We start from the raw sequence: 72,089 nt of genomic DNA on the forward strand, positions 1-72,089 counted from the left end.
TTGAAGCCAAAATAAATGAAATTGAGAATAGAAAACCCAAAAGCTGTTTTTCTGAGATTAATAAAATTGACAAACCCTTAGCTAGACAAAATAAAAGGGAAAAAAAGAGAAAAAAAGCAAATACAGAAGTCAGAAATGAGAGAGGGGATAAAATGTATGACTCACAGAAATAAAGAATATCATAGGCCCCTGACAACAACAGAAGCGGACAGAGAAGACACAGCAAATAGACACAGAGAAGAGACAACTGGGGTGGGGGGGGGGAGGGGAGAGAAATAAATAAATCTTTTTAAAAAAAGAATATCATAGGAAGATACTTTGAAAATTTGTATGCCAATAATATAGACAATTCAGATGAAACAGATGAATTTCTAGAAATACACAAGTGACCTGCATTGATAAAATAAGATAAAGAAGAAATTAGCAGATCAGTAGCAAATACGGAGATTAAATGTGTCATCAAAAATCTTCCAATTATAAAAGTCAAGTACCAGATGTCTTGACAGGTGAATTCTACAGTCATTGCAGAAAAAAGAATATCAATTCTGCTCAAACTCTTCCAAAAAAATGAAGAGGAGGGAACAGTACATAACTTATGCTATGATGCCAACATCACTCTGTACCAAAGCCTCATAAAAAGAAAACTACAGACCAAAATCACTCTAATGAATGTAGATGCAAAAGTCCTCAACAAATACTTCTAATTGACAATACATTATTTTAAAAATTCGACAACATGGTCAGGTTGGTTTTATCGCACTTATGTGAGGATAGTTCAATGTCAAAAAATCAATCAATATCATACACCACAATAATAGATCAAAGGGAAAAAAATCACATGGCCAACTCTAATAATGAAGAAAAGGCATCTGACAATTTGCAGCATCATTTCTTGATAAAAATCACATTGTGGGAAGCGGATTTGGCTCAACAGATAGAGCACCCCCCTACCACATGGGGGGTCCAGGGTTCAAATCCAGGGCCTCCTGACCTGAGTAATGAGCTAGCCCACATGCAATGCTGATGCATGCAAGGAGTGCCATGCCATGCAGGGGTGTCCCCCACATAGGGGATCCCCACATGCAAGGAGTGCACCCCATAAGGAGAGCCACCCAGTGCGAAAAAAAAGTGCAGCTCATCCAGAAATGACGTTGCACACACTGAGAGATGACGCAGCAAGATGACGCAACAAAAAGAGACACCAATTCCTGGTGCCACTGACAAGAATACAAGTGGACACAGAAGAACACACAGTGAATGGACACGGAAAGCAGACACCTGGGGGGGGGTGGCAGGGAAGGGGAGAGACATTGAAAAAGTAAAGAAATCTTAAAAAAAAAAACATCGGAAGATAGGAATTGAAGGAATCTTCCTCAGCATAATAAAGACCATAAATCAAAACCCAAAGATAACATCATATTCATGATGAAATGCCAATGTCTTTCCCTTTAACATCTGTACTAAGACAAAGATGTCCACTGTCACAACTCTTATTTCACATTGTATTAGAAGTACTTGCTTAAGCCTTTAGGTAAGAAAAGGAAATAAAAGGCACCCAAAGTGGAAAGGAGGAAGTAAAACTTTCACTAATTAATGATGACATGATCCTATATATAGAAAATTCCTGAAAATATACAACAAAGCTTCTAGAGCTGATAAATGAGTTCAGTAAAGTGACAGCATATTAGACCAATATGCAAAAATCAGTAGCATTTCTGTACACTAAAAATGAGCAATCTAAAAGAGATAGGAAAAAGGTTGCATTTACACTTGCCACTTAAACAATCAAAGAACAAGGAATAAAATTAAAGTAGTAAAGGGGGAAGCAGACATGGCTCAACTGATAGAGCATCCGTCTATCATATGGGAGGTCCAGGGTTCGAACTTAGGGCCTCTTGACCTGTGTGGTAAGCTGGCCCACACAGAGCTCTGCTACACGCAGAGTGCTGTGCCACAAAGGGGAGCCCCACACACAAGGAGTGCTCCCTGCATTGAGCCGCCCTGCATGAAAAATGCACAGAAGTGGCACTGCACACCCATGTGCAAACTGGTGTAGCAAGATGATGCAACAAAAAGAGACAGATTCCCTGTGTCACTGAGAATGCAAGAGGACACAGAAGAACACACAGCAAATGTACTCAAGAGAGCAGACAATGGGGGAGAAAGAAAGAAATAAAATAAAATCTTTATTAAAAAAAAGTAAAGGACTTGTATGCAGAAAACTACACAGCATTACTAAAGGCAAACAAAGAAGACCAAAACAAATGGAAGAATATCCCATGCTCAGGAATAGGAAGACTAAGTATAATTAACATATCTATCCTACTCAAATTGATTTACAGATTCAACACAATCCCCCAAAATATTTCAATAGTATTTTTTACAGAACTGGAAAAAACAATTATCAAAATTATGTGGAAGGGTAAGATGCCCCAAATATCCAAAAACATCTTGAAAAAGAAAAACTAAATTGGATGAAACATGCTACCTGGCTTTAAAGAATGCTACAAAGCTACAGTGGTCAGAACTGAATGGTATTGGAATAAGGATAGTCATACTAAATGGAACTGAATTGAGAGTTCAGATATAGACCACCATATATATGGCCACCAAGCCCACTAAATAGAGAGAATAGTCTCTTCAACAGATGGTGCTGGGAGAACTGGATATCCATATCCAAAACAGTGAAAGAGGATCACCATCTCACAACTTACACAGAAATTAGCACAAGATGAATCAAGAACCTAAATATAAGAGCCAAGACCATAAAGTTCCTAGAAAATGATGTAGGGAAACATCTATGAGATCTCGTAGAAAGAAATGGTTTCATAAACTTCATACCCAAAGCACAAGTAAAGAAAGCTAAGATAGATAAATGATACTGGCTAAAAATTAAAACCTTTTATTTTTCAAAAGACTGTGTCAAGAAAGTAAAAAGGCAGTCTACTCAATGGGAGAAAATCTTTGGGAAGTTCTTAGTTGATAAGGGTCTAATATCTAGCTTATATACAGAAATCCTACAACTCAATAATAAAAAGACAAACCATTTAATAAATGGGCAATTGAGTCAAATAGACACTTTTCAAAGAGGAAATACAAGTGTCTAAAAAGCACAGAAAGGGAAGCAGATGTGCCTCAGCTGATAGAGCTTCTGCTTACCATATAGGAGGTCCAGGGTTCAAACCCATGACCTCCTGACCTATGTGGTGAACTGCCCACACACAGTGCTGCTGCATGCAAGGAGTGCCCTGCCACACAGGGGTGTCCCCCATGTAGAGGAGCCCCATGCACAAGGAGTGTGCTCCCCAAGGAGAGATGCCCTGCATGGGAAAAAAGGGCAGCCTGCCCAGGAGTGGTGCCACACAAATGGAGAGCTGACGCAGCAAGATGATACAACAAAAAGAGACACAGATTCCTGGTTCCACTGACAGAATGCAAGCAGACACAGAAGAACACACAGTGAATGGACAAAGAGAACAGATGGGGGGTGGGGCAGGGAAGGGGAGAGAAATAAATAAATAAATCTTTAAAAATATAATAAAAATAAAAAGCACAGGAAAAGATGCTCAAAATCACTAGCTGTTATGAAATACAAATCAAAACTACAATAAGATACTATCTTACACCTAGTATACTGGTTGCTATGAAAAATATAGGAAGAATAGGAAAACTCATCCACTGATAGTGTGAATGTATAATGTGCAGCCACTGTGGAAGAGAACTTTGTGATTCCATAGGAAGCTACATATAGAATTGCTATATCATCTGGCAATCCCACTACTGGGAACATATCCAGAAGTGAGAGCAGAGATGTGAACAGATATATTCACACCAATGTTCATTGTAGCATTATTCACAATTGCCAAAGTTGGACTCAACCAAAGAGCTCATCAATGGATAAACGGATAAACAAAATATGGTATAAAAATACAATGGAGTATTAGTCAGCTGTAAGAAGAAGTATTGACACATGTGACATGTATGACCCTCAGTGACCTGTTTAGTGAAATAAGTCAGTGACTAAAATATTAATAGAGCATATCTGATATGAACTAAGGATATTGCGCAGACTTACAAACCTAAGAGACTGAAAGATGGCTTATGAGAAGATAAAAAGAGTAAAGCATGGTGAGCCAATGCGTAATCAGGGCAGAATATATATATATATATAAATATAAAGAGCATGGTGGCAGTTTGGCAGTGAATGTGGTTGATGAGTGTGCAACAGTGTGAGTGGGGGTTATGGTAATGGAGTGTGAGTGGGAGCAGGCAGTGCTTGTACTTCTGAACCTTATTATAAAATTGAAACTTAGCCTAATAATAACTATTGCCCAAGAGCAACCTCGTGAAGACCTCCTTCTTACTCAAGTGGAGATTCGAAGCCAAACTTCCACCCAGCGTGGGACATGACTCGCAGGAAAGAGCCACCCTGGCACTGAGGGATAGATACCAAATAATGAAACATTTGGAAAATAACTTTAACAAAAGGGAGAAACATTAAATAGAAAATATTTTATGCCAAAGAAATGCCAGAGTAGGGAGAGTATTTCAGAGGTTATGCTTATCCACACCTCAGGCAGATCTCACTATCACATATACAAAACAAAAACTGGGTGCTTCTGAGGGCTCTAGAGACATCCAGACACTCTACGTAAGGCACACAACCTCATGAAATCAGCACCCTGCCGCTGGGGCATATCTTGTGATTATGGTAATTTACTTCTCCAATGTAACAGAGTTAGACTTATTTATAATTTTCCTTCACGTGATTCTTCTACCCCTTTCTTTGAACCTACAATTAGTACTATAACCATTAAATATATGTCCCAGAGACTTAAATTTTCAATCCATTCATATGCTGATTGAGTTGTGAATCACAGCAGAGTTGCAGCCAACATCTATTCTCCAGTTCATTGGATTTGCCCAGGACAATTAACAAAATGATGATTGACACTTATACAAAAAACAAACAAACAAACAAAAAACCCAACAGTATCTAAACCTGCAAGCAAAACTGTTCCTTCTGCCCCTTTAGATCTAACCCCCTCTCAGTCTGAACCAAAGTGGGCATCACCATCCATCCCCAAATCTTCAAGTTTATTAGATGGTCAGAGGAAGCCCATTTTCCCTCCAAGAGTAGTGTGTGAATCTCAGCCCCTTTCCTGCACACCTCTCACACTATGTCTGGTCTTTGACTGAAGAGGAGTATAGTTTTGCTCAGGGTAAGAGAAAAGACAGAACTGTCACTCTAAGACCACAAAGAGAAGGGCAAGTTCCTTCTAGGTGGTATTTCCCAGTGTGGTTTCTGGGTTTGAGGAGACACAATCAGACCTCTGAATTCAGTAGCCCAGTAAGTCTCTGATTAGAAATTGTCTTTCTGCCAGGGACTGCTGTAGAATCAACAGGACCACTTGCATAGAATTTTGGCTTTATTCCTTTTCTATTTTTTTTTCCATCTAATAAACTTTATTTGTGGAGAATTTTTTTTTTTAAAGATTTATTTATTTATTTAATTTCCCCCCTCCCCTGGTTGTCTGTTCTTGGTGTCTATTTGCTGCGGCTTGTTTCTTTGTCCGCTTCTGTTGTCGTCTGCGGCACAGGAAGTGTGGGCGGCGCCATTCCTGGGCAGGCTGCACTTTCTTTTCACGCTGGGCGGCTTTCCTCACGGGCGCACTCCTTGCGCGAGGGGCTCCCCCACGCAGGGGAAACCCTTGCGTGGCACAGCACTCCTTGCGCGCATCAGCGCTGCGCATGGCCAGCTTGTGGAGAATTTTTTAAATTCCAGAAGTTACATCAGAAGGATAGGGCATTCTCATATCCCAACCCCCTCCAACATTTTCCCTTATGAATAACATCTTTTTTTATTTTTTAAATTTTATTTATTTCTCTCCCTTTTCCCTCCCCCGAGTTGTCTGCTCTCTGTGTTCATTCACTGTGTGTTCTTCTGTGACTGCTTCTATCCTTATTAGCGGCACCAGGAACTGTGTTTCTTTTTGTTGCATCATCTTGTGTCAGCTCTCCGTGTGTGCAGTGTCATTCTTGGGCAGGCTGCATTTTCTTTTGTGCTGGGCAGCTCTCCTTAGGGGGCGCACTCCTTGTGCATGGGGCTCCCCTACATGGGGGACACCCCTGCATGGCACGGCACTCCTTGTGGGCATCAGCACTGCGCATGGGCCATCTCCACATGGGTCAAGGAGGCCCGGGGTTTGAACCGAGAACCTCTCATGTGGTAGGAGGATGCCCTAACCACTGAGCCAAGTCCGCTTCCCTATGAATAATATCTTACATCATCACTAGAACAAACTAGAACAAATATTGAAACATTTCTACTGACCAAGATCTATAGTTTACATTATGGCTTACAGTTTAAACTGTACAGCTTTATAGGATTTGACGAAATGTGTAATGGCCTGTATCCATCATTGCAATATTATGCAAAACAATTCCAATGCTCTAAAAATGTCCTGTGCGCCAACTATTCTTTCCTCCCCCTTCCCACAGAACCCTTGGTTACCACTATCTTTATATCAATTTTACAAGCTCTTATTACAATGTCTACTTATATCTATGGTTGTATCCTCCCTTGTTTGTTCACTCCTCAATATTGAAGATCATAAATGAATCTAACTCCATTACATTGGAGAAATAAATTACCAAAATCACAAGATAAGGTCCATCAACAAGGGGTTGATGTGCTTTACCTATAGTGTCTGGATGTCTCCAGAGCCCTCAGAAGCACCCTGCTTTTGTTTTGTATACTTGACAGTGAGAGCTGCCTGAGGTGTGCATAAGCATAACCTCTGAAATGCTCCCCATACTAACTTTGGCATAAAGACTCTTGTATTTAATGTTTCATCCAGTCAAAGTTATTTTGTGCCTAATGGGGGTGGACAGACCAGTGTGTCAATCCCTCACTGTTGTTGCAAGTAACTATGAATCTTAAACTTCAAGAAGTAAAGCCTGGTGGTTGCCATGGGTCCCAAGTGTAGGGGAAGGAAAGAATAGATTAGGTGGAACAGAGGGCATTCTGGGGGCAATTGAAGTGTTGTACATGATCTTGCTATGATGGATACAGGTCACAATAAATTACATCAAAATTTTAAAAAGTGGTGCAAAATGTAAACCATTGATTACTGTTGGTAGCTGATTCAGTATTTGTATATCAGTTGTAACAATCGTACCATTCACATATAAAATATTAATAGGGTAAGGGGGGAAAGGGGGATGATGTTGGTATATGGGATTCCACTGTATTTGTTTTGTGACTCTTTTGTAACCTAAAATTCTTTGAAGAGAAAATGAAAAGATGCAAAATGTCCCTGTACATATAGGACAACATATCTTACAGTGATGAAAGACATATGTCAAAAATATTTTTTATTATTTTTTCATTAGTTTCTTTTTTGTTTTAAAGACTTATTTTTTATTTATTTTTCTCCCCTCCACCCCCTCCCCCACCCCCTGCAGTTGTCTGTTCTCTGTGTCTATTTGCTGCATGTTCGTCTTTGTCCACTTCTGTTGTTGTCAGTGGCACGGGAATCTGTAATCTTTTTGTTGCATCATCTTGTTGTGTCAGCTCTCTGTGTGTGCAGCACCATTCCTAGGCAGGCTGCACTTTCTTTCATGCTGGGCGGCTATCCTTATGGGGTACACTCCTTGTGCGTGGGGCTCCCCTATGCGGGGATACCCCTGTGTGGCACGGCACTCCTTGCGTGCATCAGCACTGCGCATGGGCCATCTCCACATGGGTCAAGGAGGCCTGGGGTTTGAACCACGGACCTCCCATGTGGTAGATGGATGCCCTAACCACTGGGCCAAGTCCGCTTCCCTCATTAGTTTCTATTACCCCAAATTTTTTATTTTTAAAAACTTTTATCATGGTGGGCCCTTGGGGAGGGGGAAAGAGGTGTTGAATACATGGAATCAGTGTAACTGTGGGACAGTGGAAGTGTTCCAAATGATCATGCAATGACGGATATAGGACATGTTGAATTACACCAAAAATGTATAAAAGTCTATAGGCTAAAATGTAAACCAGAATGTAAAACAAGATAACTAAAAATTTAGAAAATTGTATAGTCTAAAATATAAACCATAATGTAAACCCAAATGAAACCATGTTTGAAAGCTATTGTTTCAATATTTGTACATTAGCTGCAGCAAATATAATATGAACACGTAAAAAGATCATTGTTGGGGAAGGGACAAAGTGTCTGATGTTGGATATGTGGGAGTACCATATATTGTATATGTGAATTACTGTGATCTAAAACTTATGTGAAGACAAAATTATTAGAAGAAAAAAAAGAAAGGATGTAGACACTGAGGAAGAAATGGAAGAAATTGCCTTGCCACTGTACATACAGGGCAACACTTATAGCAGTATCAAAAGCAAAGCTTTTTCATTTTTAAAAAAGATTTATTTATTTTATTTCTCTCCCCTTCCCCCCATCCCACCCCAGTTGTCTGTTCTCTGTGTCTATTTGTTCTGTGTTCTTCTTTGTCTACTTCTGTTGTTGTCAGTGGCACTGGAATCTGTGTTTCCTTTTGATGCATCATCTTGTGGTGTCAGCTCTCCATGTGTGTGGTGCCATTCTTGGGCAGGCTGCCCTTTCTTTCGCACTGTGCAGTTCTCCTTACGGGGAGAACACCTTGTGCGTGGGGCTCCCCTACGCGGGGACACCCCTATGTGGCACAGCACTCCTTGCGCACATCAGCACTGCATGTGGGTCAGCTCCACACGGGTCAAGGAGGCCTGGGGTTTGAACCGTGGACCTCCCATGTGGTAGACAGATGCCCTAACCACTGGGCCAAGTCTGCTTCCCTCATTTTTTCATTTTTTTGATACCCCAATCTATTTTTCTTTTAATTTTTCTAAATTAGTATGTATTCTGTATCTAACCTGTAAACCCATCTCTATGTTCCATTTTTCTATTAATGGAGCCTGGCAATATATTGAGCTTCCTTTTTGAAGAAGTTTTGGACTACAGAGAGGTTCAACCAAGGTGGGGGAGGAGCACTTGTGTGGGGTGTTATTGGTTGGGGGGAACATGGTTGGGAGGGAGTTCTCCAGGGCATGTATAGAGGGTACATAGAAAGGTTGGTATATTTCCATAGTGGTTTCAGTTGGAAATGACAGACGAGAGAGTGCTGAGTTCCTGACCAGGGGAGCTCTATCACATTCCCCAATGGAAAAACAATAATCCCCCGAGTGCAATGGCAAAGACCAACAAAGATGGATGGTCCAATGATGAGCCCTTGATACTGATGGCTCTGATTATAAGCCTGTGTACCTGAAATATGAACTAGGCATTGAGCTGCAGGGTGCTTAAGAGTTACCTCCTGAGAGCCTCCATGTTGCTCAAATGTGGCCACTTTCGAAGCCAAACTCGGCATGTAGATGCATTGCCTTCCCCCCAATGTGGGACATGACTCCCGGGGATGAGCCTCCCTGGCACTGAGGGATTACTACCAAACACCAGATGATGATGTAACAAGAAAAAGACCTTGAATAAAGAGGTCAACTCAGACTGGCAGAGTATCTCAGCCTACATGTAATATCAGGTGTTAAAAACCACTTTTTGACTTTGGATAAAAGGGGGAAATGGAAAGGGCATGTGAGTTTATATGGCTATGAGTCTTCAAAAAAGAGTCGGGAGGTCATCAGAGGGGTGATGCTTATGCCCGCCTCAGCAGGGTACCAGAGACAGCCAAGGTAGATGGAAACCCAGGTGCTAATTCTCCTGAGGGCTGCAGAGACCCAAAGGTTCTATGGTCATGGCAGATGGCTCTGGAGTTCAGGGTCATGTCAGTTGGACCTACTCTGGAGTTTGTGTTCCTGAGTGTGATGGAGTTGGACTCAGATATGACCTTTCTACACATGCCTCATCTGTTTCTTTTACCAGACCTGTGGTTTGCATTTGGGTTGGTGCATACTCAGGAGACCTGAATCTCTAAACAGTCTATGTGAGGCCCAGTTCCTGGGCCGCAGCAGACTTACAGTTGATACCCTCTGATTTCTTGGACTTATCCTGGCCAGCTGACAGGGAGGTGAAGAGGGTCAACCACCACACCAGGGAGCCAAGAGTGCCTACAACTGCAAGCAGAATTGCAACCATCATCCATGTTGAATCTAAGTTCCCTCTTGATGTAGAGAGTGATTGGAATAACCATCCCAGGGTCCACAGGATGGAGGAATAGAGTATGGATTAGAGTGGACTTACTGGTGTTCTGCTGGGGAACTATTGTGATTAGTAAGGGAAGAAATTGTAGTAGTGATGTGGAGAGGGTGGTCATAGTGGCTGCTGATGGTAGGGAGATGGAAGAAGAGATATAGTGTGGGGGCATCTTCAGGATTTGGAGTTGTCCTAGGTGGTGCTGCAGGGATGGATGCTGGATGCTGTGTGTCCTGTCATGGCCCACTGGGTGGACTGGGGGACAGTGTGGACTACAATGTGGACCACTGTCCATGTGGTCAGCAGTGCTCCAGAATGTATTCTCCAGGTGCAGTGGATGTGCCAAAATGATGCAAGAGGTTGATGATGTGAGAGGGGTGGGGTGGTGGGGTAGGGGGTATATGGGGAACTAATATTTTTTTAATGTAACATTTGAAAGAAAATAAAGAATAAAAAATATAAAAACATTTTTGTATCTTATTTCTTAATTTAAAAAATATTATTTCACTTTCTTATTATTTGTATTTGAGTATTTTACTGGCTTCATTTTTGAAGAAGTTTTGGAATACAAAAGAGTTACAACTGTGGCAGGGAGGATCATTGCTGTGGGGTGTCAGGGAACACTGAAGAGTTACAACTGTGGCAGGGAGGATCATTGCTGTGGGGTGTCAGGGATGGGGGATACATGGGAGGAATTTCACCTAGGCATGCATATAAGACATATAAATGTTAATGGGACATTGTCAAATGGATGGAGATTCACACAGGAACAGAAGTAACTATCAAATTCCCATCCTGGAGAGCTCTGCCCCATTCTCAAATGGAACAGCAAGAATAATCTGAGTACAGGGGTAATGACTAGTGAAGGAGGATGGCCCTTGATATTGATGACTGGGTATGAAACTTCACTCTTGAATTGAAACTTAGCCTAGTATTATATGGTGCACCTAAGAGTTGCCTCCTGGGAGCCTCCTTGTTGCTCAAATGTGGCATCTAAGCCAAACTCAACATATAAATACATTAACTCCCCCTGCATGGGAAATGACCCACAGGGATGAGCCTCCTTGGCACCGAGGGATTACTACCAAGCACCAACTAGCAATGCAACTGGAAATAGACCTTGACCAAAAGGGGGAAAAGGTTAAAACAAATGAGTTTATGCAGAGGTTATGCTTATGCAAGTCTCAGCAAGATCTCATTGACTGCCAAAGTAGATACTACCCCAAAGAGTGGGGCTCCTTGAGGGTTCTGGAGACATCCAGATACTATGGTCCAGGCAGATAGCTCAGGAGTTTAGTGCCTTGCCAGTGGGTCCTACTTTGGAATTTATGCTCCCCAATGTGACAGAGTTGGACTCAGTTGTGGTTTCTGTATATATGCTCTTATGCCCCTTTTATTGGAACCTGTAATTAGTAATTAGTACTAATTAGTGCATTTGTATGTGTATGTCCAAGAGATGTAAATATTCTGTTAAATATTTATTTATGCATATACATAAATATTATGTCCATGTGCCAGCTGGGGCTCAAATCTCAACGGAGTTGCAACATCTATTTTCCAGTTCATTGGTCTCACCCAAGAAAACAAGGTGGTGATGGGCAACTACCATAACCAAGGAACCGAGAGATTACAACTGCAAGAGAGTCCCATCCATCTGCTATAATGGAACACAGACCCCTCTCAATTACAGGTTAGTGGACATTACCGTCCAGGAATCGTCAGGATTGGGAATGAAGTAGGTACTAAAGTAGACTTATTGGTATTCGAGTAGACTTATTGTGAGTCTATAAATGGAAGAAATTATATAATTGATACAGAGGCAGTGGCTACTGGAGGTTCTGAGGGCAGGGACAGGGAAAAACAGATATAATGCAGGAGAGGGAGGCATTTTAAGGACTGGAAAATTGTCCTGTAAGTGACACTGCAAAGACAGATACAGGCCATTATATATCTTGCCATAACCTACAGAATTGGGTGGGAGAGTGTGAGCTACAAGATTCAGGATGGGGAAACAGACTTGGCCCAGTGGTTAGGGCATCCGTCTACCACATGGGAGGTCCGCGGTTCAAACCCCAGGCCTCCTTAACCCGTGTGGAGCTGGCCCATGCGCAGTGCTGATGCGTGCAAGGAGTGCCGCACCACGCAGCGCTGTCCCCTGCGTAGGGGAGCCCCACGCACAAGGAGTGCACCCCTAAGGAGAGCCGCCCAGCGCGAAAGAAAGCCCAGCCTGCCCAAGAATGGCGCCACCCACACTTCCTGTGCCGCTGACAACAGAAGCGGACAAAGAAACAAGACGCAGCAAATAGACACAGAGAACAGACAACCGGGGGAGGGGGGGAATTAAATAAATAAAAAAAAAATAAGATTCAGGATGGACTGGCAGGAATGAATAAATGCTTATTAAACCCATATATCTAAATGAATATTGAATGGATAAAGTTACAATAATGTTATCTGTGTGCAAAAATATTAGTAAAGTATTATAACACACCATAAAATAATATATATGCTGAGTAAATGGACATATAGTGTTTCAAAATACATTATTTGTGAAGTTAATGAACAATAATTCAGATTTAATAAGACAAGCAAAACTTGTAATTGCTAGCAAATTCTAAAAGAATATTAAAATAATGCAACTGATCCAAATAAAAGAGAAAAACTTAACAGAAATGACCAGTTCAAAAGAAGGCATTCAGGAGAAAAACAAACAAAGATTAGAAAGCACAAGTAGCAAAATAAGAGGCCGATTTAAATTCAGTAATTGACGGGAAGCAGATTTGGCTGAATGGATAGAGCATCCACCTACCACATAGGAGGTCCAAGGTTCAAACCCAGGGTCTCCTGACCCAAGTGATGAGCTGGTCCACGTGCAGTGCTGATACACGTAAGGAGTGCCCTGCCATGCAGGGGTGTCCCCCCAGGTAGGAGAGCCCCATGCACAAGGAGTGCACCCAGTAAGGAGAGCTGCCCCGACACAAAAAAGTGCAGCATACCCTGGAGTGGGGCCGCACAGCACTGACACAGCAAGATGATGCAACAAAAAAACACATAGATTGCCGGTGCCACTGATGAGAATACAAGCGGACAGCGAATGGACATGGAGAGCAGACAACTGGGGGGAAAGGGGGGCGGAGAGAAGTAAATAAAATATAAATCTTAAAAAAAATACAGTATTAGATAAATCCAAATTAATTATATTTAACAATAATTCAATATTAATGTTCTTCAAATAATAAAAATTCTAAGTGGATTTAAAAAGAAACATCTGTATAGATATACAGGTCTGAGAAACTCATCTCACACAGCAAAACTGGCGGTAAAATGTGAAAAAAAATGCCATGTAAACAATTTTGAAATGGAACGATCATGAGGCCGTAACTGCCCCTCAGGTTGGAAAGGTATGTGATTACATCATCCCAGTGCTGGTCAGGACCTGGATGAGATGATCCTGCCTTGGAAGGGTCTGGAGGCTTTAATTAAATAAGGAATTACCTAGGGGAAGAATCTCATATCCTTTCTACTGAATTCAGGGACAGCAGTGGGTGAAGTGGTAAAAAAGGCCCACTGCAATGTCCTGCTTTGGGGTGGGATCAGCAGCACAGCAAAAGCCTTTTTTGACTGAGGTGGGCAGGATGGAAGCCAGCAATGGGGAACCATGCCACAAAGACCATAAAGAGAACACAAAGCATTACCAAGGACAGACAAAGGAAGGGGCAGGGCCAGCCAATCCCTAAGGTAAACGTGGCTTTGATTTGCAAAGAGGGAGCTACACAAAGCATAAATGGATGGGATCCCTATAGAAAAACTGCCAGTGTTATGGGGCAGAAGGTGGTCCTTCTAGGGAAGATATTAAGGCCATCTCATAAGCCATAAAAGAGCAGTAGGAATAGAGCCACAGATCTGAAGAGGTTTAGAATTCTTCAGAGAGGCCCAACAAACCACAGCTGCAGCTGAGAAAAGAGGTGCACATGGGTTGCTAAGGTTTCTTTGTACCCAGAACAGAATGATGAGGAAGATAATTCTGTCAGCATGATGATTCCAATAGGGAGGATGCTCCCATCACCTGTACTCTCATCTTACTTCCAGTAAAAAGAATGTTTAGACGTGGAGCCAAGGGATTTGGATGCCCTCCAGGAATCCTAAGTCCTATATCCACATTAAGGTGGATGGAGATAAGAGGGATGTAACCTTCATGGATCTCTTTGATAGAGGTGCCCAAGATACAAATATTCCAAGGCTCTGCAGAGAAATCAATACAGCAGATGGCAAAAGGCATTCCTACTGATGGTTTGGCTTGGTTCATGAAGGAAACTGCAAAACATATAGAACATTGGGAAGCGGAGGTGGTTTAAACCAATGGGCATCTCCCTCCCACATGGGAGGTCTTAGGTTTAGTTCCTGGTGCCTCCTAAAAAGATGAGTGCACAATGAATGGACACAGAGAGCAGGGAGCAAGCGTAAACAATAATGGGGAAGAATAAATAAAATAAATTTTTATTTAAAAAAAACAAACATAGGACACGAATTTTATCAGAGACAAAAACTGACAAACATATACCTAATATGAACACCTATTCTCTTGGCATCTGAAATGACTGTTGTAACTGAGGAGACACCCATCTGAAAAAGTGTTCAGATATTCAACTGAACTCTCATCAGATCTAGAAAGCTAAATTTACAGCAAAAGTAACACAGTGATAGTCACATACCCACCCACTTGCAGTGGGGTTAGAGGACACTGCAACAGACAACTAAAATAACTACATTCTCTCTGCTTGACAAATTTTACTTTATTACAAGTTTTGTTTTTAATTCATTCCTAAATTTTAAGTTTAATATTAAATATTTTAAAAATAGCATATTTATGAATAAATGATTATACTTCTAAAATGCATTTTTATCCGTTTCTTTCATCCTTGCCATGATGATATATATAATACAATAGTTGAGCCAAAATTTTGTGTTCTACATATTTAACATTCAAAGGTATTTTCTGATTTAATCCAATCTTAGTGCTTGGAATTATAAAGAAACATACAACGTGGCCAACATATTAGATTTTCAAAAAGAATAATCTGTTCCTACCTATAAGAAAATACTAACCTACTGTATTAATCTCTTTTAAATTGCTTCATACAAAAATTAACCATTCAGGATACCCATGTCATTTCTAAACTATTTTCTTACATAATTTCAATAATAAGTCCTGTTTAAACTTCCTGATTCTGCTAAATTTTGTACCAAAGGTCCATATAAAGTATTTCATGTTTCACTATGAATTTTCTGATGTGAAGTCCAGCTGAAAAAGTTCCTAAATTGACTTTAAGATTGTTGTTTCCTCCTCATCATCATAAAATGTCTCAGTCATGACACCAAAGAGTTTTGTACTCAGGAAGCAGATGATGTTCAACAGATAGAGTGTCCACCTACAATACAGGAGGTCCAGGGTTGGAACCCAGGGTCTCCTAGCCTCTGTGGTGAGCTGAGCTGGCCTACGTGCAGTGCTGCCATGTGCAAGGAATACCATGCCATGCAGAGGTGTCCCCCACATAGTGGAGACCCACGTGCAAGGTGTGAGACCCACAAAGAAAGCCACCCCATGCAAAAAAAGTGCATCCCACCCAGGAGTAATGTCCCACACAGGGAAAGATGACGCGGCAAGATGATGCAACAAAAAGAGACACAGGTTCCTGGTGCCATCGAGAATGCCAGCATACACAGAACACACAGCGAATGGACACAAGAGAGCAGACGACAGCGGGGCATGGAGGGGTGGGAAGAGGAGAGGAAATAAATCTTTAAAAAAAAAGTTTTCTACCCTGTGGATTCTCACTTCCCTACAACTGATTTTGTATAAATAAGCGATTTCGTGTGATGTTTCATGAATGCCATCTCCTGCTTGAATTATCTGGCTTTCCCTCAAGGGGCTTCATTCTCTGAAAGACTTGTCTCTTTATCAGCAGGAACATTTCCTTACATTTCTATTAGAACTTCTCGTTATGTATTACTAGACCACCTATTAGTTTTTGCTACATTGGTGACACTTATATCCATTCTCTCCAGTGTGAATTGGCCTAAACTGATGAAGTAGTCAGGATGACTAAGGGCTCTACCAGATTGATTTCAGTGTTTTACATATGCAAGTTCTCTAGTATGTTTACAGGTTAAGTAAACAGCTGAAATCTCTTCCATATTCAAAACACTTATAGTATGTATACCCTGATAAAATCCAAGGCAGAACATTGACTGAAGTCTTTCACATACATGGCATTCATAGGGTTTCTCTCAAGATTTGAGACAAGTCCTATTGTATAAGTTTACAAAAAAACTAAGATTACCCCAAATAGATGATATTCTTATGGTATCTCTCCAGTGTAAGTTTTCTTGTACTGTCCAAGGGCAGAACAATGAAGGCTTGCCCTCACAGAAGATATTCACAAAGAGTATTTCCAGAATAAGTCCTCTCATGTTGTCTCCAGTAAGAATGAGTGAAGGATCTCTAAAATAGATGACATTCATAGGGTTTGTCTCAAGTGTGAGTCCTCATGTGTCCTTTAAGGGTAGAAGAATGGCTGAAACCTTTCCCACACAGATGGCATTTATAAGGTTTCTCCCCAGTGTGAGTCCGCTCATGATAGCGCAAGCTAGAATAATGGTTGAAGGACTTCCCACATGACTGACATTCATAGGGTTTCTCACCAGTATGAGTTCTCTCATGTTGTCTACGGGCAGAACGACAAGTGAAGGCTTCCCCACATACATGGCAATCGTAAGTTTTCTTTCTAGTGTGAGTTTTCTCATGTTTTCTTAGGGGAGAAGAATGAGTGAAGGATTTCCCACATGAAAAACATTCATAAGGTTTCTCACCAGTGTGAGACCTCTCATGATATCTAAGGCTAGAATAATGGGTGAAGGATTTCCCACATGAAGGACATTCATGGGGTTTCTCACCAGTATGATGAGTCCTCTCATGATATCTAAGGCTAGTATAATGGACGAAAGATTTCCCACATTGATGACATTCATAGGATTTCTTTCCAATATGAGTGTACACATGATGTTTAAAGTAAAAATTACAAGTGAAGGCTTTCCCACATAGATGGCATTCATAAGGTTTCTCTCCAGTGTGAGTTTTCTCATGTTTTCTCAGGCCAGAAATAGTAGCAAAGGACTTCCTACATTGATGACATTCATAGGGTTTCTCTCCTGTGTGAGTGTTCTCATGTTGTTTCAGGGTAAAACTTCGAGTAAAGGCTTTCCCACAGAGATGACATTCATAAGGGTTCTCCGCACTGTGAATTTGCTCATGTTGTCTCAGGTAATAACGTTGAGTATAGGCTTTCCCACAGAAGTGGCATTCATATGGTTTCTCTCTGATATGAGTTCCATTGCACTGTGTAAGGCAAGAGTGTTTAAGAAATGATTAAAATTTTCCCATGGTAGTTAATTACCAAGATATTTTCTTCCATACATAGAGGTCGACTCTTTTGCAGCATGCCAACTTCAGAGCTATTGCATCAATATTGAAGGCCTTATATTATTTCAAAGATTAGGTATATGACCCATGTTAATATTTTCTTGTTCAAGTTAATTTTTCCTGAAATTCAAACTATCACAGACTTTTTGGATTAGCACTTAAAGCCAACTTACTGACTTTTAAGTGACTGACTGAATTTTTTATTTAACACTCCCCCAGGTATCTATGAGACCATGGTTCACACCCATGAGGCTTACCAATGGCATGGTCATAGACGTGTCTTTACTGCAGATACGCTGCCTGGATAACAGTTTTGGCTTTTTAAAACCACTTTCCATACCTGAAAAAATTGAAGAAAAAAGTTCATTGCTAGACTAGCATTCAGGTTAAGAAAATATTGAAAAGTCCAACACGGTCTTATAATTCTTTCCAATATGACACTTAATTGGGAAAAAATATCAAGTTAAGGAATTCTCTAGGCAGTAGAAAACTTTATACAACATTGACAATTAAAAAATTTTAAAGATATGTTTGGGAACTACAAAAGGGAAAATCTCAGAGGAGGACCACGAAAGGGCCATTATGCAAAGTTTCAGTCCAATAGTACATCAATATCTAATTTCCCCAAGTCACAGACGCTTGAATACAGATGGATAAGTAAACAGAATAATGACAATAGTTGAGGAAAATTTCCCCAATAAAGATACCTACACTTCAGAAAATATAACTCACTTAAGTAAATCTTCAGTTGATATTTCTAAGAAAGTAATGATTCACTGACCTGGCTCATCCTTGCTATGAATCACAGGTTTATAAAACTCACCTGAATTCTGGTTTTGGAAAAATCCATTTCCTTCTCTCCACAGTTCCTCTCCTTGTGTAAAGTGAGAAAGTACATCTGATTTACAGACCTGATGCCCTGGATGTGGGGAAAATATAGGGAAGTTTAATTCCTGTTTAATTAAATTAAATTAAACTCTTGTTTAATTCCTCACCATCAAAGTGTTAAGTACTGACGTTATGTCCAAATAGTGAGGACAGCTGTCGATGCCGAAGTTCACAAAGAGACTGCAGAACCCTCTGTATTTTCAAATAAGTTTGTCCAATATTTAATTATTTCTAAAAAGAATCCAATAACATAAGTTCCCCCAGAAGAGTTTTATTTGGAAAAGGATAAGCCTGTTCTTTTTACTACTATAATCTGAATCCACACTAAATCCTCTAAAGCAGAATAACATTAGGGAATAGTTAATCCCCTTATTTATTTTTGCAGGAAATGTTCATTGAATTCCCAGCACAGTTATGAATATTGGATATTGAGTAGAAGAAAAACATAAAATTTGCATTCAAGGACATTAGATTTTAGTCAGGTGGAAAACTCAACATAAGTAAGAAAAAATAAATTTCTTGTCGAAAGTTGTACATATTATAAAATGATATAAAATAATTTATGTCTATCAAGTATAAAATAAAATATGAAAGAAAATAGGGAAGTGGATATGGCTCAAGCAGTTGGGCACCTGCCTACCATATGGGAAGTCTGGGGTTCAGTTCCCAATGCAAGCTAAAGATGAGCAACACAGCAAGCTGACAGATAGGCTGATGTAGTGAGTTGATGTGACAGGCTGGCATGGGGAGGTGACACAAGATGACGCAATGGGATAATGCCACAAGAGACACAACAAGCAGGGAGCAGATGTGGCTCAAGCAATTGGGCACCTCTCTTCCACGTGGGAGGTCACAGGTTCAATTTCCGGTGCCTTCTTAAAAAGGAAGAGGAGGAGACACAGCACACAACGAACAGACACAGAGAGCAGACAGAGAGCACATATTGGGGGGGAGGGTAACAATAAAAAATATAAAACAATATACAGGAACTGATAGATAGGTAAATTTGAGAGACTTACCCACAGACACCAGATGACCAATACTCTCAAGCATCACCTCTTTGAACAACTTTCTCTGGGATCTTTTCAGCAGGGCCCACTCTTCCTGGGTGAAGTCTATAGCTATATCTTTCAAGTTCACTAACTCCTGCAAACATTACAGACATAGAATTTAGACACAATCAGCGCTACCAATGCGCACAGTAGGATATTTGAGAGGACAGCACTGAGGACGTGGTGATAAGTTATCGAAAGCTCAAACTGCTTTTGAGTTTCAAGTCTGATCATTCTTAGTGCTGAACAGTCGCCTGCCTTTCACACACACACCCTCAATATTTAAAATTCCATATAGAAGAATATTATAAGACGTATGATAAAACACCCTTTTCTATGAAAATTCATGAAAATTTAGACTCATTACAAGTATGCAATATCTATGATTTGCCATGTTTATACTGTAACTAAGATTAGATTATTCCCCCAGAGGACTTCAGTCTCCTGTCATCTACGAAATCATTTCATATCCTGTTATAAGTTTTGAAAGAGCCAATAAGTTTATGTGAAAAGTACTTCCTAACTAAACATGCCATAGGAATATTATTCAGTAGAATACAAAGTCCTGTATTCTACAAAACAAAAAAAAGTATCATACAGAACTTAGAATCATTACATTCTGCTTCACTCAACTCTACAGAACTCAGGTGTTCATTATAACATAAGTACAGACAGTTCAGCAGTACACACGGCAGACTCCTGAGACTGTTGTCCTAAAGGATGCTCCTGACCATTCCAGGGATATGAGAACTTTCAAAATCAACTTTCGTTGGTATTTCCAAATACCCATTTCATTGTTTCTCTAGTATCTTCACCACCTCTGTATGTTCAAGAGTACAAAAAGCCTCTTGATCCATTCTGGTCGCTCTAATTCTTCAACTACTTTCACAAGGCCATATATTTTACTCTACATACTGTATTACATTCTCCTGAATGCAGGCTATAATTAAATTATCTACAAAATTGGAAAACATGCAATGAGGTGCCATTTTAGTTACTTTTTTCAGAAATTTTCAAAATGTGCAAATATATATCAATACTTTAAGAAATTAAAAGTTGAGGAAACTAAAGTATTCTCTTCTATTACCTAATCCCCACTTTTGTTCCTCTCAATAATGCACAGTCATGTACCCTAGCACCTGTAAATTGTACTGACTGAACTCATCTGCTAAAACATCAGCCACCCTACTGACTGTAAAACTTTTGCTCTTACTCAACTCTATCACTTATGTTCACCCCATGCCAAAGCCAAATGGAGGCATGAACATGACCAATGACTGAATTATTTCTCCAATGAGGAGCCTTAATGGAGTCTGGAACAAACATGTGTAATGTGGGAAAGGAGATTACTTATTGATCAGATCAACCCCTAACCTACCATCACCATCCCAGAGGTCTAGATGAACTTAACTGCAGCTCAGATCCTTAAATATCACATACATCAGATCAGAATACCCATGCCAATATGAGAAACCTTCCCGTCTGCTGACAACGCATGGGTAATTTCAGTACAAAGAATTCCCTACTCACCAGTGGTAGCATTGTCAATAGCTCAGCTGAAAACAGTCTTCCTCTGTGTTTTCACTCAAAATCAGATAAGCACTAGGTGAACAAAGTTGAGAATGGAGAAAGAAGCTATGAGACTCTGGTCTTGTCCCCAGTTTCCAGACCCAACTCTTTAGGAATCCCAACTCTTCCCCTGGAAGTAACCTGGGCCCTATGAACAGGACAGGAAGTGTGCACCAAGAGAAATAGGGGAGGACTATCCTCTCCCTAGGTCAAGAGTAAGAAAGCCTTGGCTCTTCTGGATAATAAAGAAGATATGAACATCTTCATTGAGCTGTAAGAATATGAAAATCATTATTTTTCTATATTCACTAGCCCAAGGTGCCCAGAGATTTTCAATATCCTCCCATTATTTCAAAACATCGTGCCTCCATCTACAGAGAAGCCACTCTATTTCTCAAACATGACTCTTCCTGGCTTATGAAACATCCATCTGACATTCACTCCCTTCTTCCTTTACCCTGAACCTTCCCTTCTGTGTACACTTGTATCAAGTCATCTTGGTTCTTCCACATGGCACATCCAATAATGTCACTCTCTCAACAAGTTCTAGATCTCCTCTCACTGGACTTGAATATCACCCATAATTATTAAAAAATGTATTACATTATGGGGCTTATTAATTCAGAGTCTTGCTCCTTTGGAGAGGTCAGTGGCTCCCATTGTGCAAATCTAGTGCTGAAAATCTCATGCATCAGAAAGTAGTACAAGTACATGGGTCATACTGTCTCAACATCCCCAGACCAGGAGGCTCAAATAATAAAGAATGAAGAATTTGGGAGAAAATGTATTTCCTCAATATGATATCTGACATCTTACCCTATATTACTTATCCTCAGCTGTAACAATCTTGCACTCCACAATTTATAGATGTAAAGGTTCTAAATATTCCAAATTCTCCCCTAAAACACCGTTAAAAGAACATGCATATCATAGATAAATTATAGTCAGAAACAGAAATCAGTTTAACTTACTCATTTGTACCTGACCCCAGAAAAACAACAGTTGTATTAAATGTGACTGGAAATTTACATATTTGGTTATTTAATCCTCAAAGTAACCCTGCTAAGGCCAACTTCCCTATTTAATAAGTAAAATGAACAGAGGCTCAGAAATCTTTAGTAATGTTAAAAATTCCATGGCTAGAAAAAGCCAGAGTTTTAATAAATTTTTTCTGCTTCTCTCTTCAGTTCAAATTTCTTAAGACTCACATCTGGGTTATACCAGGAATGTCAATTCTTGTTTTGAGAAGCAGAATCCCTGCCCTATTGTCAAAATCTCTTCATATAGTTTGATCACACGATTATGCCACCTTCCCTGGTTATCCTACCAAACAGGTAGCATCACAGAATTGAAGCCACTATCCAAACATCAGCCTCTAATTCCCCTGATGTTTACCATCCAGTATAATCCACACTTACTCACTGCAATAGACACTGAGAATATTTCTCATGTCCTACTGAGTATTTACCATAAATGTCTCCAACAGGAGTGACTTGAATTAGCTGCCCTGTCCATGCTGCATGAACACAGAACATGACTAAGGTGATTCAGGTCAAAATGAGGTCCTTTCCTTCAAGTTACTCTTGCTAATTTGTCATTATACATTTATTTGTCTGTCCCTCTTACTGGGATAATTACATAAAATTATTCTCCGAATATTCTGGGCAAGTTTCTCTGCAAAATACTAATGAATTAGGACTTCAAGTAACCTAACCTGTCCTCAGATGGCCTAGGCCTGAATACCTGCAGTCAACTCCAACAATTGCATTCTGATGAACAAACTCATTTACAACATAAATAAGGACTACACCTTGTGGTTAAAATTCTCTTCCTTACCACAACCCAACCAGACAAAAAATGAAGGACACCAAGACTGATTGATGATGCTTCCACTACGTACCAATGCTCAGCTTCTTTCTAGAAAAAGGATCATCTGTTTGAAGGACTCTCTTTTTATGCAGTTGATAGTATCCTAAGTCCTGTAACCGAGAAGACAAACCTTCAGTAATTCAGGTGACAGTGAAGACTCAGGGTATAACTTCTTTAATAGTCTTTATACTCAAATTAGATAAATCATATAGATGTAATAAAGGGAAACAAATTGGGTCTTTTTAAGAGACTCAATATCAACCTTCATTTCTTTTCGCAGAGGTTTCATTATTTTGTGAATTTTGTGCTGGGCAAGTATTCTAGAGTAAGAAGATCCCTGCTATTCTTCATTCCTAAGAGGAATTATAATCTACTAACATTCTCTCAGGAGGTAGGCATCAGTGTATTCTATATAAGTAGAAATGCTTGGGATGAAAATATATACTCAAAAATGTTTTCATTGTTTTGATATGGGCATATTTTACTACTGAGCAAAGGAAATAACATTCCATGTCTCTTCATGTCAGATTTTCTGGATATTCCAAGAACTGTAAAAAATATAAGGTTGAAAATATTAGGATTTCTCAGAATAAATTAATCTAATTTCCTTATTTGTTTCCCTATGAAAAGGACGTACACTATTTTCTTTTATTACAATCCAATCAGAATCATGTACTGCATTTAATTATCTCTGTTGTTAGTTTTTCCTTTTTTTTCTTAAGTTGTGAAAACATGTATAAGACAAACTTTTCCATCTCAAACACAATGCAGCACAGAATTCAGTGAGATTAATCACATACAAAATGCTGTGCCACCATTAACAAGATCCATTAGCAGAGTTTCCCAATCACCCCAAACAAATTCTTACAGTCAGTACTATGTTTAAACACTGATACAATGAATATGTTTCAGACATATTTTGACATATAGAAGAAAAATTATTTCAAAAGCAAAAACAACATTTTCATTGCAGGTACAGGCATTTGATTAATGTTTATCTTTACCATTTTTAATTCACTATTCTGAAATTTTTAAAGTTGTATTTTGTATTTTATTAGCATGTATTTTAGGAAATCAATGACTCCATTTTCATGGTTTCCTTATATAGTCCTATGAGATTATAGGCTAGTCATACAACATACTTAAGGTGAGAGATGCTATTTTTTGTCAGAAATGAGTCTATGTTGGATCAACATTGAGCTATGCCTATCCAAGTGTATGAAGTTATACTAGCAAATAAAATGGTCTGCATGCGTGCCATTTAAAAACTAAGTTAGAAGAAATCATTTAAGGGGAAAAACACTTCAAATAAATAATCTGTAACTATTTCACTTAGGGAGATAGAAAATTCCTAGAAATGTACATCTTTTATACCAGAAACTGCTGAAAAGTGTTATTACCCAAAACCTTGAGAACAGATAAGGTCATTTATTAAGGTTTGAATAATTAAAGATGAGCAAGCTTCTGAAAGTCCATGTAGGGTGTGGAGGTAGCTTAGTGGCTTAGCACCTGCCTCCTATCTATGAGGTCCTGGGTTCAATCCTCAGTACCTCCAAAGAAGAAAAAGTCCATCATGTGACTGAAATATTCCAGTGGAGAATTTCATATTCAGGTACATGTAAGATTTAGACTGGAATGTTTACGTGCTATGAACTTAAAGAGAATATTTAAGGTCAAAGAAAGGAATAATATTGCCTAGGTAGAGAGGTAGAAGAAAAGGAAGGGTTGAGATGAAATCAGGCAGAGTTCAAATAATTAAACTTTCAGAAAGAGATTGTAAATACCCATAAAGAGGAGTCTGAGAAATCTAGGTGAATTTTGTCAACTAGGACACAAAAACAGAGATAACATCTAGAAAGAGACACAGGGAGTTTGTTGAGGAATCTTGTGGGATGAAGAGGCATTCAGTGGATTTACTGAAATTGGAGAGAACCCGACTCTCAAGGTTAGTGGATTTAGGGGAAGATAGTTTAAACGATATGAGTGCATTGAGAAAAAATTGGGAAAAAGTTAAAATCTAAGTACATGCTATGGAGTATATGACTTTATTGACTTCTCAGTAAAAATTGAAATTTATATTGGAATGGATCTCAAGAATTTTTTTTTTTTCTCAATTTTAATCTTTTTTTTAAAAAAATACATAGATCACACAAAATGTCACATTAAAAATATAGGAGGTTCCCATATACCTTCACTCCCCACCACCCCTACTCCTCCCACATCAACAACGTCTTTCATCAGTGTGGCACAGTTATTGTATTTGATGAATACATTTTGGAGCACTGCTACACAGCATGGATTATAGTTTACATTGCAGTTTACACTCTCTCCCAGTCCATTCAGTGGATTATGGCAGGATATATATTGTGTCCTGCCTCTGTCCCTGCAATATCATTCAGGGCAACTCCAAGTTCCCAAAATACCCCCATATCACACCTCCTCTGGACCAATATATATGACAATCATTTCTTTTTATTAAAAATCCATGCAATTTCTGTGCTGATGACTATTTACACATACTCTATGGAAGTGGATCTCAAATGTCTCTGCACAATGAATTCACCTGGAAATTTTAAAAAGTTATAATGCCTGGGCCCTATTCAGAGATCTTAATTTACTTCTTCCTATGTTCAAACGGGTACTCAGTTTGAAAAATCCTCAGATGATTCCAAGAGGCATCAAAATTTGAGAAAACCTTCTGTAAGGACTTGAGACCCCAAACAAGGCCTCAGGACTCACACAGTATGGAGTAAGTGGATCTGCACCAAAAATATGTCAGAGAGACTGACAGAAGAGCAGAATCAAAGTTCTCCACATACCTACTAAATCAGGTTCTGCATTTTAACAAGATCCCTGAAGACGTATATACCAGGTGATACATTGAAAAATAAGCAGCATTTGTATGAGCAGCATTTATTCAGAATTCATCCCAATGTCCCATTTTACCGTATTTAAAACCTGTGCAGAACAATGAAGATTCTGCCACTGCCTCCATTCAGTTAATATCCAAACAAATACTTTCTCAAGAATAGTTATCTCAGGGACTACTTTGCCTATACTGTAATTTTTCAGGTACCCTATTTCAGGTATCTTCATGCTAAGTCCCCTATTTTCCCAATCTTTACACTCTCATTCCATTTAATGGATTATGGCGGTATAAATATTGTGTCCTGCATCTGTCCCTTCAACATCATTCAGGGGACCTCCATGTTCCAAAAATGCCCCCATATCACACCTCTTCTTCCACTCCCTGCCCTCAGCAACTTCCATGGCCTGTGTCTCCACACCAATGATAAAGTTTCTTCCATTGGTAGAGGCACAATATTGAATTCTATAGTAGAATACCAGTATCCTCCATCCTGAGGACCCAGGGATGGCAATGTCCACTGCACCTCTAAATCAAGAGGGAGTTTAGATCCCACATGGCTGAGGGATAGGATTCTCCTGCTTGCAATTTTACACTCTCTTGGTTCCCTGGTGAGGTGGTTGTCCATCCTCACCTCCCTGTTAGCTGACCTGTGTAAGTCCAACAAACTGGAGAGTAAGCTCTGCAACTCTGCTGAGGCTCAGGGCCCAACTTGCACACGGACAGTCCAGAGATTCAAGTCCCCTGAGAATACACCAGCCCAGCACCAACCACAGGTTCAGTTTCACATGACAACTGAGGGAGTGCTGAGTTCCCATTCCAGGGAACTATGTCACACTCCTCAATGGAGCAGCAACAATCCCTCAAGTTCAAGGGCAAGGACCAGTGAAGAAGGATGTTCCAATGATTGGCCCTTGATACTGATAACTATACTTATGAATCTGTGTGCTTGAAATTTCAACTAGGCCTAGAGCTGCAGGGTGCCTAAGAGTTACCTCCTGAGAGCCTCCATTTTGCTCAAAAGTGGCCACTCTCTAAGCCAAACTCAGCATGTAAATGTATTACTTTCCCCCCAGTGTGGGACATGACTCTTAGGGATGTGCTTCTTTGACACCAAGGGATTACTAGCAAGCACCAGCTGGTGACCCAACTAGAAAAAGACCTTGAATAAAAGGGGGAAATGGTAAAGACAAATGCATTTATATGGTTAAGAGACTTAAATTAGTCGGGAGGTCATTAGAGGGGTCACACTTATGCATGGCTCAGCACGATTTCAGAGACAGCCAAAGTAGATAGAACCCCAGGTAGTGGTGCTCCTGAGGGCTACAGAGACAGCCAGGTCCTACAGTCATGACAGATGGCTCTGGAGTTCAGTGCCTTGCCAATGGGCCCTACTTTCAAACTTGTGCTCCCGAGTGTGGAGTTGGACTCAGATGTGACCTCTCCACACATTCCTCTTCTGTCACTTTTACTAAAGAATTTCCTTTTTGATTCCCTATGATTAGGGAATATTTTTTTATCTGAATAATGTTACAAATGCCAGCAGAAAAATATTGTGAGAAATACAAGCCTGGGCCAACATATATGACAATCACTTCTTTTTATTAAAGATCCATGCAAAGGTCTAAAAAAAGTATAAAGTAAGGGATATGGTAATGTCCTGCAAGACCTAATAGGATTGCCTGGAATTTTTGAGAAATGCCCCAAATAGCCTGGTTTTATAGCCGCAGATCCAGAGGAGTACTTATTATGTACCTTGGGTAAAAGTGTTTTTTTCCTGGGAACCAGGATTTTAACCTGGAAGGGCCAATCTCTGCAGTTTAAATTGTTTCTGTAGACCTTAACATGGATGTCTATAGGTTGAAAACCTTCCAAATGCCACGTAGGAAGTCTTGACAATAGGTAGCTGTCATGGGGAGTGACAGATCCCTAGCTCTTAAATGTACCTAAAATAGTCATGATTCTAGACACCAACAGTATTTTAAGATTCAGGACAACTGGACAGCAGAATTGAAAAGATATGATCCCTGAGCCAAATGCTCCTGATGGTTGTAGAACCCCAAGAAAAATTTAAACACCACTAAATATGAACTGTTTACCTCAGGTAAGGCTACCTTCCTTCTCTGTCTCAATTTCTTCAACCATAAAATGTGGTGGTCTTTTTTAAACAAACTTTCATTCTGAATTATAAAATAAATTGTTACACATACACTGCTTTGAAATAAGCTTAACTGAGACTGTTTGATTACTCTCAGTCCCAGAAGTTCTTTCTGAGCCCAGGGAGTGACCATTCATGACCTCTCCATGAGGAGTATGAAGTTTGAGACTAAGACATTATATCAAATTAGAGAACATTATATTCAGGTTGAAGAGAGTTATGAGAAAATGTTTAATTCCTGATTAAAATATACCAATCATAGACAAGAGACCATTCAATCTCCAAGTCAATTACTTATTCGTGGAAGGAATAATTCTAACAGGATCAAAAACCTAAAAAGGATAATAGCTTCCAGAAAAACGGAGGATTAGACACAGGACTCATTTCTCCCCCAGAAACAAATAACTAGAGAACAGGCAAAAACTGGCCAAAAACCTGTTCTTTGGTTTAGGATACCAGGGAAAGGCTGGACACCACCCAGAAAAGAGAGGGACATGGAAAAGAAGCTCAATGCTGAAGGCTTGTGAGTAAATGCTGCAACTGCAACTACTGATGCCTATCCCCCCACCCTTGGAGCAGACAGCACTGAGTCTTCTGGCCCCTAGGAAGTAGCTATGGATGGAAAATGGAGGAGGTGGATGGTCAAGGGTGAAGAGCAGCTTCTGAGAAAGTTTGGTTTAGTAAGCCTTGGCTATGAGGGAGAATTTTCTGTCACTGTTTCTATACCATGAGCCAGGTCAAAGTTACAGTATTCACATTCCACCCACGATTTGAGTGGAGACATCTGCCAAAGAGCTCCATTTGCTGCCAGACAGAGAATGTCCATGTAAGAACTTAGAAAAGTAAAACAATAACAGAGGCTTTTTGGGGACCTTCACAGCCTCCCTTTCCAAGACCCTTGGAAACTGGTCTGAAACCCATTACTGGGTCCATGGTTTTGATTTGCAAAGTTAAGCACAGAGAATTCTAAAAACCTGGAACAAGTTCAACAAGGAATCAAAGAACAGCACTAACACACAGCCATACACCACTAAATCCCTATGCAAAAGAGAGAAACTGCACCAGAGTACAGATGCCTACACATAAGCAGAAAATTACAACTCATACGAAGAAAAAAAGGAAGATATGGTTCAGGAAAATAAACAAATCAAAGCCACAGATGAGACACAGTACTTGAGATAACTAATGATGATATTCCTACAGATCTAAATCAAATCAAGGGGCTGAAAGACAATATGGCTAAAGACATAAAGGACATCAAGAAGAGAAAGGGGGAAGTAGGAGGGTTAAGGAAACAATGGCTAAAATTTTCCCAAAGTGATTGAAATGTCTAGGAAGTGCAGCACACCTCAAACAGTATGAATCCTAATAGTCCTACGCCAAGACATATACTTTTCAATTCTGCAATGATCAAGACAAAGAGAGAATACTGAAAGTAGCAAGAGAAAAGAGATCCATCATATACAAGGAAAGCTCAATAAGAATAAGTGCTGATTTCTCATCTAAATACACGGAGGCAAAAAGGCAGTGGAATGACATAGTTAAGGTAGTAAAAGAAAAAAACTGTCAGCCAAGAATTCTGTACCCAGCAAAGCTGATGTTCAAAAATGAGAGAGAATTCAAAATATTCAAAGATAAACTGAACTTAAGAGAGTCTGTCAAGAAGAAACCTGTCCTTCAAGAAATACTAAAGGGAGCTCTGCATGTTGAAAGGAAAAAAACAGGAGAAAGAGGTTTGGAGGACAGCATAGGCAAGAAAATTACTGGTAAGAATAAATAAAAACATTAAAAAACATAGACTGGCAGAGTAGAGAAGAAAATGTGACCCATCTATATGCTGTCTATAAGAAACTCACCTTAGACCCAGGGATGCAAGGAGGCTGAAACTCGGTGGTTGGAAAACATCTTTACATGCAAAAAATAACCAGAAAAGGGCAGAAGTACCTATACAAAGAAGGTGATTCTATATTAATAAAAGGGAGGGTAATCTATGAAGAAGAAAGAATAATCATAAACATTTATGCACCTTGCAGGTACTTCAAAGTACACGAGGCAAACACTGGAAACATTAAGTGGAACAACAGAGGCCTCTACAATTATACCGGGAGACTATAATACACCATTATCACCATTTGAGAAACCATATTGCCAGGGAATCGAAAAAGAAACAGAGACCTTGAATAATACATTACAGGATCTGGACCTAATAGACATATATAGAACATTACACCCAAATACAGTAGTAAATACATTCTTCCTATGCAAACATGGATCATTCCCAAGGATAGACCACATGCTAGGCCATGGAATAAATCTCAATAAATTCAGAATGATTGAAATTATACAAAATTATTTCTCTCACCACAACTGAATGAACCTGAAAATCAGTAATGGGCAGAGGATCAGACTTGCCATAAAAATATGTCATTTTTTTAATTTTTAATTTTTTAAAGATTTATTTATTTCTCTCCCCTTCCCGCCCCGCCCTTCCCCCCCCCCCCCCCAGCCCCCAATTGTCTGCTTTCTGTGTCCATTTGCTATGTGTTCTTCTGTGTCGGCTTGTATTCTTGTCAGTGGCACGGGGAATCGGTCTCTTTTTGTTGCATCATCTTGCTGCACCAGCTCTCCACGTGTGTGGCACCACTCCTAGGCAGGCTGCACTTTTTTCACACAGGCGGCTCTCTGTACGGGGTGTACACCTTGCGCACATCAGCACTGCACATGGGCCAGCTCATCACATGGGTCAGGAGGCCCTGGGTTTGAACCCTGGACCTCCCAAGTGGTAGACAGATGCTCTATCCGTTGAGCCAAATCCACTTCCCAAGATATGTAAGTTAAATACATTCTTAGGCAATCAATGGGTCAAGGAAGAAATCGCTAAAAAAACCAGGAACTAACCTGAAACGAATGATATTACAACACAACATATCAAAACCTTTGGGATGCAGCAAAAGCAGTGCTGAGAGGGAGTTTCAAAGCCATAAATTACTACATTAAATATGAAGAAAGGGCTAAAATTATAAGACTTAATTGTATACAGGGAGGAGACAGAAAAAGAACAACAAACTAACACCAAAACAAAAGGAAATAACAAAAATAAGAGCAGAGCTAAATGAAATTGAAAATAAGAAAGCACTAGAAAAAATAAACAAAACCAAAAGCTGGTTCACTGAAAAGATTAATAAAATTGACAAACCCTTAGCTAGGCTAACAAAAAAGAGAGAAGATGTTAATACATGAAATAAGAAATGAGGAAGGGGATATCACCACTGACCCCACAGAAATAAAGAGTTCATAAGAGGATACTTTGAAAAATTGTATGCAAATAAGGATGACTTAGAGGAAATGGACAAACTCCTAGAAAGACACAAGCAGCCTACACTGACAAAAGAAGAAATAGATGAAGTCAAAAGACCAATCACAAACAAGATTGAATTAGTTATCAAAACCTCCCAATTAAGAAGAGCCCAGGACCAGACAGCTTCACAGGTGAATTCTACCAAACATTCCAGAAAGAATTAACACCAATCCCACTTAAACTCTTCCATAAAATTGGAGTGGAGGGAGCATTTCCTAACTCATAATTAACTGCCTGAAGGGCAGCCTTTTTCATGACTTCTATTATGCAGGTTTAGAAATGAGTCATGAGAATAGGGTCAGTGAAGCCTGGTTGGTAATCCCAACGGGGTTAGTGGTGGGAACTGCAGTGGGGCTGGCCAGATGCCTCTTGGGATCTTGGGTATGCATGGAATCTGTGAAAGCAGTAGCATAGCTTCAACCCAAATGCAGTTTTTTTCCTCTGGAGTTGTGGAGGAGGTAATGATAACATATCTACTAATTTTGATCCTGACTCAGTTTCTGGTCAACTGTACTTAGACACCTACTTCATCACTCAGTGCTATCCCGATATTAGAAAGAAACTACAAAAGTTAGAGGATGGCCCTCAAACCCCTCAGAAAGACCTAATTAAAGCAGCCTTCAAGGTCTTTAACAGTAGAGAAGAGGAAGCCAAACTGGAAAAGCATAAGTGAGATCAGGTTAAAGCTTCCCTCCTAGCTTCTGCCCTCAGAGTCGACTCTCAAAAACCCCATCCTTCTTCTTACTTTCAGCCACCACCTGGACCCTATTTCAAATGCAGAAAGGAAGGTCACTGGGCACGTTCCTGCCCTGATCCAAGGCCCCCATCAGGGCCTTGCCTGGTATGTCAGCGCAAAGGTCATTAGTAGTCAGATTGTCCTGAAAACCCTGTTTCGAGGAAAGTTCCTCCAGTGAACCCTATGGATTTGGAGCCAAAATCATCCTTTCCAGACCTTCTTGGAATGATAAAAGATGACTGATGGGTCCCAGGTTCGGAATAGCCCCACATCTCCATCAGTAAGTCCAAACCAAGGTTTATCATCAAGGTTGGGTATTAGCTGATCATCATCTTTTTTTTTTTTTTAATCAATCTTTTTAATTGACACAGGGGCCATATATTCAATCCTCCTAGAACATTCAGGACCTTTATCTACTTCTTCAAGCTCTATTGTGGGAGTTGATAGCATCCCTTCTTCTCCTTTAATTATCAAGCCACAGGTATGCTCAATAGAAAATCACACTTTCTTCCACCAATCCCTTCCTCATAATCCCTACCTGTCCCTCCCCACTCCTAGGTCGTGATATATTGTCTAAGCATCACTCCTCCATTTCCTTTACACTCCCAGCCCTCCCAAACCAACTTTCTTCTCCTCCTCTCTACTACATCCATCCCCCTCCCCAATCCCAACTGACATTCCTCTAGTACCGCAGATAGAAGTTTGTCCCCAAGTCTGGGATACCAGTTCTCCTTCAGTCACAGCACACCCTGTCAGAATAGTCTTAAGGAAACCCTCCTCTTTCACAAATATTCCTCAGTATCCCCTATCCATCTCTGTCTGATAAGGCTCGAAACCCACCACTGACAAGCTGTGCTGCTGGCCTCCTGAGTTCAACTAACTCACCCTTTATAATACTCCAATTCTAGCAGTTAGGAAACCCAACAGAAGCTACGGTCTTGGGCAGAACGCTAGATCTATTAATGAAGCCACACAGCTTATCATTCCCCTACTTCCTAACCCATACAGTCTTCTCTCCCACATACCCCTCAAACTATACACTATACCATAACCGACCTTCAGGATGCCTTTTTCACTATTCCTATACACGAGACTTCCCAAGACAATTTTGTCGTTACATGGACAGACCCTGAAGACCCCCTAAATTCCCAACAACTAACATGGACGATTCTTCCAAAGGGCTTTAGAAATAATCCCCACATTTGTGGGCAGGCCCTACAACACGACCTCTCTAACTTAACTCCCCTCCAGTACTCTTCTCCCAATATGCTGATGACCTCCTCCTTTGTAGCCCCTCCTACAAACATCCATAATCCAAACTATCACCCTGCCTGACTTCCTTGGTGATAAGAGATACTGCGTTTTCCCAAGCAAAGGACAATTTTTAAAAATCTGAAATAACCTATCTTGGGCTTCACCTTTCTCCCTCACATAAGCATGTAACAGCAGAACAAATCCAACTCATCAACAGCTATCAGTTCCCACAAACTAAAACAACCTCCTTTCTTTCCTATGGCTTGTCAACTTTCTCCATCTCTGCATTCCAAACTTCAGACCTATATCTCAACCTCTCTACCAAGCTGCTTCTGGCAATTTAAATGAGCCACTTGATTGCCCCATATGGCGAAAATTTCCCTTCAATCGGCTTTAAAAAGCCCTATTAACAGCACCTCCCCACTCTCCCCAATCCCTCTAAACCTTTCTCTTTCTGTATAGACACCTGCCAAGGATATGCCCTAGGAATCTTAAGGCAGCCAACAGCCCTGATAACCATATCATTTCTCCCAACAGTAGAGCGCATGACTCTCTGCAGCAGGCCTACCTGCCTCAAAGTCCTCACTGCTGCTACCCTCCTAGTCCAAGAAAGCTTACACAATAAATCAGCTCGGTGTTTTGTCCTCATTCCCTATCACCTCTTTAAACTCACAAAGCTACTGCATCTACCTCCTCCACTCATCTTCAAACCCTTGACACAACTCTTCTACAAAATCCTGGCATCTTCTCACACCACTGTCCTCCTCTCAACCCTGCCACCCTCCTTCTCATTGATCCCAACCCATCCCCAGAAATACCTGACACAGTTTACACTCATGATTGTGGTGATATGTTTCATCTCCTCACTAAAACTATTTCCAATATTTCAGATACTCCTCTTCCTAATCCTAGTCACACAAGGTTTATTGATGATGGCTCCACTAAACTTAACAATTCTACCCAGGCCGGATATGCTCTTGTTACCTTAACTGACACCATTGAATTGGGTCCCCTTCCACATGGCACAACCTCACAAGCTGAGAACATGGCCCTCACAAGAGTACTAGTCAGAGGCAAGGGGCAAGCCCTAAACATCTACACTGACTTCAAATAGGCATATGACATCCTACACTCACACGCTCCCATCTGGTGGGAGAGGGGTTTCCTACCTTCTAGTAGATCTTCCATTATTAAGAAAAATCCCATCCTACAATTACTCAAAGCGGCATCACTTCCAACCTTAACTGCTATAATTCACTGCAAAGGGCACCAAAAATCAAACTCCCCCGTATCTGTTGGCAATAACTAAGCCGACACTGAAGCCAAAGCAAAGGCTACCCAACCCTGCTCAGTTTCACACACCACTGTCACACTCATTATCCTTGCATTTCTATATCCTACCTCCCCTGATACACCTGAAGAAACTCTTAAAACTTCCCCTTGTGGGAGCAAAGGAAGTCAAGAGATGGTTCATGAAAGATGGAAAAATCCTTTTATCTGAATTGGAAACATAACATTTCTACTAAGTTACACAATCAATATTACATAGGACACACACCACTCTCACTACTTCTTACTAATTCCCTACATTGTCCTGACTTCTCAAAACACATAAAGATGATCATGAGAGACTGTTCTACTTGCCAACCAACTAATATCTACAAAATTCCCACTTCTCTTTCTTTTAAACTATACCTCTATAAAGGCTCCAAACCAGGACAAGACTGGCAATCAGACTTCACCCACATGCCACCAGTGAAAAAATCATGGTTATTCTCATTTCTTTCCTACTTTTCCTCACTGCTTAAATCAATCCTTTTATCCATTATAACACCAGCATGGATAATATTGCTTCTTCTTCTTTTTGGTCCTTGTCTCTTACAGCTTCTTTTCTGGTTCTTACACCGAACTGTAGAGTCAACAACTCATGAATATGTGAACAGCGTCTTCCTGCTACATAAACAGCAGTACCAACCCCTGTGGGACAAAAAGCCAAACCCACAGGGCAGGACAGAAGGGAATGCCTCTCCACCCCCTAACAGCAGAAGTAGCCAGACTGAGTCGACACCCCAAATCCCTTCACCCTCCTGTCCAGCCCAACACCCTACACCCCTAGGTTCCCTAGTCCCTCACCATAAAGATGTATATATATAAATATATATATTTCAAAAAATTGGGAATGTTAGAAGTTCCTTATTGTAAAGTTCACAATGTATGATTAACAGACTGTGACACAAAGAAAGGCAACTCCCATCCAGGGGCCATATGACTAATTGAGAAAACCATAGCCTAGGTGTCCAAAAAACAACCAGTCATCTCCTCATAAGAACAAGGAATCCACAGGGCAAGATAAGAATCTCCACTCCTTCTCGACTAAAGCTACATCAGTCCTTTTTACAGTCCAGGAATACGTCACTTCCTAGCCCACTATCCCAGTAACCATACAAGGGAAAGAACTTGCTTTTTCAACCCCACATTGGCCCTGGGATATACTCAGTCCTTAGCCCCTTCCCCACGAACTAACAATACCTTTTGGAATACTGTATAAATTCCAAACCATCCCTTCCAAGAGCCAGTGAAGTCTATTCTTCAGAAACATACCACTGGGGGGCCTTCTCAGTAAACTATCTGCTTGCAATCGTTAGTCTCCGTGTCACAGTGAGTGCCCTTTCTCTAACAATAAGGAAATTTATAACTCACTTTACACCATAAAGACCTACAAGCTTTCAGATCTCATTAAGAATCCCTGGATTAGGGTTTCATTGAACAACTCTTGCAATTTTTATACATTTGATTTTACTTCAAAATAAATTATTTTTAAAAATGCCTATGCCAAGGTTATGAGGAGATAAGAGGAGGGCTGAGAAGGGATAATGATGCTTAATGTATATAGGACTTTTATTTAACTTGACTATAAAAGTGTAGAAATGGATAGAGTTGGTAGTGACAAATGTGAGTAGAACTAACACAGCTGGTTTATAAATGGGATGGTGACTGAAAAGGGTAGACTAGGGATGTAAATGTCAACTGAAAGAAAGCTACGGAATAATCTAGGGACTGAATATCATAGTGAATGTGAATTGTGGATGGGAATTGTGGTGAAAAATAGTATAAATAAAAGAATGTCCTATGAACATGAACAAATGTACATCAATATTGCAAGATGGTAAGAATGTGGACAATCATGGGAAAAGTACAATTAATGTAATCTATTGACTATTGTTAAAAAACAATTTTGTAATATTCCTGCTTCAACACCAAAGATGTACTATGTTAATAATAGGAGATATGGAAAAAATACACCAAAGGTATGCTATAGACCATAGTTAGTGGAAACAGTCTAATAATATTATCTCATAATCTTAAACAAATGTTCCACAACAATGTAGTGTGTTGATGGAGGGGTATTGTACGGGAATTCAACAGCGTATATGATTGTTCTGTAAGTTTACAACTTCTCTAAAGAAAATGTATTTTTAAAAAATGCCTATTACATACCATTAAAGCATTCAGAGGCCAAATCTATACAAAAGCAATTCCAAATTGTGAAAGTAAGTGCTCTTGTGAGACTCTGGATATTACTAAGAATGTGTAAATTTTACATAAATAGAAATAGGCCTCTGGTGTTCTGGGAGCTTTTGCAGTGTTTGTGGAACAACAAGATATTTATATTCCCGTTTTTCACAGGAATCCCTTCTTCTGCCGAATGTTCCCAAGAGTGATAACCCTTTGCCACAGGCTGAAAGCCATTTACTAACTCCTTCCTCTAAGCCAGGGGCATGCTAGTCAAGAATTTTGCTTGAGCTCACTTTCTATGGTCTCAGGAGGTGGCCCAGTTTGGCTGTCTTGGCTGCACATGGGTTTCAGGTGTCAGGAAGAGAGAAGCTTGGCCAAAGCATGGGGATTTTCTGTCTCTTTCCTCCCCAGGAGCCCATCTGGAAATTTTAAAGACCATGGGAGCATGAGGTAAGATTCTGATCATGCCAGGAATTTGCAAGGTGGAGAAATGCTGAGGGTTATAGGATACTGGAATTTACCTTTATGAAAATCTGGGATGGGAGCAAATTTAATCAGGGCATTTAACACACAAATTAATACTCATCATATGCATAAATACGATCAGAGATATCTGAGGTATATATAGTAGTTGATGAAATACCCTATTTTGAAATAAAAGTTCTTTAATGCAAACACAAATATTCAGGATCTTGTCAATGTGGGGTGCTATATTGAATGAAGAGAAAGTAATTAATAAAGCTCAACAAACAATCCTGACAATATTTAAACATGGATGGTTATTAGAAGGCTTACCACCTGTGAGAGAAGGTAGCTTTTGAGAAAGTATATTTGATAAAGGTAAAATTAAACAATACACATGAAAATATTGTCAAATTTCAAAGTACTGAAATAAATAAAGGATTTGAGAATAATTCTTCACCAAAGATATGCTTCTTATGGGAAAGAGGCATACAAAAATGAAGATTACGGATGTCCTAATTTCACCTTTCAAAGAGACATACAATATTTAAATAAGTGCTTTCACTTTTGAATCAACAAGACAAATTAATTTCAATGTATTAATATGCTTTACAAAAAGCAGCCACTTTCTTGACTCTTGAATAGTCCAACAATTTATTTATTACATTCTCATATTGAGCAGGTTTCACTCTAAATATTCACATATATATTTTATAAACATATCAATCACAGTGAAACAAAGACATTTCAATAAGCTGAAATTAATTTAAAAATCATTTAAATCGTCAAGGGGCCATGAGAAATTGTTTACCGTGGCATTTTCTCAATTAAAACCAAAAGAAATTAACAATTATGTTTCAAAAATTTTATTGACAAGCTTGCCTCGATTAAAGCCAGAAAAGTAAAAAGCATAATAAATTTTGGTTTTGTGAGTGAATAACATACTTAAAATTAAAACAATATTCTGAGTTGTAATAGCTGTACTTGCAAAATTTTGAACATTTTTTGAACTACGTTAGCATTGTAGGAAAAACGAACCATTTAAAAATTAATAAAATTGTACATTTAGGGACATTGTTGTGGCAGCAGAGAGAAGTCAGTGTTTATGGTATTGAATGCCAGGATGCCAGAATTCTGAGAAGGATGATTTATTATGGCTTCCGGGCCAGGAGGACCTCTTTCCAAAAAACCGAGCCCTGTGCACCTCTTGCAGGTTGCTTTTGAACAGAGTATTGGGGTGGGGTGTGGGGGGTGGACTTAGGCAGCATTTGGCGCGAAGGGTTAGGTTTCCTTCTCTCAGCTGGGGGACTTTGCGGGAACTAGGCTGGACTGGGTGGCGCGGTTAGGAGAGGTGGGGCTGCAGTGCTTACTGTTTGCATGCACACATGACTTATGCTGGAATGTTAAATTTGCTTATTGTTTGCCTGCACACATGACTTATGCTGGAATGTTAAGTTTGCTTATTGTTTGCATGCACACATGACTTATGCTGGAATGTTAAGTTTGCTTATTGTTTGCATGCACACATGACTTATGCTGGAATGTTAAATTTTGCGAGCTTACACACACAGTCCACACACACAGCTCACCTAACACCACTTGCCCTTTCCTCTGGGGCTTCCACGCGGCTCAGTCTGGTCGGGCTGTCTCCAGCTTATCCCACTGGAAGGTTCCGATATCTTGTACGTTCATTTCACTAAAGTACATGCTTTCCCTTTTTGCTGAATCCCTATCAAAACTGTCTCCAGGAAGAGTCTTGCATAATTTTCAAAAATCCTAAAGCATACCAGGATTTCGAGCAGTCAAACCCCTAAAGGAACGATACTCTCGTAAAATAAGTTTTGCTACAATATTAACGAAGAAAGAATAAACCAGTTTGAACAGTGCAGAGGAAGAAAGGCTCAGAGCTCGCTTTTTAGGAAAAACTTTACGGAGGAGCCACAACGGCTCCTCTTCTACAGGGGCATGAGGAGAAAGCTCTTGACTCACCGCGGACGCGCCCGAGCCGTCCCAGAGCCGCGGGTACCTGCTCCGTGGAGCGCGCAGTGCAGAAATGAGTCCTCACTGCTCGGCAGCGCCAGGTCCCGGAACCGAAAAACAAACGTTTCCGGGTCAACGCTGGGACGCAACAGGTGGCCGGCGCCCCCTCCAGGCCGCCGCGGGGCGCGCCGAGCAGGAAGCGCCAGCTCTCGCCTGGTGCCCGCGCGCCCCTTCCATCTCGCCCTCCGGCTGCGCCGCTGAGCTGCTGCCCAGAGTCCGCGATGCGGGGGCCCGGCTGGGTGAAGTGGACCCCCAGCACGAGCGGCAGGGAAGGCCAGGAAGGAAGGGCGCGCAGGAGGGGCAGGCGCGGGAGGCGCAGCTCCGGGCGCAGGCTCCTCTGCACGTCCTGGCCCTGCCGGCTCGGGTCCCCACCCCAGCCTCCGCCGACCGCTGGGGAGCTCAGGCTGCATCGCGGGGGGTTTCTCTGGGGTGCAAAGGGAGCCCCCCTGGCGGCCCCGCCTGCCCGAGTCCTCCCCTCCTCCTCCCACCCGTTCCTGCCTGGCCCAGTCAGGAGCTGACCACCACGTGTTGGTGCATTTATTGGGGCTCAGCTGGGGGGACCTGTGCAGGATCACACCACCAGCTGAAGGAGCGCGGCCCCAAGTCAGTGCTCCCCGTCCAGGGCGCAGAGCCGCAGGGGGCAGAGGCCCTACAGGGGGCTGCCTACGAAGGGGGGTGGGCGTGTCGAGGCCCCTCCTCCACCGAGTGCCCGTCGGAACCCGCCCAAGGAGGGGGTGGTGATCCCTGGTGTAGGTAAAGAAACCTCTTCTTCTTCATTCTTGTGAATTTCTAGTGTTACCTCCTACTATAAGAACATTGTCTCCAGGAAGTGAAAAATTAATAAATTAATTAGAAGTTCAAAGCTTTTTTCACACTGAGAAACTGACCTATGTTCCTGAAAGGCTTTCCATGGTGGGATCTGACCCATCCCCAGCGCCTTGTCTTAAAGCCACACTTACAATTGCAATCAGGTGTCTGAGGAGCTGGACTGCCCGTCACTGTCTGGAGGGTCAAGCAATCTCTGCCTCTCTGACACCGTCTAGGTCTAAAGAGGAGGAAAACAGAAACTTATTCAGAGGACTACTGTGAGGTTTGGGTGGGAACAAATTAAGAGCTCAGAATAGTACCTGTGCTCCCTTTTAGCTCTTATGGTCTATGCTGGTTTTTAAAAACCCTGTGAGCAAGTTTCAAAATATCGATTTGCCATGACAGTCTCTGCTCAAATCATTTTGCCACAATTCTTACGTCAAAGGTGCCATTTGTGGAGTTCACTCATGTTTTTCCACCTTCCACTTTCTAGTGAGGTGGGCTATAGGTGGGAGGCTCTTTGTCTCTTTAGAGATAACCTATGCTATCTGTCCCTGTTACAGAATTTGAGAGAGGTTTAATTATTTGCATATGGAGAGGCCAGGACTTGGGAATTATTTTGAGAAGGAAAAATGTTGCGAACCCAAGCCCGAACAAGATTTTCCAGTTTCTTTTATACAGAGAGGAAAGATTAAATGGTCCTTTTGTTTCAGTTCTCAATAGGCTTGAATTAGCATATATATCTTCCACATCTTAGGTAAGCTTTTAGCATGGACTTCATACATTCTAGATAAGCCTTTAGCACATTTGGTTTGCATTTCCCCTGAATATTTAAAGTTTATAGAGTTTGCATTGATAAACTGTTTCCTGGGACTGGAGTCGTTGTCATGGTCACCAAGGGCAGGACTGCAGCCTCTTACTGTTCCACACCCACAAGTCACAGACAGCTTAGGTTATCTATGAACAAAGAGCCTCCCACCCATAGCCCACATCATTTCCCCTCTTTGCCAAAGTTTAACTTGCTAAACTTTGGCATAATTATTGTTGGAGCTATGAAGTGGGTGGCTGTTTGTTGTTTTGACTGATTATTTATCAGTCTTTAGTGTACCATCCAGGACTTTGTTTTTAGAAGTTTAGAAGTTTTTATTCTGGAGAGCAGAATCCTGGGGCGGGGGCCCCTCTGCAGTTATCCTGGGGCCACCGGCACTCACGTGGATTTCCAGTCAGGTTCCAGATCCATCTATTAATTTTGTTTTACCCTTAAAGAGTTTACACCTTTAATCTAAAAGGGGTGCTGAAGGGAGACGATCTCTTTTCTGTAACTGCTTCCTGCTGGCCATGGGCTGTTGTCATTGCCTAACAAGGTGTAAAACTCTTATTTTATTTTAACTAGAGGAAGATGGATCTGGCCTTCTGCATGAAGTTGGATGAAGTTTTCATATGGTTAATAAGATGTTCATTCTGAAAGAAACAAACTTAATTAAAATTTTGGAATACCTGTTATTAAAAGAGGACATTGGATTACAGAGGTAGGCAAGGTTAATGTCTATAAAGATGGCACCCCTTTTTAAAAACTGGTGGGAACAGTATATATATATATGTATTTTTTCCTAAGTTATTTATTTTCAGAGAGAAATTGCAATAGATACTTAGCTTTGTTTGAAGACACATTTCAAGCTGTTTAATGACGGGCACTCATGTGCTCTGTCAGATGCTCCTGGTGAACTGGCACCATTTGGGTAATTGGTTTCATTCAGGATTAGTACACCAAGTTGGAAATTTTCTTAGTTTTTAGCTGTGGGAGTGATCAGAACTACAGAATAAAGGTTTTTTTACATTTTGGTTTTAATTGTACAATTTCTGGTAATTTTGGCTTGTTCAATAGGTGACTTATGATTAGCAAGCAAGCCTCATTTTTGCTACACAGTAGAGTACAGTAGAATATAGTAAGTTGACTGAGCCTGGCTGAGATTGCCACCTTATTCTATAGACATGTTTATTAACTGTTTAGAAAATGAATTTACCAGGAATTTAACATGTCTAATATATTTTGCATTTGATCCAAAATAGAAAAGATAATGTTATAATTATTAGGCATATATTTAGTACAGGATAAAAGTACAGCACTTAATATTAACTAATGTATTACTTAATGCATAAGAATTCAGAGTTGCAATGAATAGTTTTAAGTATCAGGTTTGTAATACTTTACATGTTATCTCTCCATGGGAGCAGGCCATAATGCCAATTGTGTTTAAGTTTTACTTACAGTATCCTGGTATCATGGCTCCACTTAGCATGTTCTTCACGCAGTGAGCAAGTCGCAGCATCGTTAATTCTAGAGAGTTTCCAGTATTCTACCAGCCTGGTGCATAGTGCTCTCTGGCACTATGGAACAGTGCCAGTCTGGAGGTGATATCCATTGTACACTTGGCTATACTGAGTCATCATTGGCTGCTGCAGGAGCTTGAAACTGCAACGTAGTTTCCATCAATTTCAGGAGCAGAACCAGAGGCTGATATAGCAAATATTTTAATTGAGGGGTCAGTGACCAGCTTAGCCAATAACTCACATGGAGAGGCAACCTGTAATGTATTTGAATGCACAAAAGAGTTTGACAATATTAAAGTTTATTCCTTGTTTATATATATATTTTAAACAATTTAATGCAACATATCATATATCAAATGACTTTACTTACACAATGTTTACTGTTTACTTACTTAAAATGAAGATAATAGTAGGTATTTTATTTTAGTAAGAGAGGGAAAAATTATTTTTCATTGTTAAAATGAAAACAGAAGATTTCCAATAGAATCAAGATAACTTTTTATTACCATTTATTTATTTTTAAAAGAATTATTTATTTATTTAATTCCCTCCCCTCCCCCAGTTGTCTGTTCTCTGTGTCTATTTGCTGCGTCTTGTTTCTTTGTCCACTTCTGTTGTCGTCAGCGCACAGGAAGTGTGGGTGGTGCCATACCTGGGCAGGCTGCACTTTCTCTTGCGCTGGGCGGCTCTCCTCACTGGGCGCACTCCTTGCGCGTGGGGCTCCCCTATGCCGGGGACACCCCTGCATAGCACGGCACTCCTTGCGTGCATCAGCACTGCGCATGGGCCAGCTCCACACGGGTCAAGGAGGCCCGGGGTTTGAACCGCAGACCTCCCATGTGATAGACTGATGCCCTAACCACTAGGCCAAGTCCATTTCCCACCATTTATTTAAATATGTACCTTGCGGTGGCCTTCAAACAAGTTTTATTATCACGAAGTTATTTTTTTGCAACCAATACCAATCTAAGTTTTCAGTTAACAATGACTTCTGGAATTAGAACTATTTAAACATTTTCAGTTTGGAAGATGTTTTACAACTCACCCGATTGTGGAGAAGAAAAGAATTTATTCTCAATCTTGCAAGAAGGGGCACACAACCAGAAAATATGGCTGGCACCCAAGCAAAGAAAAATGACATAGTTTATACCCCTAAGCCTAGTATGTGAGCTCTTCCTCTGTTTTTCCATAGATTGGATACTTCAGAAGTTAAAGCCTATCTGAGAAGATGTAACTTTCTGGTGCAAACGTTTGTGATTTAACAGCTTCCTCTATCACATTCCAACCATTTTAGTTTTTACCTGCTCCCCTTTGTCAAAGAAGGAATGGAATTTAGTGCTGAATTGGTATTGACTTAGCTCTTTCTTGGGCATCCTTTATTGCCTATAGGACTGGCTTAAGCTGGTTTCCTTTGTTGCTGTTTAACCCGGGAGTGGGAGACTGAGGCAGTAGGCTGCCAGGTTACATTAAGCAATATTTTCTTCCTTTATGTGAAAACTAAACTAATCTTTGTTTTTTACATTTTATGGCTGACAAAAGGCTTGAACTAGGAAATTACAGGGCAAAGGGATTCTTAATTCCTTAGCCTAGTAGATAGGTTTAACCTGCCACACTTAGTCTTGCCTTCAAAGCTTTTCCAAAAAGGAGGCCCTTTCCCAATAGTTTCTATAATCAGATTTTTATATGCCTTTTTCATCTTTTTAGTCTAATTTGGGTTCCAAGAATATTTATTCACATATATAACTGCATATTTAATTTTTAACAATTTGAATAGAGCTCTTTTAAGAATTTTCACTTGTTAATTTGATACTATCATCCTGATATATGAAGACATACACCGAGCAAATGGTAGACACAAATAGAGTTAGACACAGAAACACAACTAATTGATGTTACTTATAATTTCCATTATTTTATATACTGTTTAGCTTAATTTGGGTTTCAGAAATATATATTACTTATATAACTGCATATTTAACTTCAACAATTTGCGCAAATAGGCAGACATGAATAGTTTGACAGAAAAACATAACTTTAGTTACTTAAAACTTCTATTTTTTACAAAATAAATGTGACTGCAAAACATTTCACAGACTCTTGAAACTTTTCTTAATTTTCACTATGACTGTGCAGTTTTACACAAGAATTTTCCTTCTTAATTAATAGATTGTAACCAAAATGTTCTCAATGCTTTAGCACCATTTTTGTTTCAGAACTTTATATTTTACTTTGAATTTAGCAGAATTTTGGATAAGCAACAAGATTAATTCTATGTATATTTACTGAGGCTATTTGAAGCCTCAGGGAGACAGACTGGTTTCTCTCATGAATTGCCACTCTTAGGAACACTGACTGTTAAGGCAGGAGACTCTCCTCCCGCCCCTGCTTTTTTTCTCAGTTTTTGGAGATAATAAAACTCCAGTGGTCGTTTAAACCTAAGGATTAAGAATTCCACCAGGCAGCAATTTCGTTTATACTTGGATTCATGAGAGAAAGCAGGGTTACTAATACCAGTAGGACAGGAGCTGTTATGAAATGACCATAGGCAAAGGCAAGGGGTGAGGCTAGGCTTGAAGTAACCATAAACGAAGGTAAGGTTAGTTAGAATTTACACTTAAATAATAGTTTCAGGCTAAATTCACCCAGCTATAATTTCAGTTTTTATCTTTCTGCCATTTTTTAATATAAATGCATTTATAAATGATTTTAACTCAGTTACAGTTTTAATTTTTTAAACCTGTTAATTTTATAACACCTTTAAACACCTTTCATTCGACTTAAAACATATTAAATGAACTTAACTATTACTTTAATTGTTCTTTTAAGGTAAAAGAACAAATCTCTTGCCGTTAGTTTGAAATAAAAATCTACTTTTCAGGATTTGATTTCTAGAACATAATGTTCTTTTAAAAGAGATAAGACCCTTTCTTCTTCAAACACTGAGGAAGTGATGAGGTTAAAGCACAAGAAGCTATTTTGATAAAACAGATTTTCTTTGTATATTGATTATTCAGGAAACTTTTACTAAAAGAGACTAATGACTTGAAAGACTTTGAGAAAGAACAAAATTTTAACTTTGCATCAGTGTACTACTTGATACTAAACCCTTTAAAACTTTATATAGACTTATTAAATCTTACTCAATTTTAATCATAAAAATTTTCCTTCCACAAACCTTCTACACTTTCAGTATTCATTCAGGTTTTGTCCCACACTCTACTCTTTCCAATAATCAATCATTTTATCTTAGGACAAAATCATCTCCTGTTTCCTTAACAATAAAAACACATTCCATATATTCCACATACTAAGTTACCAGACAAACTTCTTACAACATATAATTGCCATTAACACTAAACAAGCTTGTTAAAATAATGAAGTTTTCTTCAATTTAAATACTTAGTAGTATGTAATACAAGAGTTTTTTAGAAGGAAGTTGGCAGGGGAAGCTGGCCACCAACAAGTTTTCCTGTTATAAAATTACCTTTTATTAGTAGTATTATCAATTCAGGTTTTGTTTAATAAAGACTTTTTGAAATTAGCCATTTAAACACCTTAATTTAAACAATGCTTCATTAAATTTTTAATAATTATTTATACTTTTAAGACAAATTTTACCTTCACAGAACACATTCCTTTACTTAAAGTTACCACAATACCTTCTAAGAACCTGGGGAGAATGCAAATGTATTTTGGCTTTGACACCCTAGGGAGGGAACTTTACTGCATTTATTTTGATCCTGCTTTTCATCCCCTTCACTTCCCCTCCTTCCAGGCAGTCGGGTGCACAACAATCAAATAGGAATGTGGCTTATGAATAGAAGATGTGGATTCACTGGAAAGGGGCAAGCCGCTCCCCCCTTTCCAGCTTTCTGCTAAAATGGGCAGACATGGCGGCGGACGTGGCCCAGTGGTTAGGGCATCCGTCCTACCACATGGGAGGTCCGTGGTTCAAACCCTGGGCCTCCTTGACCTGTGTGAAGCTGGCCCATGCGCAGTGCTGATGTGCGCAAGGAGTGCCGTGCCATGCAGGGGTGTCCCCAGCATAGGGGAGCTCCATGCACAAGGAGTGCACCCCGTAAGGAGAGCCGCCCAGTGCAAAAGAAAGTAGAGCCTGCCCAGGAATGGTGCCACACACACAGAGAGCTGACACAACAAGATGACACAACAAAAGGAAACATAGATTGCCATGCCACTGCCAACAATAGAAGTGGACAAAGAAGATGCAGCAAAATAGACACAGAGAACAGACAACTGGGGGGGGGCAGAGGGGAGAGAAATAAATAAATCTTAAAAAAAAATAAAAATAAAAAAATAAAATGGGCAGACAGAACTTATTCAAATTTGGCACTCCTCCCAGGGACCAGCTAGCCTGCCTGGGGGCAGCCCCAACAAAACCGGGTGCATGGCACAGACACAGACAGCCTCCAAGCCCCAGCAAAGGGGGCAGACCAAAGATGAGGCAGCAGAGCATGCGCAAACATCCAGATTCTACAAACATCCAGACTCCTCAGTTTTGCCCCACAATCAATTCACCCCCTTGCCAATGGCAAGGGAGGGTTCCAGCTTAACTCAATTCCACCACTTTACATAACCACACAATTCAAACACCAGCATTGAGCTGACACAGACAGAAGCACAAAGGTCACTAATCTGACCCACAAGTTCTATATATATTTTTTCAGCATGGCTGCCCCCACAGCCATCACAAACCTTAGAACACTTAACACTTGGTATAAAGCGAATTCATTCACAATTCAGCACCATAACAAAAGATTCCAGCTAGACCTTTTTCACTGTTTAACTTACACCCAGACCAAGCTTTACTAGAAAAGCGGATCCATTTTCCTATAACCAAGTTTTTTTAAAAAATCCAGACCAATTTCCAGGACATTAGGACTTGAACCTATAAACATTCCTTAGTATTATAATCAAGCCTCCACTCCTATGGATATAAGACCATACCAGATTCTAACATGCAGTTAGACAAACCTAAAACACCAGGCTTTTTCCCAGTTTTTTTCTCCAGAACATTAGGACTCGAACCTATAAACAGCCCTTCCTATTAAAACCAAGCCTCCACTCCTTCAGTGAATGTAAGACCAGTACCAGATTCTAACATGCAGTTAGACAAATCCAAAACACCAAGCTTTTTCCTGGTTTTCCTCCTTTTTCCAGACCTAGAGAGAACAGCTTCCCCCCAGTTTTCTGGGGTTACTAGGGTTCTCTCCGGACGTGATCAGCCTCCCCCTCCTAGCAATTAAAGGTAGGGCTTTCCAGACTGTGCTCACCTGTGGAGTCTTACCTTCTTCTGTTCGGAGTTCTTTTTCATTCCCAGAATCTTTCTCTTCAGAACTTCCATTGCCCTCGAATTTTGTTGAGAAGATTCTGGTGGAGGTCACATCTTTTCTGAATTAAATTTAATCCAGGGGCACCCAGTTTGGGGTTCACCCAAGTCCTCCCGGTTTCCTTGGGGATTTGGAAGGGGCAGCAAAATGCTACCATCTCTGGCTTTCATTTGCAATCCTGGGAGAGCCCCCCAAAATGTTGTAGAATTTGAGAGAGGTCATTTATTTGCGTATGGAGAGGCCAGGACTCAGGAATGATTTTGAGAAGGAAAAATGGTTTATTGATGGCTGGCCAGACTTGGGAGCTTCCTGTTGCAAACCTGAGCCCCGAACAAGATTTTCAAGTTTCTTTTATACAGAGAGGAGAGGTTAAATGGTCCTTTAGTTTCAGTTCTCAATAGGCTTGAATTAGCATATATCTTCCACATCTTAGGTAAGCTTTTAGCATGGACTTCATACATTCTAGATAAACCTTTAGCACATTTGGTTTGCATTTCCCTTGAATATTTAAAGTTTATAGACCTTGCATTATTAAACTTGTTTCCTGGGACTACAGTCATTGCCATGGTTACCAAGGGCAGGACTGTAGCCTTTTACCATCTTACACCCACAAGTCACAGACAGCTTAGGTTATCTCTGAACAAAGAGCCTCCCACCCATAGCCCACATCATCCTAACTTGTGGGTGTGGGACAGTAAGAAGTTGCAGCCCTGCCCTTGGTGACCATGGCAATGACTCCAGTCCTGGGAGGCCATTTAGCAATGCAAACTCTATATACATATCAGTCAGTCCAGGGAAACTCTGATAGTGGTGATGCAGAAACTTAAGGGACTTGGACTTGGCCTCAAATGGGAAATATAATATAGCCTGTGCATAAATTCAAAATCATCTAATTCTGTACCCAAGTGTGCCTAGTCTTTAAAAATCCAGTTAAGTGATTAGGGCTTTGAATGTAGAGAAAAAAATGTAACTCTAAATGTGTATTCAAGTTTGCATCCAGACGTAATGTGGGCAAGATGCTAGTTCAAGCTCACCTGAAATGTGGGCAATATGTTAATTCAAAACCTACCTGGTACTCAGGCAAAGACTTAACTAACAAAGAAAGTAGTTTTTTTTAATGATAAAAGCATCATTTGACTACCACCCTGTATAAAAGGAACTTGAAAATCTTGTTCCAGACTCGGGTTTGCAACAGAAAGCTCCCGAGTCCAGCCAGCCATCAATAAACCATTTTTCCCTCTCAAAATCATTCCTGAGTCCTGGCCTTTCTATAAGCAAATAATTAAACCTCTCTCAACTTCCACAACACTAGAAGTCACAAAGCAAATTCAAATCACTTGACCTACTTACTTCTATTGGTGTGAGAAAACAGACTGAGGATTTCCAGTGGGAAGCAGCTGGGAGAATAAAAATGATTCGTTTAAATTGAAGATTATTTATAAAAACCTGCATATGTAGCAGAGTGTTGCAGTAAGAATAATTTGGGCCTATAACCCAGGGCTGAAGAGTCAAAACCTATTCTTCTAGCCTTGGACCTTACCTCTGCACTCCTGAGTTTTAACTGTGTACTCTGGGATACCAAGATAATGCTGGTTGGCCTTCCTTTTACTTAGTCACTTCCAAGGAAAACAAAGTAAAATGTGCCCCTCTATGTCAAAAATTCTCAAATGATATGGCAGCTTATTCTGTGTTAGGATAAATGACAGATTGGATTTGCCCACTGTTCAGTGTTCACAGATACCCTTCAGTTTTCTACCTGCAGCCTAGAGCTCTGGGACTTGAATAAAAAAGCCCTTTAATAGAGAAGAGTCTGCAGCTAGATCCAACTTTAGTTTTTGGTGTTCAGTATTTCTGCAATTGAATTTGGTAACAAAGGCAAGGCATGTCATCTTAAAGTCCCCATTCTATAGGTAACCATCCATGGAGATAACACTAATAGAGTTAGAACCTGTTCTGAAACCCACAGTAAAATATCTTCTATCTGAGCTAAGAAGCTTCCTTGGGAATATAAAATGCAATACTATAAACTGGTCTCTACAGGTAAATAATCTAAATGCTGAATGTTCATGGCCACAGGAAGGGAGAGCTTGGTGCATGTGCCTCCAAAGCTGGGTTTCTATTTTCAGGGCACTTGGACATCTGCCTCCATTGGGAATCTCACTATGGAGGAGAGGTTCTCATTCTCTTCTGCCAGGTGGGAGCACACAGGATGTCCACAAGAACATGCCCATAGAGACCTATTAAAGGTTGAAACACATTGAGACTGAAATTCATTTGGTATTTCAGGCAACTGGGTCTCAGTGGGGAAATATTTGGGAAAGAAACTTATTTTGGAAAGCCTTGCCATATACCTCTACTGATAGATTTTCCTCTGTGACTTAGAAGTCTCAACTTCCCTACAGAACAAAGAATGTAGGTCAAGGAAAGCATAATCAAGGAAGTGGATGAGATTCAATCAGTTGGGCTCCTGTCTACCATATGGGAGTCCCTGGGCTCATGTCCTGGGGCCTCCTTGTGAAGGCAAGCTGGCCTGCACCTGTGGAAAGCCAATGACCCACACCCGTGGAGAGCTGGTGCGGCAAGATGATGCAACAAAGGGAGACAAGCAGACACAGAAGAACATGCAACAAATGGACACAGAGAGCACACAGCTAGCAAGTGGCAAGGGTGGGCAAATAAATCAAAATAAATCTTAAAGCATAATCACTCATATAGAAGAATACTGTTCCTATAATTTGAAGCTTTCTAAATGGTCAGATTCAGGCCTGTTGCAACTGTAAAAAGATTACTAAATGAATAGACTATATGGAAATTGTACAAAATGTTATTAACCTAAATAATTAGCAGCTTAAACAGCACTATACTACTAACTTGTGTTCAAAATAAAAAACCTGTTTTGAATCCCCTCGAGACAGCATGTGTACTATGACAAAGCCACCTAGTGTCAGTACAGATCCCAACAAAAACTCTGGCTTTAGGAAAATGTCACAAACATTTAAAATAATGGCTTTAATCGTCATTTTAAGTATACAGTAGGGGAAGATTGTGCTTTAATTAAATATACATCACACCATCAATGCTGGAAAGGTTAAAAGTTACTCCTAATGTTGATAGCTATAAAAAACTAGTTTGTACCTGACAAGACAATGAAAGAAAGAAAGCAATCCCTTTGAAACAAAGTTTAAAAAAAAAATGTTCATAGTGGTTTGTTTTGACAGTAAGCATTTTATGACAACATAGATTCAGGGCACCCTAGGCCTCTCTTCATATCCTAAAGAAAACAAGCATTTACATTATTCATGAGTTGCACTGAATTAAAAAAAAAAATCAATGATACACTTACCCCTTAGGTAGGTTAAACAGTCCTGGGGTGGACAGCTTTAATACCATCATGGAAGTTTGCAAAGGAATAGAGAATTAAAAAACAAAATACTATTCCTGGGAATGGAAATGTCTTTCATTTGCTGTTTTTACCAGCAAATGCCACTCTTTAAATCAAAATTCACAGGAGGTGCAGCCCTTCAAAACCAGAACTATTTGAGCAAGCTGACCAGTATACATTACAGTTTTGAAAATCAAGGTTATATACTATATGTTATAAGTCCCATCTAGGTAGTGTCAGAATGACAAGTATTTCTGTGCTTGCTTTGTGATCATACCCTTGGTGGTGGTACAGGTCTAGTGGCTTCTTTTTCTCTGCAGGCTTTAAAATGTGAAAGGAACACATTAGCTTTTCATCCACCCTCTTCATGGCACCTGTACTGTCAAACTCTCCACAATAATTGAGTGCAAAAAACAGAGTGACCAACTGTCGTCTTCAACCACCCGATGCGCTCTACATATAAGATCCAAATCATGCTTATGGAGAAATTTTGCAACCACTTCTGCACAAAATGTGTTGGACTTTCCTGTGTCATTCACCCCAGAGCCATTTATCAGGGTCAGACCACAAAAGATAACAAAGAAAACCTTGACCTGGTACATCACTTGTCCACATAATTCTCTGAATCTGCTCCATAGATCGATGATCTGGTGATCAAACTCCATGACAGCAGAATATTTTCTCATCCACGATGGCTCCTATTGGCACACAGTTAAAACAGTCCGTGAAAGTTTTCCATAGTTTAATGTTGTGTCTTCTTTTACATTCATCATAAAATTGATGCGGGCACATTTGTGGTTTCCTTGGAGAAGAAAGAAATTCTTGGGATATTTGATTTTTTTTTTTTTAGATTTTAAAAAATTTATTCCCCCACCCCCCCAGTTGTCTTCTCTCTGTCCATTTGCTGTGTGTTCTTCTGTGACCACTTCTATACTTATCAGCTGCACTGGGAATCTGTGTTTCTTTTTGTTGTGTCATCTTGTTGTGTCAGCTCCATGTGTGCAGCACCATTCTTGGGCAGGCTGCACTTTCTTTCACACTGGGTGGCTCTCCTTACAGGGTGTACTCCTTGTGCATGGGGATCCCCTACGTGGAGGACACCCCTGCAGGGCACAGGACTCCTTACGCACATCAGCACTGCACATGGGCCAGCTCCACATGGATGAAGGAGGCCTGGAGTTTGAACCGCAGACCTCCCATGTGGTAGGCGGATGCCCTATCCATTGGGCCAAGTACGCTTCCCAGGATATTTGATTTTGTAGGCCACTAAGAGGCAGATAGTCACCAATGATTGCAGCCCTCTGTCTATGTAGTCCCTGAGAAACAAATAGTTGCTTTCTGGTGGGAAACCACTGTACTCAAAATGTCAAAGCAAATCATAGTATTGCCCATGGATATCACCACATGTTTTGAGTGGTGCTTCAAGTTCTAGTAGGATAGGCTGACTGAGAAAGATCTCATGAGACTTTAAGTCCAGTCCTCTGAGTTCATTCTCCTGTAGCTGGACCTTCTCACCAGGCTTGGACTCTCTCACTTCCAGCAGCTGTTGAATGATGCTGTCGAGGTTGAGTTTATCTGTATCGCCATAGCCTTCCCACCCCTGACCCTCCCACAGTGGTACATCCAGGACTCACACCTCCTATCCCACTAGAGCCAAGAGGTGGTGGTGGTGCAGTGGCCACAGCTGCTGAAGGTCCCACCAACTGCCCTACTCCCTGCTCCCTCCTTCTCTACCAGCTGGAACTGTCTTGACCTCCCATTTTATCCAGTGGATTACAAAGGAGAAACAGGTTAAATAAAGCGGTTAACTAAAGCAGGCTAACATACCAGTGATCTTTGCAGTGCTGATAAAGACCTCTACCCCTGCCCAAAGAAAGAACAAGAGATCAGGATGACACCAGCAAAGTGTTGATCTTCACCAGATGGCCACAGTCTTACATCAACATCCTGCTTGCGAATTAATGAACTGGGTTTCAAGCACACCCTGCCCAAACACTCCACAGTCATCATAGTCCAGTAGTTCACATCATCCCTGGAACTCAGGTACTAACCATAAGTCATGTCTGCCTTATCCCTCCCCATTCCTCCATGCCTTCCCTTTGTTTCAAGGAGGCACATACGGTGCTCCATCAGGAGGTTCCTTTAAGCAGAAACCTCTTTTTGTGATACTTCTTCATTAAAGCAACTTTAGCTCAATATACTTGCTCTGTGCCCCCTTTTGTAAGTCTCTTTATTTTATTTTCAGCACAACAGTACTTGGCATACAGAAGTGGGATCTGAAGGTGGATGCTGGGAGGATGCCTCTGATGCCTCAGAGATGAGCAAGGTACCTGCAGGAATCTTTTCCATTCTGGCCTTTCCAGGGTCCTTCGCTGGCTCACCTGGTTAACCCCTATGGATCTCTGAACTCCTGCCACATCACATTTGAGGTCAAAATCCATTTGGTGAGCTACAATCTGATCAGGACCTCTGTCCCAGCCTCTGTTTTCAACATTAGGTAAGAGAATTCTCTTCTTTTGCTGTTTCTGTTCCTTTACTGTTTCTCTAGACTTACTATGGGAAACAGTAAGTTTATATTTCTGTACTTCTGTGTTTCTGTGCTTTGTGTCTGTCTGTTTAATATATATTTTCCTACCTCTGAATGGTAATATTAAATTAACAAATAAAAATTCTTAAGAGAGTTCTATCCAAAAGGCTTAACAACAAATTAATACTCTTAGAGTCCCAGAAATTGGAAAAGCTGAGCTTCTGGTGCTTTTAAAAATCCTTCTGTCTTCTCCCTCTGTGTTCTAACTTAGTTCAACTCCCCTTCTATAATAATAAGATTTCCCAACTCCTAATGAAGATTCAGTGGGATTCATAAAGAATTCAGTCATGGGAAGCAGATTTGGCTCAACTGAAAAGCATCCACCTACCATATGGGAGGTCCAGGGTTCAAACCCAGGGTCTCCTGACCCATGTGGTGAGCCGGTCTATGCACAGTGCTGATGCACACAAAGAGTGCCATGCCACACAGGGGTGTCCCCCACATAGGGGAGCCCCATGTTCAAGGACTGTACCCCATAAGGAGAGCTACTTAATGCAAAAAAAGCACAGCCTGCCCAGAAGTTGCACCACACACACAGAAAGCTGATGCAGCAAGATGATGCAACAAAAAGACACAGATTCCCAGTGCTACTGACAAGAATGCAAGCAGGCACAGAAGAACACAACTCGAAAGGAGAAATAAACAGATAAATCTTTTTCAAAAATGTCAATCTTATCATTCAGATATGTAAGCCTGGATATACAAACCTTTGCCAATTAATTTACAGGACTGCTGGTAAAAGTCATGCAAAAATTTTACATAAAAGTATTTGAAAAAACAAAGCAAAGGTGATTTTCAATACATTGCAGTCTGAGTATCTTATGGTAAAAATAGAGTATAATCTAAAATAAATATTTTAAATGCTTATTTTTTAATAATTAAAAGTAATTCATTTAAGAAAAAACTTCACCCCAAGCTTTATATAAATTAAATTTGTATATATACTGAATTACAAAGGATTCAAGAAAAGTTTAAAGACAAAATACCTTCATAAGTTTCAAAATTCATGTAAAATTAAATTGTATACATTACCTTCTTTTCTTGGACAGTGTAATAATACCTATATGTGGCATTAATCCTTGTTTAAAATCTGTATTACTGTTGTAATGTATGCTAGCTGGTGTGTTTAAGGTGCATTAACTAAGGTGTTTTAAGTACTGCAACAAATCTGCTAGTACAAAATGTGTTTTGATACCTTCATTTCTATTGTTTCACTATATTATTTAGGAAAAAAAGGAATAATAATAAAAACTTAAGAACATTAATGTTTTTTGTTGTTTCCGTGCTAATTCTAATTGAACCTGGATAACCACATTAATACATTAATGCTGTTAAAGCTTAGTAATTTTAAACCAAATAATTGTATACAAAGATAAAAGAAAAAAGAAAAATGTTGGCTGCTTTTGTAAGCATGCAATTAAACCATGGCTTTGCCCACATAGCAACTAGTCCCCTAACTTACCTCAAAAAGCTGTTTCAAAAATGTCTTTGTAAATGTTTCATAAATATTTTTTTCACTGAAATACTGACAAAATAATGAACTGAAAAAATATTTCTGACAATTTTGTTTTACATAAGTATGCTCTCCCTAAATTTATACAGATTTGCTGATCAAATATGCTAATGTTACATTTATTAAGTGTTTAAAATGAAAAAAGGAAAATTAAGTTTGCGTTTAACTGAACTGAGTCATTTATTCAGACATGTTTGATTTTGATGGTAATTATATGTTGTAAAATGTTTAGAGAGAGTTTCCAAAATCATTTTGGTAACTTAAGTATGTAAGGTATATAGAATTTTTTTCTTTGAGGGCTGGGGATTGAATCTAGGACCTTGTATATGGGAAGCTGATACTTAACCAATGAGCTACATTAGTTCCCCTGAATTGTTTTTTTCCATTTGTTTGCTAGTTGTTTCTTTTTTTGTTTTTAGGTGGCAGCAGGGACTGAACCCAGGAATTCCCATGTGGGAATCAGGCATTCAATTGCTTGAGCCTCATCTGCTACCTAGAATTATTTTTTTTAAAAAAATCAATTTTACTGATACCTATTAATAAAGCATACAATTATCCAAAGTATACAATATTATTTGGTATAATCACATAGTTGTGTGTTTATCACTTCAGTCATTATTAAAGCATTTTCATTATTTCAATAATAATAAACAAAAAAACAGACAAACAGGAAAATTCCTTACTTCTTGATCTCTGTGTTCTCCACCCCGCCCTGTATATAGATGCAATTTTGGGCCATTTTATCTGAAGTGTATAGTCAATGGCTTTTAGTATAATAACAGTGTTGTACATTCATCATCTCAAAAACTTCAGCACAATTTCATTATTCCAAAAAGAAAGATTCCACACCCCTCAGCATTCCTTCCTCAGACTAACATAACCACTTATTTCATCTTTATGAATTGACTTATAGTTACATTTTATATAAATGGACTCTGTGTTTGGTCTCCTTCACTCAGTATAATTTGTTTGATATTAACATTTTTTAGTATTAACTTACATTTATTCAGCTTCAAAGAAATACTGTGCTATATATCCAATTCTAACCATATTCATATTTGACATAATATATTTATATTTCACATAATATACTTAGTTCAAAATAGGGCCATCATACAGTATTTGTCCTTTTGTGTCTGACTTGCTTCACTCAACATAATATCCTGAAGTTTCATCCATGTTGCCATATGTTTCACGACTTCATTTCTCCTTCCTACTGTATAATATTCCATCAAGTGTATACACCATAATTTTGTTTATCCACTCTGCAGTTGACAGACAACTAGGTTGTTTCCAACTTTGCTATTGTAAATAATGCTGCTATGAACACTGACATGTAGATATCTATTTCTGTCACTGCTTTCAGTTTTACTGGGTATATACCTGGCAATGGTATTGTCGGGTCCCATGGCAAGCTGTATTCAACTTCCTTAGGAACTGCCAAACAGTTCTCCACAGTGGCTGTACTATCTACATTCCCACAAACAGTGAATAGGTGATCCTATCTCTTCACATCCTCTCCAACATTTACAGTTTTCCAAATTTTTAATAAAGGCAAATCTGATAGGTGTGCAATGGTATCTCATTGTAGTCTCTTTTTAAAGTTTGATTCTGAACCCTGTTTAATTCCACACTCAATTTTTTTTCTTCCCCTCTGCCTCCCCTGGACTGCTGTTTTTGATGTCTGTGTTCATTTGCTGTGTGAGCTTCTGTATCTATTTCTCTTTTTGTCTTCTCATCTTTCTCCTCTAGGATTCACTGGGATTTGATGCTGGGGACCTCTGATGTGGAGAGAGTTTCCCTGTCAATTGTGCCACCTCATTTCCTGGTCTCTACTGCATTTCACCTTGACTCTCCCCTTCATTTATCTTGCATCATCATCTTGCTGTGTGACTCACTTGCACGGGCACTGGCTCACTGTGCAAGCGCTCAGCTTACCATGCAGCCACTAGCATTGCTGTGCAGACACTTGGCTCACCATGTGGGTACTGACTAACCACATGGCCACTGGCTCACCATGCGGCCACTTGCATGGGCACTCAGCTCACTGCACAGGCACTCAGCTCACCACATGGTCACTCACATGGGCTACTCAATTCACTGCATGGGTACCCACATGGGCACTTGACTCACCCTGCAGGCACTCAACTCATCAAGCAGGTACTGGCTCAGCACGTAGGCACTGGGTTGCCACACAGGCATGCTTTCTCTTCTTTTATTTCACCAAGAGGCCCCAGGGATCAAACCTGGGTCCTCCCATATGGTAGGTGGAGGCCTTATCACTTGAGCCACATCTGCTTCCCTCATTGTAGTTGTGATTAGCATTTCCCTAATAACTACTGATGTTGAACATTTTTTCATGTGTTTCTTCACCATTTGTATTTCTTCTTTGGACAGGTGTCTTTTCAAGTCTTTTGTCCATCTTTTTCCCACATTTTTTTGTCTTTATTTATTTTTTTAATATTACATTAAAAAAATATGAGGTCCCCATATACCCCCACCCTACTCACCCCACTCCTCCCCCCATAACAACAACCTCCTCCATCATCATGAAACATTCATTGCATTTGGTGAATACATCTCTGAGCACCACTGCACCTCATGGTCAATGGTCCACATCATAACCCACTCTCCCACAGTCCACCCAGTGGGACATGAGAGGACATACAATGTCCAGTAACTGCGGTCACCCCTCGGGCTGAAGTGTGGTTTGCTGGCCTGGCAGGGGAGTGGCCGCGGTAGGCCTATTCCAAACCGCTGCCCCCATAATAGGGTGGTTGGTCGGGCCCACCGCCACCCCTGAAGGAAGCTCGGCATGGGCGCAGAGTGCCCTCGGGTCTCCCCTTCTCGGCAGCCATGCTTCCGCAGCTGCCCCTCCTCCCGGATGGTGCCACACGATGCCTTGTGGGGCGGTACCCTTCTTCTTCTTTCTCCCTGTGCAGGTGCAGGGTAGAAAAATCCAGTCTGCCCTTCTCCCTCCCCCCGACAGCAGCAACAGCCAGGCATGGGCGGAAAACTCAAGTCTGCCCTCTACCCCAGCAACAGCAGCCACCAATCACTAAACCCTGCCCCTTCCCCCAGCAACAGCGACAGCCAATCCCTAATCACCACCCCTCCCCCGTCCAGTACCTCCCACCGACCTTTCTCTGGCAACCAATCAGAACAGGGCGTGGCTTTGACCAATCAGCCTTCCCCAGCCCCTATAAAACTGTTGCCTCTCCCTCAATAAAGTTGGACTTGTGTGTTTACCTCGTCTCCGCGGTAGTTCTTCTGCCGTGCGCCCTCCAGTCCTGAGAGCCTCCTGACAAGGGCCTGGCCTCCCTTGTCCCCAGTTCGTCGCCTGCTTCTCCGGGTGACCCCCTCGTCGCCAGCTTCGCCGGGCAACCCCGTCGGCCGAACCGCGCAACCCCTGTGAGACCGACCCCTTGTCTGCTGCCGGACCGACCCCTCGTCCCAAGTGGGACCGACCCCTCGTCTGCAGCCAGACCCCACCTCTACCGACCGAGCAAGCCGTCGCAAGTAACTGTCCCTGCATCACCACCCAGGACAACTCCAACCCCCAAAAATGCCCCCACATCACCTCTCTTCCTCCTACTCACTAACCCCAACAGCCACCATGGCCACTTTCTCCACACCAATGCCACATTTTCTTCAATTACTAATCACAATAGTTCATGAATAGAATATCAGTAACTCTACTCTAATCCATACTCTATTCCTCCATCCTGTGGACCTTAGAGTGGTTGTGTCCACTCCACATCTATATCAAGAGGGGGCTTAGAATCCACATGGATGCTGGATGCAATTCTCCTGCTTTCAGTTGTAGGCACTCTTGGCTCCATGGTGTGGTGGTTGACCTTCTTCACCTCAATGTTAGTTGAGTGGGGTAAGTCCAATAAACCAGAGTGTAGGAGTTGCAAGTCTGTTGAGGATTAGGGCCTGGCTATTACATGGTCAGTCCAGAGATTCAGGTCCCCTGGGTATACACTAAACCCCAGCACCAACTACAGTTCCAGTAAAAGTAACAGGAGAGACTTGGGGACAAAGATCATATCTGAGTCCAGCTCCATCACACAGAAATACAAACTCCAAAGTAGGGCCAACTGTCATGGCACTGAACTCCATCTGCCATGACCATAGTACCTGTGGGTCTCTGTAGCCCTCAGAAGAACCAATACCTGGGGTTGTATCTACTTTATCTGTCTCTGGGACTCTGCTCAGATGTGCATAAGTGCAATCCCTCTGATAACCTCCCAGCTCTTTTTGGAGACTCATAGCCATATAAACTCATTTGTCCTTTCCATTTCCTCCTTTTAGTCAGGTCAAAAAGCATTTTTAATTCTTGGTATTATATGTAGATTGAGATATTCTGCTGGTCCGAGTTGACCCTTTTATTCAAGGTCATTTTCTAGTTACATCATCAGCTGGTACTTGGTAGTAATCCCTCAGCACCAGGGAGGCTTATCCCCAGGAGTCATGTCCCACACTGGGGGAAAGGCAACACATTTACATTCTGAGTTTGGCTTCAAGACTGGCCACATTTCAGCAACACGGAGGCTCTCAGGAGGTAACTCTTAGGCACCCTGCAGCTCTAGGCCTTGTTCTTATTTCAGGTGCACAGGCTCACAAGCATGGTCATTAGTATCAAGGGCTCACTGTTGGACCTTCCTTCTTTTTTGGTCTTTGCCGTTGCACTTGGGGAATTATTGCTGTTCCTTGAGGGACTGTGATAGAGCTCCCCTGGCTAGGAACTCATCACTCCCTCAGTTGTTGTTTTTAATTGTAACCACTATGAAAATATCCAAACAGTTTTACATACCCTGGATATATGCCCCATAGAACTCCCTGCCAACCATGTGTCCCCTGTCAATAGCACCCCACACCAGTATACCTCCCCTGCCATTGTTGAACCTTTCTGTGATCCAAAACTTCTTCAAAAGTAAAGCCAAATATATTTCCAGGTTCCATTAATAGTAAAATGGAGTATAGTGATGAGTTTAAAGGTTAGATATAGAATACATACTAATTTAGAAAAATTAAGGTAAAAATAAATTGGGTTATCAAAAATGTTTAAATGCAAAAGCTTTGTTTTTGATGTTTTGCCTTCCATCACTGCAATAAGTGTTGTCCTGTATGCAAATTGGCAAGGCAACTACTTCTGTCTTTTCCTCAGTGTCTACATCCTCTTTTTTTCCCTAATTATTAAGCTTCTCTTCACAAAAGTTTTAGATCACAGTAATTCATATATACAGTATACAGTACTCCCATATATCCATTTTCCCTTCCACAGCAATAATCTTTTTACGTATTCATACTGTATTTATTGAAACTGATGTACAGATATTGAGACAATAGCTTTCAAACAAGGTAACATTTGGGTTTACATTGTGGTTTATATTTTAGACTACAATTTTCTAAATTTTTAGTTATCTTATATTTTACATTATGACTTACATTTTAGCCTATCAGCCCCTATATATTTTTGGTGTAATTTAACATGTCTTATATCCATCCTTATGTAATCTTGTGGAACACTTCTATTGCCCACACAGTTACATGTTGGCCAAAATGGCCTGCAGCACTAAGCCGCTCCTTTCCTGTGGCCAATTCCCACATGCCAACCTGAAGTCTGCCTCTTCCCTCAGCAACAGAAAGCCAACAGCCAATCGCAGGTGCTAACCCGAAAAATGCCTCTTCCCTTAGCAACAGAAAGCTACCAGCCAATCTAAAATGTGCTGTCCCATTCACCAATCCATTCATAAGATGCCCCCCGTTAAACCCAGCCTTTCCGCGATTGCCACCTCTCCCCCCTCCCCCCCCACCCCCACCATAACCCATATAAACTGATGTACTTCCTCAATAAACTGGACTTGCGCCACGAGCCTATGTCTCCAGAGCGGTTACTGTGTGTTTTGTGCTCTGCCATCCTTACTTCGCGAGGCCAACGTCCCGCATCTTCCCCCCACTGCACAGGTGGGGCTAGAGAGAATAGCGGAGACTGGGGGTGACCCCGACAACTGGCGCCTGAACAGGGATCCCCCTCGCTAGCCACCAGCAGGATCTGCATCCATCCTCTCTGCATCAATAAGTGAAGCTCAGTATGGGGAATCTCTCCTCTTCTGAGAAGGCATCACAAGCACGTGCACTACATGCTCTCCTGGCAAGTCGCCGCGTTAAAATTACTGAGAAAGAGCTTTCTCAGTACTGGGACTTGGTTGTCCATTTTAAATCCGTGGCTAACCACTGCCACTTTGTGGGGCCCTGCCACATGGACTAAGCTCATCTCCCGGGTGCAGTCCGCTGAACAACGTGAAGGCAGGCCCTTCCCCTAGGGCTGGTGCCCGCACTCCAGGCCATCCATGCCTGCCTCACTAGTCCCTCCTCTGGAGAAGTTTCCCCTCTCCTGCAATGATCTCCTTCCGACCCTCCCCCTCCGTTCCCCCCCACCAGTCCTAGTCTCCCTCCCCCGCTCTATCCTGCCCCCCCGGAGTGCAGCAAACCTTTCACCAATCCTTTCTCCAGCCCTCCGCCTGTACGATTAGAGCCTGCCTCGGGCAAACCTGATTGCGAGCTGCTCGCCTCCGCTCTGAGTCCCTCGGTTGGTCCTGTTACATCTCAGCCCCTGGATCTGCCCTTACCCGCCTCCACCTCCTCCCCCATTTCTGTTTCTCTTCCCGCCATCCAGACAAATCCTCTCCACCCCCCCCCCCCAACTCGCTCCTCCTCCACCTGGTACTCCCTTCTACTCCGTCCCCCGGCAAGCGCTTCCCTTCTCCTTTTTATCCCTTCCCCTTCCCCCTTCCCCAGCTGTCACTGTGTCTGGTCCACTACCCCCCTGATAACAGCCCAGGCTTTTGGGCCCCCTGGGACAATAAAACCATCCAAAATTTAAGGAAAGCAGTCCAGGCGGATGGCCTTAACAGCCCATATGCTCAAATGCTCCTGGAAAACATGGGGCATGCACATAATACACCCACTGATTGGAAAAACGTCACGCGCAGTCCTCCCTCCCGGTGACTTTGTTACTTGGCTCGCCCTTTACACCGACGGGGCTAATACTCAGGGCACACAAAATATTCAAAATAACCTCCCCGCCATCCCGCCTGATGCCCTTAAAGGTGAAGGACAATTTGTCCTCACTGCTCAACAACTTACCTGCCCAGCTCCTTATTTTGACCAGTGCCGCGCCCTCGCAATGGCTGCCTTCAACAAAATTAACCCCAAAGCAAACCCGTGCAGCTTTCCAACCTACTCCAGAGCCAAACAATCCTTCTCTTCCTTCTATAGTCGCGTCCAAGCGCCGGTTGAAAGAAAGGTTTCCCACCAAGCCTCCGCCCCCGCTTTACGCAAAGACCTCCTCTGGGAGGGCGCCAACTCCGCTTGCAGACAGGCTGTAACGCCCATGCGCAACACGTCTCCCACCCACTGGGTTCTTGCCTGTCGCGACACTGGCAGTTTTACTGCCGCCCTTACGGCTTCAACCTCCACTTCAGCCTCTCTTACGCCAGCTGTCCTGGCGACAGCGATCGCTGAGCACCTGCAATCGCCCTCCCCACGAGATTGCTATAAATGCCGCCAACTGAGACACTTGGCTAGAGAGTGTCCGCAAAACCACCCCCCGCCCATGGTTCACCGGCTCTCCCCCCTTCCGTGTGCCCAGGTGCTGCAAGGGTTTACATTGGAAAAAAGACTGCCATTCTAAAGCTGATGCAGCTGGTAACCCACTCCCGCCTTTAAACCCCATGGGGCAACCCTCAGCCCCATCACTAAGAGGGCCGCCCACTCCTCCCTCTGCACGTGCTCTCCCTTCTTCCGATCCCTGCTGGCAGCCAAACTCGTGCTGCCAAAAAACCTCCAACAATTTTAAGTTCCTGCAGGATCAAATAGCAGCGCTAGAAGGACATCTCTCTACACTAGCCATTCAGGTTTCTCCTCCTCCTGTTCCCCCCGTTAAAGCTAAACCCCTGGGCATCCCCTCCAGCCCTGATGCGTGCTGCAGAGAACCTAGTGCTTATCTTACATTTCTTGAAAATCTCATCGCAGCTCTTGAGGAGCAGTGTCTGTCAGCTCTAACGGCAGGAGATTCTTCTCCTGCAACTCCAACTGACAAGCGTCTCAAACAGTTGCCTTCGCCTGTAAAAACCTCCTCTGTCCTCTGGACTATTCCCATCACCCAACATAAAGCTTTCCTCACCCTGCAGGTCCAAAATAGACATATCAGAGGACAAATTGACACAGGGGCTGATGTCTCCATACTCCACTCTGTGGATGTTGACCCCTCCTGGCCCATGAATCCAGGCCCCCTAGTCCAGGGAGTAGCAGAGCTCCAAGCCTCTCAACAAATACCCATGCCCCTCACTTGGACCGATCTGGAAGGTAAATCTGGCACTTTCCGTCCCCTCATGATATGAAACATAGCTCATACACTTTGGGGGCGTGATATACTGCCTCAAATTGGAGCAATCATCTCAACTCAACCCCCCAAGCATAAGGGCCACTGATCTGCCTCTGTTGTTTTACATCGTCCCCCCCCCCCCAATCAAACTCAGGTGGACAATGAATAGTCCCATCTGGACGGACCAGTGGCCTTTGCCTCGAGACAAACTCCCCCATCTCCTCCGCCTAGTTAAAGAGCAGTTACTTTTAGGACACATTGAACCCTCTAACAGTCCCCATAATTCCCCTATTTTCATTATCCGCAAAAAAAACGGCCCAAACCTGGAGACTTCCTCATGATCTCCAAAATATTAATGCCCATCTTGAAAAACTAGGCTGCCCACAACCCGGACTTCCGCATCCCTCTGCCATCACGGAGGGCTTCCATATAATAGCGGTTGACATAAAAGACTGTTTCTTTTCTATACCTTTGCATGAACAGGACCACCCCTTCTTTGCCTTTTCAGTGCCTGTAACAAATTATGCCCACCCTCAACTGCGTTATCAGTGGAAAGTTCTTCCCCAAGGCATGAAAAATAGCCCGGCCATGTGTCAACTGTTTGACAGCCGAGCTACAATCCCACTTCTCCCTTATTGTCAGGTCATTCATTACATGGATGATGTTCTCATTGCACATCCCGATATCCAGCATTTAAATGCTTGCCTTAAGTCTCTTTTAAACAACTTCCAACAGCTAGGCCTTACCATCGCGCCTGATAAAGTCCAAGTTCTCCCACCTTATACATTCCTTGGGTATACTATTACAAGCCAAATCACCCCCTCTATCCCGAAATTGCAGGTGCCCCCTACATGCTCCCTTAACCAATTGCAACAACTCTGGGGATATCAGTTGGTTGCGTCCTCACCTAAATATTTCCACACACGAACTTAAACCTTTATTCAATCTCCTTGAGGGCGATTCTGATCCCTCGAGTTGGCGAGTTATAAGCGCCCCCGCTCGTCAGGCCCTTGATCTCGTCAATAGCAGGCTTCTTGTGCTCGGCGTGGCCCAATTCCAACCTGCATTACCGCTCCTCGCCATGGTACTCAATACCCCTGGGACACCCACAGGCCTCCTATATCAGGAGGCACCCCTCTTTTGGGTGCATCTTGCTATAAGTCAACTAGGAAGAATCACTTCCCATCTCGATGCCATTTGCCTTCTAGGCCAAAAATTAAGAAAAACGGCGGTCCTCTTATATGGCATTGAGCCTGACACTTTAATTCTCCCTCTTAACCAGGAACAACTCCTATCTCTCTCTCAAACAGACCTAAACATGGAAATCTTGCTAGCTGGATTCCCAGGACAAATTAGCTGCCATTTCCCCAAAAAATAAACTCATTACTGCCATGACCCTCCTCCCTTTCATCCTCTCCTCTCATGCTTTCCCCTCTAGCTCCCCCCTGCCTCATGCCCCTGTGGTTTTTAGTGATGCTAATAAAACCCATTTTTCTGTAATCGTCAAAAAGCCACCTTTGCCTCCTTCTATCCAGGTATTCCATCACTCAGGGTCTATGCAAACGGGAGAGCTACTCGCTCTCCTTCAAGCCTTCACATGGTTCCAATCCACCCCCATTAACATTTTTACTGACAGCGCATATGCAGCAAATGCTATTCGCTCACTGCCTTATGCGATCTTAAAGACCAAACCCAGTCTTCTGATAGATGACTGTCTCCAGAGTCTGCAGTCTCTTCTTGAAAACCGTTCCACCCCTGGTTCATCCAACACATTCGATCCCACACAGGACTTCCAGGAGCCCTTGCAGAAGGAAATGCTCTTGCGGATTCCTCTTTAACCATCTCAGTTCTCTCAACCTCATTAGATCAGGTGAGAACCTTACATTCTAAATTTCACATGTCAGCCAGTTCCCTTCATCATCTTTTTCCCGATCTTACGCAAGCCCAATGTAAACACCTCACTTGCACTTGCAAGCATTGTGGCCCCCTACTTCCCATAGGCCCTCTCCAACCCCAGGGAGTCAATCCCCGAGGCCTTCACCCAAATACTCTCTGGCAAATGGATATCACCCATGTGCCTTCGTTTGGGTGCCTTAAATTTGTTCATGTCATCATAGACACATACTCCAGGTTTCTTTTTGCTACTGCACTCACTGGAGAAAGAGCAGAAAATGTTGTCACTGCCTGTCTACAGGCCTTTAATCAAATGAGTATTCCATGGACCATGAAAATGGATAATGGACCTTGTTTTCAGTTCAAAACCTTCAAAAAAATTTTGTCTTGATTGGAACATTCAACATAAAACAGGAATACCTTATAACCCTCAGGGACAAGTTCTAATTGAGCAATCCAATGCGCTCCTCAAAACTACCATCAAAAAACTAACGGGAGAGTTCCCTCATGATACCCCCGGGACCTGCTTAACAAAGCTTTAGTCACCGTCAATTTCCTCACCTTTGATAATCACCATACTACCCCTGCAATTCGTCACTGGGGGTCTAAGATCAGCCCCCATGCCAGCTCCCCTCATCATGTGGAAAAACCCTCTCACCAACATGTGGAAGGGCCCCCATTCCCTCTTAACCCAGGGACTAGGGTATGCTTGTACCTTTCCAGAGAATACAGAGCATCCATTGTGGATCCCCAGTGGTCTCGTGAAACCTGCAGCTGTGTCAACAGACAACCCTGATGAAAGCCTGCAGTAATAATAGTGTCCTTTTGTATGGCGCAGTGGTTTTCATCATCGTCCTCCTCCTAATCGGTGTCACTCCCACGGATTGGACAAAGGTTCAACAAGGTCTCTTCACCCTTATCACTCTCCTCTACATTGGTATTCTTCTTCTAGTAATATGCTTCCTTTTATCTTAGTCTCTATCCTCCTTACAACCCTCCTCCCCTCCTCCATTATAAGTAGGGGAGAAAGTAAAAGAGATGTCTACTCCTGGGAATTTGTAGTTAGAGAAACCTTCTCCCGCCAGGGTCATACCACGTCTAGCAACATTGGATCAGGCCGTTGCCCACCCATGGGGTGTGCAAACGCTATTTCCTTTAACCTCCACCCTTTGTCCTTTACACTTGATAACCCCACACCCCCTTGGTACGCTGTTTGGAATCAATCCTACGCGTGCTTCCCCTTTCAACAAACTGAAGCATATTGTATTAAATATAATTATACTCAGTCTTATGGTGGCTGCCCATATTGGACCTGTCAAATTGGAGATTATGGCACCTGTTTTATTCCCCCTGCCACCCCTAATAGGGCTTTACCCTCAATCTGTCTCATCTCCTTTAATGTTACCAGTGGGTCTCTAATGCTTCACATACAAGATCCTTGGGATTCCAAATGGGCTTCTGGAGTTTCCGGAGCATTATACGTTAATTCCGAGAGCAGGCCACGTAGTTTTCTTTTTATAAATCTTTTTATAAATCTTTTTATAAATTATTAATATACTTATGAATATTCTAATACTACCCGGGATATTACATGAGTTGAACAAAAAATACATGAATCTGAAACATCCTTACACAAAACTCTTAACCATGAGTCTCAATATTCTTTCCCTTCCTGGATTGAAATTCTCGATTCCACTCTCGACTTCCTCAACCAGTCCACTCTTCTCCCTAACACCACCCATTGTTTCCTCTGTGCAGCACTTAGTTGCCCTTTACTGGCTGCTATGCCCGTACCTTACAGCATTACCAATTTCTCCAACCACAAGTGGTCTACTTGTGGAAACCCCATACCTACTGTGCCCTTGTGGAATGTCAATGCCAACAATCTAACTTGCCTCTTTACAAACTCCACAAATCATTACTCCTCTCAGCCCATTTCTTGTGCTATCAATGAAACACTTCCTCAGAATTTTTCTATACCTGTCGACTTTTACCTCTGGTGTAACCAATCCTTATTCACCTGCCTTAATGGCATTTGCCCTGAACCCTGTGTCCTAGTAACCCTTATTCCTCAACTTACCCTCTATAGTGAAAGTGAAGTTAAATTACTATTATCACCAATTCAGAAGCAAGCTGTTTTCCTTCCCATACTAGCCAGAGTTAGCCTCACAGGATCAGTCACTGCAATTGCTACTGCAGGAGGTGCTCTTGGCCACAGTGTTGCCACCTCAGCACAATTTCAAAAAGAGTTACAGGTAATCTTAGACTCTACTACAGCATCCCTTGAGTCCTTACAGAGACAAATTTCCTTCCTTGCTCAAGTTGCCTTACAGAACAGAAGAGCATTGGATCTTCTTACAGCTGAGAAAGGGGGAACCTGCCTCTTTCTCCAGGAGGAATGTTGTTATTATGTTAATGAGTCTGGAGTAATAGAGCAAAATGTAATCAAGCTAAAAAATTTGCGTGATATGCTGTCTAACAGTCCTCTTACTCCCCACTCTTTTCTTAGCTGGTTTTCCTCTCCAGTAGCAACGTGGCTCACCCCCATTCTCAGTCCCCTTGTTTTCATTATTGTGTTTTTTACCATAACACTTTGTGTCCTAAAGTGGCTTCAGAAGAGAATTGAAAGTATTTCCACCTTTACTGTTTATTCACTTCAATTTCATCAATATCAACAACTAGCACAGAATGAAGACCCTACCATTGGGGAATTGGCCACAATGCAGCTATAGTAGCACACAGATAAATAATGGAGCTACAGTAATATCGTGCCCGCAAATTAATTCCCTCCACCTGAAAGATTAACTGGCAGCCAAAGACGGGTAAGACCTCTAGAGGGAGGCAACCTAAGATAGGCGCAGTTATGTGGGCGAAAAAAGGCAAATTATATAACTGGTAGCCAATGACAGGTAAGATTCTCAGAGGAGAACAACCTAAGACAGGCACGGTGATAGAACCTTCTTAAAAAACACAAACGGAGGAATTGTTGGCCAAAATGGCCTGCGGCACTAAGCAGCTCCTTTTCTGTGGCCAATTCCCACACACACCAACCTTAAGTCTGCCTCTTCCCTCAGCAACAGAAAGCCAACAGCCAATCCCACGTGCTAACCTGAAAACTGCCTCTTCCCTTAGCAACAGAAAGCTACCAGCCAATCTAAAATGTGCTGTCCTGTTCGCCAATCCATTCATAAGATGCTGCCCAAACCCAGACTATCTGCAATTGCCACGTCTCTCCCCGCCCCCACCATAACCCATATAAGCTGATGTACTTCCTCAATAAACTGGACTTGTGCCATGAGCCTATGTCTGAAGAGCAGTTACTGTGTGTTTTGTGCTCTGCCATCCTTACCTCGCGAGGCCGCCGTCCCACATCTTCCCCCTGCCACACAGGTGAGGCTGGAGAGAGTAGTGGAGACTGGCGGTGATGCCAACAGTTACATTGGTTCCATCTATTCAATACCTCTTATCCCCTCCCCTTAGGGTCCACAGTGACAATCAATCTTCATTGCTTGAAGGGCCATGTACAGAGATACTTGCAACAGTGTTGAGGTCTTGACATGCTCAACTGCCCTAATGCACTGGGAGCCACCATTTCTTTCAAGAGATACAACTCCCTCTATTTGAGAACATCAGCCCTCCCCAGGATGTGGGTATACCTTCACTCTCATTATATGGGTCTCTATCCAATGATATAACTCACTATGATTTGCCCATTTTTTAATCAGATACTTTAGTCTTTTTATTGTTGAGTTGTATGAATCTATATATACATCATGAAAATTAAACCCTTATCAGATATGTGATTGCCAAATACTTTTTCCCATTGAGTCAGCTGCCTTTTCACCCTTTTGACAAAGTCCTTTAAGGTACAGAAGTGTTAAATTTTGAGGAGGTTCCATGTATCTATTTTTCTTTCATTGCTTGTGCTTTGGGCATAAGGTTTAAGAAACTACTGCCTACCACAAGATCCTGAAGATGTTTTCCTATATTTTCTTCTAGGAGTTCTATGGTTTTATTTTTATATTTAGGTCCTTGATCTCTTTTGCATTAATTTTTGTATAAGGTGTGAGATGGTCTTCTTTCTTTAGGATATGGCTATCCAGTTCTGCACCATTTGTTGAATAAACTGTTCTGGTCCAGGTTGGTGGGCTTAATGCCTAGTCGAAAATTACTTGAGGGGAAGTGGATTTGGCTCAATGGATACAGCATCTGCCTACCACATGGGAGGTCCAGGATTCAAACCCAGGGCCTCCTGACCCATGTGATGAGCTTGCCCATGTGCAATGCTAATGAGCGCAAGGAGTGCCATGCCACTCAGTGGTGTCCCCCACGTAGGGGAGCTCCACATGCAAGGAATGCACCCTGTAAGGAGAGTCACCTGGCATGAAAAAAAAGTGCAGCCTGCCCAGGAGTGGTGCTGTACACATGGAGAGCTGACGCAGCAAGATGATGCAAGAAAAGGAGACACACATTCCTGATGCCACTGACAAGAATGCAAGCAGACACAGAAGAACACACAGTGAATGGCACAGAGAGCAGACAATGGGGGGGGGGAATGGGAGAGAAATAAATGAAAAATAAATCTTAGAAAAAAATCACTTGAGGGAAGCAGATGTGGCTCAAGTGATAAGGCCTCTGCCTACCATAAAGGAGGACCTGGGTCCCTGGGGTCTCCTGCTGAAAAAGAAGAGAAAGCATGCCTACACAGTGAGCCAGTGCCCATGTGGTGAGCCAAGTGCCCACATGATGAGCCAAGTACCCACATGGTGAGCTGAGTGCCTGCACAGCAAGCCAAGTGCCAATGTGGGTGCCCACATTGTGAGCAGAGTACCCACGTGGTGAGCCAATTGCCCATGCAAGTGTATGCATGGCAAGCCAAGTGCCAATATGAGTACCAGCATGGGGGGCCAGTAGTTGCGTGATAAGCCAAGTGCCCATGCAGCAAGTTGAGGGTCCATGCAGTGAGCCAATGTCCACACAAGTGAGTCATGCACCAAGGTGATGACAAAACAAAAGAGAGACAAAGGGGAGAGTCAAGGTGAAGTGCAGCAGGGACCAGGAACTGCAATGGTACAATTGACAGGGAACACCTCTCTCCACATCAGAAATCCCCAGGATAGGATCCTGGTGGGTCCTAGAGGAGAAAGAGAGGAGAAGACATAAAGAGAAATAGATACAGAAGATCTTACAGTAAATGAACACAGATGCAAAAACAGCAGGGCAGTGGCAGGGGAGGGACATGGGGAGGGGAAGAAAAAAATCACTTGACTGTAGATGTGAGGGTCAATATTTGAATTCTTGATTTGGTTCCATTGGTTAATCTGACTGCCCTTATGCCAGTAGCATGCCGTTTTTACCCGTGTAACTAAGTAATATGCTTTAAAGTCAGGAAGTGAGAGTTATACAACTTTGTTCTTTTTAAAGATATTTTTGGCTATACGGGGTCCCTTACCCTTCCAAATAAATGTCATTATTGGCTTTTCAAATTCTGCAAAAATGGCTGTTGGGATTTTTATTGTGATTGCATTGAATCTGTAAATCAGTTTGGGTAGAATTGACATCTTAACAATATCTAGTCTTCTAATCCACAAACAGAGAAGGTCCTTCCATTTATTTTATTTTTTCTCTTACAATCTTTATTTTTTATTTTTTTGACATTTATGTCACTTTATTTTTTTTCAAATTCTACTCAATTTATTCATTTTTTAAAAAGATATTACATTTAAAAAATATGAGGTCCCCATTCGCCTCCACCGCCCCCACCCCACCACTCCCCCCACAACAACACTCTCCCCCATCATCATGTCACATCCATTGCGTCTGGTGAGTACATCTCCAGGCATCGCTGCACCCCGTGTTCCACACCATAGCCCACACTTTCCCACGTTCCATCCAGTGGGCCATGGGAAGACATACAACATCAGGCAAGTGTCCCTGGGGCACCACCCAGGACAACTCCAAGTCCTGAGAATGCCTCCGCATCTCTTCTCTTCCTCCCCTTCCCTGCACCCAGCAGCCACCATGGCCACTTTTTCCATACCAGTGCCACATTTTCTCGATTATTAACCACAATAGTTCATGAATAGAATATCACTAAGTCCACTCTGATCCTTACTGTATTCCTCCTTCCTGTGGACCTTGGCTTGGTTGTGTCCATTCCACATCTATGTCAAGAGGTGGTTTAGATTCCACATGGATATTGGATGCAATCCTCCTGCTTTCAGTTGTAGGCCCTCTGGGCTCCATGGTGTGGTGGTTGACATTCTTCAACTCCATGTTAGCTGAGTGGAGTAAGTCCAATAAATCAGAGTGTAGGAGCTGAAGTGTGTTGAGGTCAGGACCTGGCTATCATATTGTCAGTCCAGAGATTCAAATCCCCTAGATATATCTTTTTTTGGGGGGGCATTGTT

At 41.6% G+C, this 72,089-nt stretch overlaps 1 protein-coding gene, 1 long non-coding RNA gene and 1 pseudogene across 4 annotated transcripts; 1 reads left to right on the top strand and 2 right to left on the bottom strand.

Annotated features, from left to right (window-relative positions):
• Positions 1-14,646: 14,646 nt before the first annotated feature.
• On the bottom strand, positions 14,647-39,482 carry LOC101415401 (zinc finger protein 596-like). Of its 2 annotated transcripts, none has more exons than XM_004476691.3 (7): positions 39,373-39,482; positions 23,065-23,143; positions 21,126-21,197; positions 19,563-19,689; positions 18,479-18,574; positions 17,913-17,995; positions 14,647-17,571 (listed from the first exon to the last, which is right to left on the bottom strand). In XM_004476691.3, exons 3-7 carry the CDS (start codon positions 21,135-21,137, stop codon positions 16,708-16,710), a joined length of 1,182 nt encoding a protein of 393 aa, XP_004476748.1. In that variant the 5' UTR covers positions 21,138-21,197; positions 23,065-23,143; positions 39,373-39,482; the 3' UTR covers positions 14,647-16,707. The 2 variants fall into 2 exon arrangements, with proteins under 2 accessions (XP_004476748.1, XP_058131484.1); XM_058275501.2 differs by lacking the exon at positions 39,373-39,482 and adding an exon at positions 38,973-39,363.
• Positions 39,483-39,559: 77 nt separating this feature from the next.
• Positions 39,560-58,637, top strand: LOC139436394 (uncharacterized). 2 transcript variants are annotated; one of them, XR_011645610.1, is made up of 4 exons: positions 39,560-40,176; positions 53,134-53,334; positions 53,537-53,788; positions 55,811-58,637. It is a non-coding gene; the product is annotated as an uncharacterized lncRNA (long non-coding RNA). The 2 variants fall into 2 exon arrangements; XR_011645611.1 differs by lacking the exon at positions 39,560-40,176 and adding an exon at positions 41,683-41,759.
• On the bottom strand, positions 51,399-52,683 carry LOC101416838 (serine/threonine-protein phosphatase PP1-gamma catalytic subunit pseudogene; annotated as a pseudogene).
• Positions 58,638-72,089: the final 13,452 nt, after the last annotated feature.

Source organism: Dasypus novemcinctus, chromosome 14, assembly GCF_030445035.2.
Source record: "Dasypus novemcinctus isolate mDasNov1 chromosome 14, mDasNov1.1.hap2, whole genome shotgun sequence".
Lineage (NCBI taxonomy): Eukaryota > Metazoa > Chordata > Mammalia > Cingulata > Dasypodidae > Dasypus > Dasypus novemcinctus.

Excerpts from the sequence above, each read along its gene's own strand:
- LOC101415401 (XM_004476691.3), bottom strand. Across the intron at positions 18,575-19,562 it reads TGGTCATCTGGTGTCTGTGG|GGCATCAGGTCTGTAAATCA; the intron begins GTAAGTCTCTCA and ends CCCCACATCCAG. Across the intron at positions 17,572-17,912 it reads CGTCTATGACCATGCCATTG|TGCAATGGAACTCATATCAG; the intron begins GTAAGCCTCATG and ends TGCCTTACACAG.